General features: G+C 37.8%; 3 protein-coding genes and 1 long non-coding RNA gene across 5 annotated transcripts; 1 reads left to right on the plus strand and 3 right to left on the minus strand.

Annotated features, from left to right (window-relative positions):
* Positions 1-10758: 10758 nt before the first annotated feature.
* Positions 10759-20139, minus strand: LOC104216911 (lysine-specific demethylase JMJ27-like). The gene is made up of 8 exons (XM_009767045.2): positions 19186-20139; positions 17790-18212; positions 17313-17490; positions 16961-17220; positions 15862-15934; positions 15673-15758; positions 12298-12417; positions 10759-11024 (listed from the first exon to the last, which is right to left on the minus strand). The coding sequence occupies exons 1-8, from the start codon at positions 20137-20139 to the stop codon at positions 10959-10961; spliced, it is 2160 nt and encodes a 719-aa protein (XP_009765347.1). The 3' UTR covers positions 10759-10958.
* A 147-nt stretch (positions 20140-20286) lies between these two features.
* LOC104218944 (lysine-specific demethylase JMJ25-like) lies at positions 20287-43719 on the minus strand. The gene is made up of 9 exons (XM_070172332.1): positions 43584-43719; positions 37245-37344; positions 37008-37149; positions 36111-36850; positions 35860-36037; positions 21113-21210; positions 20875-21016; positions 20458-20521; positions 20287-20374 (listed from the first exon to the last, which is right to left on the minus strand). The coding sequence occupies exons 2-4, from the start codon at positions 37332-37334 to the stop codon at positions 36798-36800; spliced, it is 285 nt and encodes a 94-aa protein (XP_070028433.1). The 5' UTR covers positions 37335-37344; positions 43584-43719; the 3' UTR covers positions 20287-20374; positions 20458-20521; positions 20875-21016; positions 21113-21210; positions 35860-36037; positions 36111-36797.
* LOC138889181 (uncharacterized) lies at positions 33820-43390 on the plus strand. The gene is made up of 4 exons (XR_011406992.1): positions 33820-34031; positions 34388-34444; positions 35296-35396; positions 42846-43390. It is a non-coding gene; the product is annotated as an uncharacterized lncRNA (long non-coding RNA).
* Positions 43720-45426: 1707 nt separating the features above from the next.
* LOC104218945 (protein ESSENTIAL FOR POTEXVIRUS ACCUMULATION 1) lies at positions 45427-55434 on the minus strand. Of its 2 annotated transcripts, none has more exons than XM_070172331.1 (10): positions 55234-55434; positions 52508-52596; positions 51412-52314; positions 51190-51310; positions 51015-51074; positions 49825-50595; positions 46991-49667; positions 46708-46901; positions 46529-46588; positions 45427-46076 (listed from the first exon to the last, which is right to left on the minus strand). In XM_070172331.1, the coding sequence occupies exons 1-10, from the start codon at positions 55280-55282 to the stop codon at positions 45700-45702; spliced, it is 5301 nt and encodes a 1766-aa protein (XP_070028432.1). In that variant the 5' UTR covers positions 55283-55434; the 3' UTR covers positions 45427-45699. The 2 variants fall into 2 exon arrangements, with proteins under 2 accessions (XP_070028432.1, XP_070028430.1); XM_070172329.1 differs by having other exon boundaries at positions 49825-50598.
* Between the last annotated feature and the right edge of the window lie 16655 nt (positions 55435-72089).

Genomic DNA, 72089 nt, shown 5'->3' on the forward strand with positions numbered 1-72089 from the left:
GATTTTAAAGCTGCAAGGATCAACCGAAAAAAAATGATGACCGAAGATGGCCGTTTATGCATGTCAGCCTTCCGGCGTCCCGCTTGGGAACATTCGACTGTTTTTACAAAAAACGGCATCACCCGACTCATAAATTAAAATTCTGTCATTTTGGCTATTTCTGAAAATGGGGAGGTTGGACCCGATGAGGGTTGCCTACGTATCTCATAACCTGTGAGAATCAAACCGGTGTAGTTCGGTCGGATCAGAAATAGGGGAAACAAATAAAATCTTTTAAAGAAAAAGAGGAATAACTATTTTTCTGGAATTTTATATATTTTTATTTTATTTTATATATTTTTTCTTTTTTGAAAAGAGACTAAGGAAATATTTATACATTTTAAACTTCTTTTTCATTTTTTTTTTGAAATTTTGAAATCTTTTAAAGAGATACTACAAAAAAAAATTGAATTTTCCCTTTTTTTATTTATTTATATTTTGGATTTTGAAAGTGATTAAAAGGAATAAATCAAACTAAAAGACAAACTTTGTTTTCATTTTTCTTTTTCTTTTTTTTTTAGAAAATTCCGGCGAGGTTTTGACATTACTTGGACATTGGTTTTATTTTTTCAAAAATAAGTAATTATCTCCCTACCCTGCTATTCTTTTTTTTTTTTTTGAAATTTTTTTCGGAAACCGGTCAGCATGTAGATCCGCAGCAAATAGATGCGCAAAACAAACGGGATGCAGCAGGACGGTCTTTTCATTTCAGGTTGCCTGTCCTAGACGGACCCAACCCCTGTGTTGAGTCCCCTATGTCAAATGCAACATGATGCAGATAAGCGTTCCTACTAGGGATCCGGCATGAGGTTTCGTTATACTAGGTTTATAACCTGGGTATATGTTCTAGACTGTGTACCCGAGCGGACAACTCGAGTCGAGGAGGGGGCAACTTACCGGGAACCAAAAGGCCATCCGGCTTCGTAACTTATCCGTCCTCTTTCTTATTTCAGGTATTGACACTAACAGAATAGGGAGCCTCGACCAGCGAGCTTCTCCCCGGAGGTAAGAAGAGAAGGGTTTCGGCACAGTTTATATACAGTTCAGATAATATCAAAGCGGTAAAAGACAACATTTAGCACGTTATGCCAAAACATGTAATAAAGATCAGATAATAAAGCCAAATATAACAATTATTCTAAGCTCGAATTCTTGAACCCTGAACCAGAGGTTCTGGGTTAAAGATTTCCCCAGCAGAGTCGCCAGAGCTGTCACACCTCCTTTTTGCGCGTCCGCCCCGAAGGGTTAAATGCGCAAGGGGAGTTTTTCCAATTTAAGTGACAATATTCGAAATGAGATTATTTATTTAATTCAGAGTCGCCACTTGGGAAAGGTTTGGTTTTTGGTGTCCCAAGTCACCGGTTTATCTTGAATCCCAAATCGAGGAAATTTTCGACTTTTCCAAATGAAGTCTGCGAACCAGAAATTCTAAGTAAGGAATTCTGTTGACCCGAGGGAAGGTGTTAGGCACCCTCGAATCCCGTGGTTCTAGCACGGTCGCTTAAATTGTTATAATGGCTAAATATCTGATTTAAATACATGTTGTGACTTATGTGCTTTTATTGAATTTAAAACCGCTTTTATTATTATCATTTATTTTTATAGAATTGCAACGTCGTGAAAATGCATCTCGAACCACGTCACAATCAATGCACCCGTAGTTGTTAACACATTTCGACTCCGTTGAGATTTGAATTTGGGTCACATAAATGCGCACCCGAATTTAAGAATGTAATTTAATTAAGTCGCGCCTAAAGAGTCTAACGCGTTATTATCTTTGGGGAAGGCAGTGAAATTCACTAAACAGTCCGTCCCAATTTTAAGTATTCGATATATGCACATTTATGAGGGCCCCACAATTTTTGCATTTTTTACTTGGCGAGGCTCGTCTCATTTTATTTTTTTAAAAGGGCGAACCTGCAGCAACTACATTTTCTATTATATTTGTCTCTAGAATGAATGAGAGAAAATCATAACTCGTTACAAACCTAAAAGAGGCCTACCATATCAAATGCTAGATTGAGGCGCACATTTCCTGAAGGGAACATTACTAGAAATTATAAGCAAAATTAAGAATGATGAAATAATATATCCGAACATGATTAATTATCCTATAGCTATATTAACTCCTCACAATTATGTGAACAAACGAATAATCGTCCGCGACTATTAGTGCTGAGATTAACCTCAATTATTGATGTCCATTCGGAAGTTTATTTGATCTAAGCGCCAGACCATCTTACCCAACTCATGCCTATTAAATTAGTGTTTCTTAAAATTGTTGCGTTATTTCGTGCTTCAAAAATAGGTAAAGACATGTTGATCCTATTAATAGCTACTTTGTTTAAATAGTGGGCCGATGCCAATAACAGTTATTATCAAACCTATATCGAAACAGGGAATCCAACAAGAGAACTGGCGTACATGGTTAACTTAAGTACGTTTTCTTGAAATCAAATTGGACCGGATATAACAAGTTTGACAGTTCAAAAGTCCATACAGGAATACATACAGATGCTTGCCATGATTCTTATGTTATACTAAATCAAACTAAATTGTTGTGCACGTAGAGATACACCTGATCTAACAACATGTTATTTTGCAGTTCATCTCAGTTGGGATATGTATCCATTTATACAGAACCAATGCAGTTGGAATGAGCTTAACAAATACAGGCTAACTATCATTCAAACTATTGTTATGCCTTGAACATGAGTACTGTGAAGCAAATGACGTTCATTATTTCTACTTCAAAACTTCAGGCTTTTAACAACACATGGTTTTAGAAGTATGTACCTAGAAGTGCTTACAATTGAAGAAGAAGAGAGGTCAGTATAGTAACAGTAGCAAACGAACAGCAGCAGTAACAAACAAGTAACAGCAGAACAAATTCCAGTGCAAGATGCAACTATAGCCGATGGAAAAAGTAGCAAAATGACAGCAGCAAACAATGTAGTAGAAACAGAACTCCAGACAGACCAAATCCAGGAATAAACTAATGCAACACACAACCAGTAGCCTCAATTAGGACTTGGAAGAATCAGTATTGATTAAAGAGGTTGAAAACAAGTGAAATCCAAACAACAATAGGAAGAACAGTTTCTGATTTTGTCTGTATGTTTTCTATCCCTTGCTCTCTCTCTATCTGTGTGTTTTTCTAACTGTCTCTGTCCCCTCCCATGAGATTCCCCTGACAGCCCTTTATCATTTTATTAAACTAAAACAAAGGTATGGGCAGCCTAAAATGGCCTGACAGCACATGCTGTCCCATTTGCTCTAATTATTAAAGGAACATAGTGCACATGCTGCCCAAGAATACATATGCCATCAATTTAAACCAAAGTCTCAACTACAACCCCACCCTTAGATGTTTTCTGATTCAAATTGATATATAGCGACAATGCTATACTCAGTTCCTAATTGAATTCAAACAAAATTTCAGCAGACAACCCAATGACAGGGATCATATTATCACCATTCCAAACTGAACTAATTGACGACGTATATCGACTCGACTATACTAATTGTAACACATACAATTGAAGCCAATGATCAGAAATCCAACAGTATCAACAAGGGGTTCAGATTGCACTGTCAAAACAAAAATGACCCTGGGAACTAATTAATCGACCAATTTCAATTTTAGTCGATTGTACAGTTTACAAACACACACAAAATGAAGAAGGGCTTGACCAAATACAGAAATCTTGGGCAAAGCGGACGGGACAGTCAAAATTCAAAGCAAATCAACTAAAGACATTTAGCCATACGAACAGACCTTTAACTATAACAAACACATGAACTGATAAAGAAAAGGGAAAGCAAAAATACCTTAGAGTCTTGGAAAAATCAGCAAACCCTAACTCGGATTTGAATCGACCTTTCTTGGGGTTGAACGGACTTTAATCAAAGTGTTCTCAACTGAGAACACTTCGATTAAAGTCCATTAGACCCTAATCATCTGGTTCAAACGGACACAGACCGGACATCAGGACTTCTAGGGTTCCTAAGGGCATATTTGGGATTTATGTTTCCCTGGTTAGATTCGGACCAAACCAAGCCTGGTTTGGTCACGAGGGAGGTCAGGGGAGTGTCTGGTATGAACTTGGGGTAGATCGGTATAGATCAGAGTTCTGCTCGAATCTTCAAATGAAGATTCGAGAACTTAGGGACTGATTCGAACCCAGCGGTTGATGGATTTGGATTCAGGGTGGTGAGGTGCATCTAGGGTGTTAAGGCGGTGGTCACAGGCGTCCTTGCCGCCGGGTTTAATGGTGAGGGGAAAGGGGGCGGCGTTAGGGTTTCATGGGGTTCGGGGTCTGGTGAAGGAGACGACTAAAGGCGGTGCTTGGATAGGGGGACAGGGTATGATATGGAGGCTTTTATACGGGGTGGATGGTTGGGTCTTGGCCGTTAGATCACTCGAGATCAACGGCTTGGATTCAAGGGTTAATCCAAACGGCGTCGTTTGTTTTAGTATTGGGGTCGGGTTGGTTCGGGGTTGAACGGGTCGGGTTTGTATGTGGGTACGGGGGATATGATGAGGGTCGTTAGATCAGGGTGGCTTGAACGGCTGAGATGGGTTGCCCCCTGAAACGACGTAGTTTTGGTGTCAAATTACGTCGTTTGGAGGCCTGGAGATGGGTCTGCTGGACCGGTTGCTTGGGCTGCTTTTTTGGGCCTCAGATTTTTAAATAGGAAACCAGCCCAATCCTATTTTAAACCAATTTGCACCCTTTTCTTTTATTTTCTAATTATATTTTTTTAAAAAAATACAAAACCTAATTTAAAAAAATGAAATTAAACACTCACTAATCAGTACTTAACACAATTATCATACACATATTAACATATTTAAATAGGTGAAAAACACACCAAAGCAACGAATAGGACAAAAGATGCATATTTTGTGATTTTTCTTTTAATAACCGGATTATGGTTCAACTACACACGACACACATTTTTTTTGTATTTTGTTTGATAATAACAATGGACAAAATCACAAATAACTAACAAAATGCCACGTAAAATCCAAAAATTGTACAGCAAGACCATTTGCTATTATTTTTGATTTCTTTTTGGAGTGATTGTCGCGTAAACAAAAATCACATGCTCACACATATCATTAGTGCTCAATCCACTAACATCTTATCTTTTCAATTCTTTAATTACCCCCCATCACCCTAGTGCTTTTATTTTAATCATTAACGCCTATTTCAGTCCCTAAAATCAGCAAGTGCATTCCCCACTATTATATGTTCCTTACCATTATTTAATTCAATTGGTATGGGCATGCTATATTTTAATCAATTCCTTTTAAGCCTCCACATACCATTATGTTTTGTTTCCCACTAACACATTAGATTAATGGTTAATTAAGTACTTTACTGACAGCCCACTAGCAAGACCATTTGCCAAACTTTTAACTACCCCATATTACCCTCATGATATCCCTGAAATTACTGTCCTATCCCAATTCCCCCTTCAATCGGTACCAACCCCAACAACTATAGCCAATTCAAATCATCAAATTCAATCAGCAGTTCAAGCTAGAACTCAGATCAGATCAAATAGCATAAAAAATAAAGACCAATGAATCCGAACAAAAATCATATTGAACTACCAAGGTCAAATTTCAGACCATGATTGACACAGATACATGGGAATGACTAACTATATTCACAATTCTAAATTAAACTTAGGCAAAATGAATGATCACTGTAAACGCACTGAATCGACAAACAAACTGAACTCATATGCAAAAATGATGAACAACAAAGAAAAGGGAACCAAACATCACACAAAATGAAGCAATTCGAACCAATAATAACAGCAAACACTAATAGTTCTAAATTAACCTTAAACACAAAATGTAGGAACACTGAGGATATACTGAATGGAGCCCTGAGGTTGAGAACAAAACAATCGACACCAAACAACTTGACGAGAACTACTAAACTACAAACATGAACAGATTAATCGACGAAACTATTTATAACATATGTTAATCAACAGAAGAAAACTGGACCAAGAAAAAGGTCCGAAAGAGGAGGAAGAACTACTTGACAAAAATGACGAATTAATCAGTCAAAATAAAAGAACAACAAAAGAAAAAGGAAAACAAAAGAAATACCTCGAAATTTCAGACCAAACTCAATCCGTTTCAGTCGACACTTCGTCTTGAAATTTTGAAGCCAAAACGGACCTTAATCAAGTGTTCTCGATTGAGAACACTCGACTAAAGTCGGTTAAAACCTCAAATTTTTAACTTCGTACACAGTCTGAAGTTTGGTTCTTTTAGGGTTTGCCTTCGATTTGAAATTCGAAAGGCTCTAACAAGATTCGGACAGAACTGGGGTGGGATTTGGGACGAGGGTAGCTAGGTAGTTCAGTGGTGTAACTTTGGGGTCAAACGGACGAACTAGGGTTTTGGGACTGATCTTCGATTGAAGATTCGAAGTGTATGGTACTGATTCGAAGAAAACTGATTCGGGATTTGGAAAGAGGACGTCGTGGGGAGGCTGTGGTGTAATTTTGGGGCTGTTTGGACCACCGTAACCGACTTGAGGCGATTTCCGATGGGCAGAGCACGGTGGTAGGGGTGGTGTGTGTTTTGGTCTCTGAAGAGACGAGTGAGGGGGTGTTTGGTATATCAAAAATTAGTTGATTAATCTGGGCCGTTGGATGATGGGAACCAACGGTCCAGATTAATTCACTTAAGCCAAACAGGGTCGTTTAGTAGTAACGGGGTCGGGGCGGGTATAGGAATGGGTAAGGGAGAGATGATCTTGGCCGTTGATGGATTGAGATCAACGGTCCAGACTGAGCGTGACAGAAACGACGTCGTTTGGGCGATCGTTTGCCATATCAACTGGACCGGGTACAGGGGTGTCGAATTGGGCTGGTTTTTGGGCCTGGTCGATTTCTTTTCCCTTTTTTTTTTCATTTTTCCTCTTTTCCTTTATTTCCCTTTTTTAATTTATTTTTCAAAACTAAAATCCTAACTTTAACTACAAACCAAATTAAAAATACCAATTAATTCCTGATAACAATCATCACACACAATTAAATACCAATTAAAATAAAACCACACAATTTGACATTAAACGCCAAAAAAAATGCCAAGTACATATTTTTGTGATTTTCATTCTCGCAAATCCAAATATTGTTTAATTAATTCCTAATTGTAAAATTAAGTCCTAAATGCACATGCAACACATTTTTTTGTATTTTTCTTAATTAAAGTAGAAATAAACATGCACAGACAAAATACAAATAAATCACAAACAACACAAAACTATTTTATTTTGAATTTTTGGGAGTAGTTCTCGTAGGGCAAAAATCACGTGCTCACATAGACCATACAAAGATTTTAGCAATTTACATACTTTATTTTCTTGGCCAGACACTATACCACCCTCAGGTTGCTCCATGTAAATTTTCTTTTCCAAATCATCATTTAAAAATGCAGTTTTAACATCCATTTGGTGAATAAAAAATTTATAAATAGAAGACAAGGCAAGTAAAACACGAATCGAGGAAATTCTAGTTACAGGAGCATACGTGTCAAAATAATCAATATTTTGCTTTTGGGTAAAACCTTTTGCAACAAGTCTAGCTTTGTATTTATCAATGGAACCATCCAGATTGAGTTTCTTCTTAAAAATTCATTTACAACCAATGAGTTTAGCTCTCGGAGGTAAATCAACTAAAATTCAAGTTTTATTTTGTAAAATTAAATTTAATTCTACATCTATAGCTTCTTTCCAAAATGAGGTATCAGACAAGAAATAGCTTCAGAATATGTTAAAGGATCATTATCCACAAGATAAATATAAAAATCATTACCAAAAGATTTTTCTTTCCTTGGTCTTTTGCTTCTTCTTAAATCCTCACTTTCAAAATCATTGTGAATAATTGGAACATGTAAAATATTATCACTTGGAATAATAGGAGCATCATAAATTTTCTCAAATTTTAAAGGAAAAATATTTTCAAAAAATTTAGCATTTTTTGTTTCAACAATAGTATTGTTTTCAAGTACATCACTTTTGACTACTAAAAATCTATATGTTGCACTGCTTTCGCATACCCAATAAACATACAATCAGATGTTTTAGATCCTATTTTTCTTTTCTTAGGATCAGGCAACATAACTTTAGCAATGCACCCCCACACTTTTAAATATTTCAAATTAGGTGGATACCCTTTCCACAACTCATAAGGAGTTTTACTCGTTTTCTTATAAGGAATTCTATTTTGTAAATGACAAGCACATAAAAAGGTTTCACCCCAAAGATTATCCGGAGCACCAGAACTAACAAGCATGCTATTCATCATTTCCTTTAAGGTCCTATTTATTCTTTCCGCTACACCATTTGATTGTGGAGAATATGGCGGAGTTATCTCGTGAATTATGCCTTCTTTCTCACAATAATCATTCAACAAAATAAATTCACCACCTCTATCGGATCTAACTCTTTTGATTTTCTTATCCAATTGATTTTCTACTTCAGATTTATAAATTAAAAACTTATCAAAAGCTTCATCTTTATTTCTCAACAAATAAACTTTTGTATATCTAGAAAAATCGTCTATAAAAGTCACATAATATTTTTTCCCTCCTTTAGTCATAGTTTGTTTCAAATCTCCTAAATCAGTATGAATTAAACTTAATAATTCAGATTCTCTAAATACTGAAGCACATGATTTCTTAGTTTGTTTAGCTTTTGCACAAACTTCACACTTATCAATATTTGAAAATTTAATATTTGAAATAAGACCTTCAGAATGTATTTTCTTAATATAAGATAAACTAACATGTCCTAATCTAGCATGCCATAAATTAAAAGAACCAATCAAGTAAGCAGAAGTACTAACATTTTCATTGATAACATTGAGTACAAACAAGCCATGGTTATAATAACCCTTGCCAACAAAATTATTATTCTTGGTCAACACGACCTTATCAGATTCAAAAGAAACCTTCACCCACACTTTTTCTAATAATCCCACAGAGACCAAATTGGCTCGGATACTAGGAACATGCAACACGTCATTCAATGCCAAAATTTTGCTAGACGTGAGTTTGAGAAGAACTTTGCCTTTTCCAAGAACTGGAGTAGTCCTTGAGTCACCAAGATACAACTTCTTCTCCTTCCTCAACGTGGGTGTAAGACACAAAGTCTTTTTTGTTAGCACATATGTACCTAGTGGCACCAGAATCTAACACTCAGTCTTTCACATTGGCCACAAGGTTCACTTTGGAAACAACTGCAGCAATTATGTCATCCGTTTTGGTTTCAGTTAAATTTACTTTAGCCTTAGCGAGATTGTCATTCCCAACCCTCTTCCGGCATTGAGCAGCATGATGGCCAGGTTTGCCGCACACAAAGCAGTTACCTTTTTCTTGAAGGTTTGATTGTTGGTTTTGGGCTTATAACCATTTCCTTTATCATACCTATTATTTGATTTGTTCTGCCGCTTATTGTTCTCCACCAGGTTGGCTCTTGTAGCAATCTCCTTTCCTTTGTCAGCAACAACTTGCTTGCGATTTATATTTTCAATTATAATGTGCTTGACCAAGTCCTTCAGCGACAATTGCTTGTGTTTGTGTTTCAATTGTTGTTTGTAGTCACTCCAAGATTGGGGAAGTTTTTCTATAAGCATACCAGCAACAAACTGTTCGGGCAGAGAAATATCTTCAGATTTGAGATCTTCAATCAACTTGTGATAGTCGTTGATTTGTGCAGTTATGTCCTTGTCCTCCGTCATCTCCCACTTATAGTAGTTTTCAATAACAAACTTTTGTTTAGTAGCATCTTCAGCAGTGTACTTTGTTATCATTGACTCCCAGATTTATTTTGCCTCCTTCTAGGAAACATAGACATCGAACAATTCGTTAGAAAGAGTAGAAATTATAGTATGTCTACATATCTTATTAGCATGAACCCATTGATCCATCTGAATGGAAGTTGCTTCAATTGGCTTAGGATCAGTAAGTGCAAAAGCAACTCCATGCATATCCAAAATAGAATGCACCCGTTCCTGCCAACGCTTAAAATTATCTCCACCAAAAACCTCAATTTTCGAAACATCAGGAAAAGGTTTGGCATAGGTAATTGGTGATGGAACAGCAACAGAGACAGTTGGTGCAGCAGGAGTAGTAGCATCAATAGCAACATTAGCAGCGTTATTCTCCATAATAACAACGTAAAATATCCTTAAGATTGTTGGAAAAATTGGATGATTATGGAAATAAAAGATTTAGCTTGAGGCGTGTCAAGGACACTGTCCTTAAGGATATTTCGACCACACTAAGATGAATATTATTGAGCGTATCCCCCAGGGTTCAACAAGCTCTTCTAGTATAACTAGGAGCAGAAACCACAAAGATTAAGAACTAAACCCAGCACAAAACAAAATAAGAGAGAAATTTTTTACTTCACACACACACACTTTCGAAGTAAAACCAAAGACGTATATATATATATATATAGGGCAAAGGAAATGCATTGGTCAGATTATTTGTCCCAAATTAAATTCAATATTAAACTAATTTTTGTTAAAAATATATTTAAAATAATTACTATAATAAAGATCCATTAATATAATAGTAAGAAAATAAATCCAGACATAGTTTTAGAATATTTCTTTTTGAGATATTAAAAATATTTTTCTATTATAGATCACACAGAGATAACTTTACATTGCTCCAAGGCTCCCTTCAAGTAAGTGAAACATTAAAGAAACAATTTTTTTGAGTTAAGAGTTAAAAAGAAAATCTTATAAAGAAGATATTCACACGTGCAGCACATATCACCAGGACCTACTTTAATAAATAAACTGCCATCAATAACAAAATTTGTTTGTCTACAGATGGAAAAATGGATGGCAACAAGGAGAGGGGTGAGACTAGTTCACTGACTTAGCATTGCCAGGTCCTCAATAGCTTCCCATGTGGCATAAAGAATCATCTTTTTGACCTGTGGTGGGGGGAGCAGATTAGCACCTTTATCAATATTACATTCAAGCAATCTAAATAGAAGATTTCTGCAAAAGGTTCCACACTCCTAAATAATGTATTTGAATGATTTAGACGGCATCATTGAAGCAATTTCCACTTTAAAAAAAAAAAAACTGTACAATAATAAGACAACATCTAATATAAGGGGCTTCCAGTGACGACACTATATCAACTATTTGCACAAACACTTCATATGGATAAGTTGGCAAAATGAGCTATTGTATTGATGTGATCATAGAGTATTAAAGTTGTGTTATATTCACAAGCAATTTTGAGGAACATAGAAAACTGCCAGGATGAAGACATCCAAGAATTTATTTGTGATGAAGCCAACTCAGTTCGTGCTCATACCCATATGGTAGAGCATTAAACATTAGTTGACTATTAAAAGCCTCTTCATTTCTTTTGGTTTCAAGCAAGGGATTGTCTTATCATAAGGAAAAAGACCCACGACTCTTATTTGAACGAAGTGGATAAATGCGCCTTTTGTGGTATAATAGAACAAACACTAATACCTTAATTGAAGGAAAAGCAGCCTGCGTCTCCGACTCTGGAAGAACTTTAACTATACCTAACCTTAAGTTCTTAATTAAGGATAGAGGTCGGGCGGGCAGTGAAAGCTCATTTAGTAGACTTAAAAGACCGATGCTGCCACTGCCAGGCAAGGGAGGAACTTGTCTGATCCTGCGGTACACTCATTCCAGTTATGAGATTCGAAGATTTCCCCAAACAGTTCAAATTTATTAGTAGAAAGATGTTCCTCAATATTAAATAATTAAACTTCCCTTTGAGTTTCAAATATAGCCTTAGACATAGATGGATGCATGCATACTTAGCTACATATATCTCGAACAATTGAATGAGCATATAACTAATACTCCATCCTGAAAACAATGGGTGAGGTCCTGAGCAATAGAGCCAAACCTTTTAATTCTCGGTGCGAACTCGGACAATGTTTCCTCAAAACTTTCAGCATAAAATTTACATATTTAAAAACAATATAAAAAGTAGTAGTATAATTCAAAACCTTATTTTAGAAGCGTTTCATAAACTGTTTGACTGCCCAAAATAATAATGGTGTCATATGAGATACAGGAAGTAATCTATAAACTTAATAAGGAATGAGATGTCGTAGAGTCCAAGAGCAGTAAAGTGAAATTGTGAGAAGAAACATGGTCATAACAAACAGAAGCATGCAAACAGCTCTGAGAAACGTGAAACAAGAGAAGTACCTCTAATTTGTCTTCTGCAGCAACAAGATCTTGGGAAAGCAAGCGGACTTCCTGAGTCAAACGAATGCATTCACCAACATTTTCAGGTGAAACGAAGCCAAGAACAACATTTATGCATGACTGTGGGAGCAAGAAACAATTTAGAATAACTAAACTAACAAGACCAATAATATTACTTTTCTGATAAAAAAGGACCAATATGATTAGTCTCAAGCTTGTTGAACTATGAGTTTAAAATATATCTGACGGCCTCGTTCTAAAAACCACGCCACAATCTTATTCCTCCACCCGAATTACTATCTGACTTTGCTAGCATTGAAGAGGAAAATATAGTCCAGAAGAAACAGGCTCTGTTCTATACGCAAACAGATTACTTTTCAATATTCTGGAACCTTTTAGTACGAATGAAAAGCCATCTTACAATCAGTTTTCAAGAGACACCAGCTGACATGATAGAACAATTAATTTATAGCTAAAATTTCGTCAAATATGGTTATCTTAGATTTCCCACACTATGAGATATATCTGAAGAACTGCCATATTTTAAAAACGAAGAGGATATATCCGAAGAACTTTGTGCAAAGTCTAAGCAAATTGCAGAACATTTAGACACTTTCAATTTCTCAAGAATTATGTCCAGAGAAGGCAAAATTATAATTCAAATCAAATTACATTAACATGCTTCACAGTGCACAAGAATCGAGAAGACCTGGATAAAAAGAAACCAAGCAACAACTGAAGAGGCAATCTAGAATTTAAGTGCAATGATAGCCTTTTCAAACGCAAAGATAACCAAAAGCTACACACTTAAGAGCATGAGAAGTTAATTCATCTCTTCAGTGGCCAGGTTATGAACAAACATCTGCTCAAAAAGAAACAAGGACCAAAAGACATAAAGATGAGTGGACATAAAAGAGTGTAAAACCTGATTATGGATAATAGAGGAATGCATGACTCGACCAAATAACAGGATGTGAAAACCAAACCTCCTTAAAAACGCATGAACATGAAATATATTGCAGGGTGCAGACAGTCAAATCAACAACAATGACAACTATACCCCATTCCCTTTTTGATCCACAATTATAGAGTCAATTACTCAAATGGTCACTCAACTATCTCAAATTATCTCCTAAAGTCACTTTTCTTTCATTTGTAACAACAGTCACTGGACTATGCATATTGCACTCAGAAGGTCACTCAACTAGATTTTTCAAATTTTGGATTGTCAAATACTCCATCCGTTCCAGTTTATGTGAACCTATTTCCTTTTTGGTCCGTTCCAAAAAGAATGACCCCTTTTTAAATTTGGAAACAATTTAGTTTAAACTTCCAATTCTACCCTTAATGAGAAACGTTTATAATCACACAAACACTCTGTACCCCTTTTTGACTTGTTTAGGACCACAAATTCCAAAAGCCTTCATTTTTTCTTAAATTCCGTGCCCAGTCAAACAAGTTCACATAAATTGGAACGGAGGGAGTACATATTTTACCCTCTAAATTATAAACATTTATCTTCTTTTTATTTTTTAAAACTTGTTAATATTATGATTTTTTCCTTTTTAATTTATATTATGGACTTACTTATAGAATAAATAAATATTATTTATAATTAAAAAAAATAAAAAGTATTTAAGCATCTATAATGCTGGAATAACAAAATAATGGGCATAGTAAAAAATTAATTAGAATAATTTGTTCGTAATAATAATTTTAGTATTAACAACAAAAATTCAAAAAATTATTTACACAATTCAGAATGAAAGAAAATAAAAGTTGTAAAATATATATTCCATGCACGTAATATAAAAATAATTATTTAAATAAAGGTAATTTTATAATATACATTATATATTCTTGAAAATTATGCTCAATTATATTATATATTCCACGCACGACTTAACATAACATATTTTACCCTATACAGATAGTCCCCCTGCTTTCCGGTGACATAACTTTGTGTCGTCGGAAAGTTGGTAGAAACATAATAATGTAATTGAGCATAATTTTCAATAATATATAATGTATATTAAAAAGTTTTAAAAAAATAAAAAGAAGATAAATGTTTATAATTTAGAGGGTAAAATAGGCATTTGGCAATCCAAAATTTGAAAAATTTAGTTGAGGGACCTTCTGAATGCAATAGGCATAGTTCGGTGATTTTGTTGTAACAAACGAAATAAAAGTGACTTTAGTAGATAATTTGGGATAGTTGAGTGACCATTTGAGTAATGGACTCCACAATTATACTCAATCATAAACTAGTTGGAGCCAACGCTATGATTCATCAATGTCCATTCAAATACTCAATAATTTGGGTTTCTCCACACTAGCGGTCCTCTAATTTTCTACTTATATACAAATCTCCAAACAGATTCAGAGTTAACGCAAAGTATCATATGACTAAGCTTTAATCCCAACTAGTTAGTATCAACTATTTGGATTGTGCAAACTTTTTCCATAAGCCCGCATGAATCAGGAGCTCCATAAATTGTACAACCCAAATGGGAGAGACTGTAGGACTTCAGAGACGACATTTTCCAACGTGAATTTTGTTCTACCATGTCCCATTTTAACTTCACTCATTGTAATATCACTCTATGGACCGATATTTGAAGTTTTTGGTAGAACATGGCCAAACCATCTCCTATGGTCCTTTTTTTTTCCCGATGAAGTAAGGGAATTATCATTAAAAGGCATCAAGAAGATGCAGAACAAAAGTTACAAAAGTAGCAATACTGCTTGATGGTGTCTGCCCATATACAAAAACTAATCTATAGCTTTGGAGCAGACAATCCAAAAATATTTCACAGCTAGATACAGGGGCCTGATTGAGCCAACTAAATACATTCAGTAAGATTGTTGATGGTCTTCTTTTCTTTTATTATTAACATATTGCTACATCTGTCAAATATAATCATTTGTAATCTTGTCTGATCATGTAGGCATATCCATTGTAATGAGATGCCTATTTTTCTTCTGAACTCTCCTATTTTCTCGAGTAGTAGGAGGACAAGATGTTCGATAAATTACCTCTTAAGTTTGAAAACTTCTATAATTGAGAAAATAGTTTCAATAAGAAGCTCCAAGTACATCTTGGATGATTATCGATGGAGCACAGAAAATAAGGAAAACTGAAAGTTGAACTGACTCAACTAGGACCTGGAAGGGTATCCTACTCGACTATTAGGACAACAACGAAAAGTGATGCAAGTATGTTTTCCAAGTTGACATGACTCACGATCTAAGGTAGACAAGGGTAGAAAATTAAGCATGATATTTTGAAATTTGGATAAACTATATTTCATCTGTCTAAAAGATTAAACAACTAGAGAGATGACACTTTAATAATTTACTGATGTCTTCACACACCTTCAGATTTCTAACTTGATAAGGGCAGCCTGCAGGTATGAAAACTGCATCCCCTAGTTTTTGAACAAAGGTCCAAGGTTCAAATCCTGTGAAATAGAAAAATATAATAAAAATATTAGAAAAATAAAAGAAAGAGTTTCACATGGAAATAGGCATCCCAGCTATGAAATTCATACATGAAACACTCACCATATTTTTCCTTAAGCTTCCTTTTATGGTCCTCAGTCAAGTAAAATGTTTGATCATGAATAGGGTGAATAACCTACAATACAAGACAAATAGGAGTCGGTACATGCAGCAACTATGCGTTGTCAACGGTAAAACCTATCATTTTTGTATTGAATCATAAAGACCTGGAAAAGGCAAAGGAAATTTTTTTCAACATTAGAAGAAATAGAGTGATGTTTATTTTCGTAATAGCCCAAATCTACCAAAAACATCTTCATGCTAAATATCAAAATAGACTAAAAACAAACTTCCTCACTTTGATGGATTTCAAGATCACAAGCAACATCTTCTTAAATTTCCCTCCTCTCTATTTGAATAATGAGTTAAAAGGCAAATATGAGAAATTTAAAAGTATGTACTATGTCTAGGTTGGCAATACTGATGTCTTATACTGGAAAAACCTTGTCCAAGATTTACACAATGGCACAAAGAGTAACATTATAGCTCTGTTGCGCGGACTCTCCAAAATACTGCCGCACCCATGTCGGATTCTCCAAAAATACACTGCTTTTGGAGAATCCGACACGCACCCGGCGATATTTTCCGAGAGTCCGAGCAACATAGCATTATAGGCCCTGGAGTCTCCTACGTGAGTATGTTTACTACTAAGCTGCATAAACAAAAAGTGACAGCAATTGCAGTTAATTGTCTTCTACAAGTGTACAACATAATGAAAGTAGTTATGTCAAACTGGTGGGTCTTCTTTAGGCTGTAGCATTCCTCTCCCATCTTTGTCTCAGCCTGGAACTGAGAGAATATTTTTAGCACGTCAATTGCAGGAACTTAATTTGAAGCCTTCTTGCTGAAAGTGCAGATAATCTGGGTTTCTCTTTTCTGCTTGACTGCTTCTGCTACAAACTAGCTTTGGCTTGATTCTAGCCTATATGTTTCGTATTACAGACTCCACTATAGCTAACACCATCAAAACCTCATCAATGAAAGAAACAGGATATTCTAAAACCAAACAATTTTGAACCCCCCCCCCACCCCAAAAAAAAAATTAGGGGAGGACTACCCCACACATTCCGAAGTACAAGAGCTTGGAAAATTTGCTATATACCTGTGGCACAGGGCAGCAGTTAATGTGCCTGAATTCATTGAAGTGCTTCCTGAGATATTCCTCTAACTTCGGAACATCTTGCCTTCTAAAGATGCCCCACATCGCACCTCCTATATCCTCAGATATTTCACTTTTCCCAAACACTGGGTTACCTTTGCACGCATCAATGTTACAATCATTCTTAATCCCTCCACTTGCTTCAGAAGCGCCAGTAAAATGGATTGCACCATTTGTTATCCCCTCAGCAGCAGTATCTCTCTCTAATTCCACACAGGAAGCAGATGCATCAATTGATTGATTACCACAATTTAGTTCACGAAGTCTTGAACTGTAATTAGATCAGATATCTCACCTAGCAAAGACTGGCCCTCGTTGAACTCAGATGATGCTCCATTTTTACATTTTTGCTCCTCATCAGCCATTTGAAGTTCCCTTTTATCTTGGGCAGCATATGTTCTTTTCAATATTTCTATCCTTGAAAGCTGCACAGGTGTCAGCTTTATTCCTTGAGTATGTGTCAGCACATTCACCTGGAAATAATTTGATCAAAGACAGATTTATAAGAAGCAAATAAGAACGCATATTGTTCACCGTTTAACATCACTCTGTGTAGATTTGCATATTTAAAGGCACCCTTCAAACAGAGATCAAAGATCGTTCTCGGGGAGCGCAACAGAATATAATGACCGTGTATTCTGCAAGTCTCTAGCATAAATCCAACCGCACTACAGAACTTAAAGTCACTTCAGTTAATGGGATACATTTTCAGGATGTGCATTTTCTTGTTGAGTCGAAAGCAGTTTTTCCAACTTGACTTGCTTAAGCTTACATGAGTATGTCCACGTGCTCCAGAAAAATCTTCACTGGGCATAATCCAGAGTCCAGAGAGAAGAAAAATATGCCCAAAAGAAAAGGCAACCAAGTATACCGCATCAGACATATCACAGTGCAGCTTAGTCACAGAGTCTCCACGCCCCAGCTCCTGGGGAATTCCATAAGCGATATATGTCTTTGCTCCAATGTCAGGTCTCAAAGACCCTGGTGGCAGTTTGACAGCAAGATTTAGGAAGCCACTTTGAGGATCTGTGTACTCCTTAAAAGGCAAGCTTCTAATGAACTCAGCACAAAGGTGGGGTGACCGCTCTTCGAAAAAATTAGGCCAGCCTTGCAACTTCAAAAGCTGTGGCCAGCCAGCACTATCAAATTGACCTTCCATGTATCCCTTAAAAAAGTGGTGGATGTTAACTTCTGCCTGCAGTAATTGAAGAAATAACTTTACTTTGGAGTACTGGGAGTATCACTTAATAGCAGATAAACTATACTTGAGAAGGCTAAAATGGAAACACTGCTCTTCACAGGCTCAATTAAAGCTTAAGCACACACTGCTACTTGGTCTGAAATTGATGAGCTTGCTGCTAGCTGTGTACTTCATTAGCAAAGCATACAAAATGCAAATAGATGTTTCCCTCCATACTAACTCAATCCCATTTAAGTTGACCTAGTTAATATTCATAGAGTCGAACTTTATTATTTCACCGCAAACAATGTTAATTAACTTTTTAGCACATTTAAGTAAAGACCCAGTGGTTAGTGGGGCTTTGTTTTTGGATAACCGAGAAATCCCTGAGTGCCATTGGTCCACGGTTCAAAACTCAATAGATAATGGGCTTGCCCCTCTACCCTTCTCCAATTAATATGTGCTCCTAACCCATACATTATATACTGCGCTCTTATCACTTGACCAAAGCCCGTGTTAAGTGTGCTTCATTTTATGATAAATAGATCGTTTTGCTTTTTGTGCTTTTTCTAACTAATGTAGTACCATGGTTGAAAAGGATGCTTAAGAATCCCACACTGATTGACCTAAAGACTAAGTATCACACATTAAGTGCCTTGATTTTGATCTCAACTGTAAATTGATTGGTATTTATGTTTGCAATCCAATTATTTTGTCACCAAGAGAACCAGAGCTGACACAACAGGGATGGAGAGATTCTTCAATATTGTTACGCAACTAGAAGTAAAACAATTTTGACAAAGAGATTTTGTTGTCTAGATAAACTTAGAGCAAGGAAAACCATAAACTGATGACACAGGAAATAAACTGAAACGGTAGATAGATATAGGGATTAGCAAGATGCATAGAATTAATTCCCTTACCCCCCCCCCCCCCCAAAAAAAAAAAGAACTTTGGTTCATGTATCATTGGCAAGTATTAAACTGACCTCAGACCAATCCAAGCATTTGGTAGCACTGACATCCAAAAGAAGGGGATGGTTTAGGTTCTTTAACTGGCGACACGCTTGCCACATAACCATGGGCTCCCAGCTTAACCCTGACGCAGTCTCAAGCACATTACCGACGATGACAGGCTCACCTTTCAGCCAATGACACTGGAAATGCTTCAGATCCTCCTGCTGAAGATCTTTAGCTGCTGGACAGTATAAATAGTTGTCATCAGAATCATCACGAGATGATGCTTTACGCAATTTACTTTTCTGCATATCATTTTCAGCAACTAAATTTATACATAAGCATGACCCCTCAGGTATTGCAGGCATGTGTTCCAATTCACATCTTTTGACAATATCTTCAGCCTTTGTCAACAATTCAGAGACCGAATATTTTGACTTTGACCGCAGGCGCTTCAGCTCTAAAATGCCCTTACCAAATCCACCAAAATTCTCTGGCGGACAAGGGATGCTACCAGCTTCATTGGACTTCCATTCACCAGCAGGACCACCAGAATTCTTTGGCAGAAGCCCTCCATTATCCCTAGGTTTCATTTCAGATGCAAACTTGGCATCTCCAGCGGAATCATTTTCAACAATCTCCTTCTTCGAAAGTCTAGTCCTTCTTGAAGTTCTAGTATTGGTATCTGATACAGAATCACGTTCCATAGCACCATTTTCAACCGTTTCCTTCTTGGAAAGTCTAGTCCTTCTTGAAGTTCCAGTATTGGTATCTGGCACAGAATCATGTTTCGTGTCACCATTTTCAACCATCTGCTTCTTGGAAAGTCTAGTCCTTCTTGAAGTTCTAGTTTTGTTATCTGGTACAGAACCATGTTCCGTATCACCATTTTCAACCATCTCCTTCTCAGAAAGTCTAGTCCTTCTTGAAGTTTTAGTATTGGTATCTGGTACAGAATCATGTTCCATATCACCATTTTCAACCATCTTCTTGGAAAGTCTAGTCCTTTTTTATATTCTTGTTCCGGTATCTGGTACAGAATCATGTTCCATATCACCATGCAAATGAGCAACCCCTTTGTCAGTGAACTCCATTATGACTTCTTCATCACCTCCCTTAAGGCGACCATCTCTAAGCTCCCGACAGCAAGTAAGGCAAAGATCATAGGAACAGCTGGAACAAATTCTGTGGAAATCAGCAATGGATGTTTTGCAGTTGTTGCTGCACAAAAACATGGCTCAGTTCAATTTATGTGAACACCATCCAAAAGATTGACATGGAAAGAAGAGTTTCTTCATGCTTACCAGTACATTCGCGCATTCTTCTGTCACTTCGCCCTCTGCTGCTTTGACTCTGACACTGGTAATCCTGCCCAAATGAACAAGAAAGATTCTAGTTACAATAGGGAGCAGCTGAAGATGTGTTATGCACTCTCATTTTTCTTGCAGAAATTAGTATCTCTCTAGATAAGAAAGTATCCTTTCTTATCTAGAATACAGCAAGTGTGTTGAAACATTCCCTGTTTAACATCTCAACTCCTTTCAAACTCAAATCTGTCCAAATAATGGCTATCTTTATCTTTTCTAGCAGTGCCAATACATATCACCTAACAGAATCTAAAATGCACACTAGGGGTCATCTAAATGAAAAGAATATGGCATATCAAATGAAAAATATATAGCACTGTCACGGCATTTAATCTTTAAGCAGGATAATAGAACCTTGAATCTTAGCTTCAATCTCCATCTCCATCACTTGCTCTGCATTGAATCTTCTCAAGAAAGGCAAAAGTTTTTGCAAGATAAATTTAGAGTACTGAACCTTTTCTTCATTGCTAATCTCAAATTGTAAGTTCTTCAAAGCCTGCAAGAAATAGTTGGATAAGAGCATAACCTATACTGTTAACCTGCAAAATAGGACTGTAACTTAACAAAGGTGGAACAGCAAAAGAGACCAAACCTTATCGGCCCGTCCAACCGCAAGCAAGCTTTGCAATTACAGTTTTGTAGACAAACAGGACAAGACTCTACAAAAGCCTCCTCAGGCATTCCAGGTACCTTATTGTACATCATAAAGGGGAAAGGCACTCATGAGATAAATCAAAAAGAAAACTACAAGATTGATAATTGGTGTTGAAGCTTGTTGAATTTGGCAAAACATTTTGTCCCACATCGGTGGGAAAAGAAGGGTTGGGGGGATTTTCCCCCTATAAAAAAGGCTTAATGTTTAGGATTTAAACACACCTCTCATTTGCCTTCTCATCTGTTTAAGGCATTTGTATTTCTCTCTTTAGTATTATTTCACTTGTATTTTTGGAGTGAAATAAAATATTGGTTGTGTCCGAGGAGTAGGCAAAATTAGCCGAACCTCGTAAATTCTGGTGTTCCCTTTATTGTTGCTTTATTGTCTTATTTATTATTTGGTGGCTGTCATAATTTTTGGTATAGTAGTTGTGACTTATTCACACTATATACATTTGGCTTCCGCAACAATTGGTATCAGAGCCAAGGTACTGTCTAAGTATGCTCTGTGGTTGCAGCATAGTCTGATCTTCCACATCAGAAAAGATTTATCTTGGTAACTGAGTCAAGGTTCTGTCTGAGTATGCTCTGTGGTTGCAGCTTAGTCTGATCTTCCACACCAGAAAGGAAATAATCTTGATTTGTGTCGTCAGCTATTAAATAATATTTGTGTCAAAGATGGGAGACAATAAACAAGAAGAATCTACATCAAGTGTCAACAATACGTCATCATTGGCATCTTCGCTTATGACAAGAATTGTGTCAAATGCGAAATTTGCGGTAGAAATATTTGACGGGTCCGGACATTTTGGGATGTGGCAAGGCGAGGTTCTAGATGTCCTTTTTCAACAAGGGCTAGATCTGGCCATTGAAGAAAAGAAACCAGATGTTATTGGAGAAGAAGATTGGAGAATTATCAACCGTGTTGCTTGCGGTACCATTCGATCCTACCTTGCTAGAGAGCAGAAATATCCATACACAAAGGAAACTTCTGCAAGTAAATTATGGAAAGCACTGGAGGATAAATTTTTGAAGAAAAACAGTCAAAATAAATTGTACATGAAGAAGAGACTGTTTCACTTCACCTATGTTCCTGGTACCACGATGAATGAACATATCACCAGTTTCAATAAGTTGGTCACAGATTTGCAAAATATGGATACAACTTATGATGATGGTGACTTGGCCTTAATGTTGTTGGCGTCACTTCCTGATGAGTACGAGCACCTTGAAACTACTCTACTCCATGGAAATGACGAAGTTTCTCTCAGAGAAGTTTGTTCGGCTTTGTACAGCTATGAACAAAGAAAGCGAGAAAAACAGAAGGGCGGAGAAGGAGAAGCACTATTTGTGAGGGGTCGTCCTCAAAATCAAACGAGGACAAAGAAGGGAAGATCCAAGTCAAGATCCAGACCCAGCAAAGATGAATGTGCCTTTTGTCGAGAAAAAGGGCACTGGAAGAAAGACTGTCCGAAGTTGAAGAATAAGGCCAAACATAACAATGGAAAGGCCATTATGGATTCAAATGTAGCTGATTGTGATGATTCAGACTTCTCATTAGTTACAACAGAGTCATCAACATCATCAGACATATGGTTGATGGACTCGGCTTGTAGCTATCATATGTGTCCCAACAAGGACTGGTTCGTGGAATTTCAAGAAGGAGAATATGGAGTCGTTCACACAGCGGATAACAGCCCTCTTACCTCATATGAGGTTGGTTCAATACGATTAAGGAACCATGATGGAATGATCAGAACATTAACAGATGTTCGATATGTACCGGATTTGAAGAAGAATCTCATCTCTGTGGGAGCCCTAGAATCAAAAGGGTTCAAAATCATTGCAGAAAATGGAGTGATGAGAGTATGCTCCGGTGCACTAGTGGTAATGAAGGCTAATCGGAAGAATAATAATATGTACCGCTATCGTGGCAGTACAGTTATTGGGACAGTGACAGTGACATCCAGTGACGACAAAGAGGCAGAAGCAACCAAGCTATGGCACATGCGCTTGGGACATGCTGGAGGAAAATCCTTGAAAACTCTATCAGATCAAGGATTGTTAAAAGGAGTAAAGGCTTGCAACTTGGAGTTTTGTGAGCATTGTGTCAAAGGGAAACAGACAAGGGTTAAATTTGGTACAGCGATCCATAATACTAAAGGCATTTTGGATTATGTACACTCTGATGTTTGGGGTCCTTCCAAAACACCTTCATTGGGTGGGAAGCACTATTTTGTAACCTTTGTTGATGATTTTTCTCGAAGAGTGTGGGTGTATACAATGAAAAACAAAGATGAAGTGCTGGGAATTTTTCTCAAATGGAAGACGATGGTGGAGAATCAAACAGGCAAGAGGATCAAGTGTATTCGCACAGACAATGGAGGTGAATACAAAAATGATCATTTCAATAAGGTCTGTCAAAATGATGGCATCGTCCGACACTTCACTGTCAGACATACACCACAACAGAATGGAGTGGCTGAACGTATGAACCGGACCTTGCTGGAGAAGGTACGGTGTATGTTGTCCAATGCTGGCTTGGGCAAAGAATTTTGGGCTGAGGCAGTTACATATGCATGCCACCTCATTAATCGCTTACCATCTGCTGCTATTGATGGCAAGACACCATTTGAAAAATGGTATGGAAAGCCTGCTGTAGATTATGACTCTTTGCACGTGTTTGGCTCAACTGCATATTATCATGTGACGGAGTCAAAATTGGATCCAAGGGCAAAGAAGGCTATTTTTATGGGAATTACTTCTGGAGTCAAAGGATATCGCTTATGGTGTCCTATAACAAAGAAAGTAATATTCAGCAGGGATGTTACCTTTGATGAATCTGCTATGGTAAATAAGGTAACAGAAGATACCAAACAAAATAAAGGTGCTTCTAAGCAGGTGGAGTTTGAGGGAAAATTTATTTTTCCTACACAAGAAGCAGAGGAGGAAACAAATGAAGATTACCCTCTGGAAGGAGAGCCAGTAGAGGAGATTCCAACTCAGGAACCTCAACAACAACTTGAATCAATAGCAACCAGCAGGCCAAAAAGAACAATAACGAAACCTGTTCGTCTCATAGAGACAGTTGCTTGTGCAACCTCAATTGTAGCTGATGATGTTCCTACCACTTATAAAGACGCAGTCCAAAGTTCAGAAGAAGATAAGTGGAGGATTGCCATGAATGATGAAATACAGTCCCTTCATCAGAATCATACATGGAGATTGGCCAATCTCCCGAAGGGAAAGAAAGCAATTGGGTGCAAATGGGTATTTGCAAAGAAAGAAGGATTTCCTAACCAAGTAGATGTTCGCTACAAAGCAAGATTGGTGGCCAAAGGATATGCTCAAAAGGAGGGAATTGATTACAATGAAGTGTTTTCTCCAGTTGTAAAACATTCCTCCATTAGAATTATGTTGGCTTTGGTAGCACAATTGGATTTGGAACTAGTTCAGATGGATGTAAAAACTGCGTTTTTACATGGAAACTTGGAGGAGGAAATCTACATGACTCAGCCAGAAGGATTCAAAGTTGCTGGAAAAGAAAATATGGTGTGCAAACTTGAAAAATCGTTGTACGGTTTGAAACAATCTTCTAGACAATGGTACAAACGATTTGACAAGTTTATGTTGCAGCAAGGGTACAAGAGAAGCAAATACGATCATTGTGTGTATTTGCGCAGGCTTAAAGATGGTTCCTTTATATATCTTCTCCTATATGTTGATGATATGTTGATAGCTTCCAAGAATTCGGAAGAAATTGATAAGTTGAAGATTCAACTGAAGAAGGAGTTCGAGATGAAGGATTTGGGTGAGGCAAAGAAAATTCTTGGCATGGAGATAATTAGAGATAGACGTTCAAAGAAACTCTGTTTATCTCAAAAGGAATATTTGAAGAGAGTACTTCAACGTTTTGGCATAGATGACAAGACTAAGCCAGTTAGTACTCCACTTGCTTCCCATTTTAAGCTAAGTACTATTATGTCGCCAATGGATGAAGCTGAACGAGAGTATATGTCAAAGGTACCATACGCAAATGCTGTTGGTAGCTTGATGTATGCAATGGTTTGCACAAGGCCTGACATTTCACAAGCTGTTGGAATTATTAGCAGATATATGCACAATCCAGGGAAGGAGCATTGGCAAGCTGTGAAGTGGATTCTACGGTATATTCATAATACTGTAGATGTCGGGTTAGTTTTTGAGCAGGAAGACAATCAGTCTGTAGTTGGATATTGTGACTCAGATTTTGCGGGTGATCTGGACAAACGAAGATCAACTACTGGTTATGTGTTTACTTTTGCAAAGGCACCAGTTAGTTGGAAGTCTACTTTGCAGTCAACAGTTGCTTTGTCTACAACAGAGGCAGAGTACATGGCTATTACAGAGGCTGTGAAAGAGGCAATTTGGCTTCAAGGATTGCTAAAGGAGCTTGGTGTTGAACAAAAAGGTATCACAATTTTTTGTGATAGTCAAAGTGCTATTCAATTAGCGAAGAACCAAGTTTATCATGCAAGGACGAAGCACATTGATGTTCGGTATCATTTCGTACGAGAAATCATAGAAGAAGGTGGAGTCACAGTGAAGAAAATTCATACTACGGAGAATCCTGCTGATATGCTGACAAAGGTGGTGACTGCGGTCAAGTTTCAACATTGTTTGGATTTGATCAACATTGTTGAAAACTGAAGATTGAAGATGAAGACACAATCAAAATTTGTTATTGAGAGAAAATTGAAGATGTGGAATTTTGCCAAGGTGGAGATTTGTTGAATTTGGCAAAACATTTTGTCCCACATCGGTGGGAAAAGAAGGGTTGGAGGGATTTTCCCCCTATAAAAGAAGGCTTAATGTTTAGGATTTAAACACACCTCTCATTTGCCTTCTCATCTGTTTAAGGCATTTGTATTTCTCTCTTTAGTATTATTTCACTTGTATTTTTGGAGTGAAATAAAATATTGGTTGTGTCCGAGGAGTAGGCAAAATTAGCCGAACCTCGTAAATTCTGGTGTTCCCTTTATTGTTGCTTTATTGTCTTATTTATTATTTGGTGGTTGTCATAATTTTTGGTATAGTAGTTGTGACTTATTCACACTATATACATTTGGCTTCCGCAACAATTTTCCCAACCCCAAATTATTCCCCCAATGGCATGCTTTGTCCCACTTATTAATGTTTTCTTTATTTTAAACTTTGTCCCCCATGCCTACATTAAATAAATACATCCACCACAACCCATTACAATTTGTCCCCCATGCTTACATTAAATAAGTACAATATTCCCTCCCATTATAATTTGTCTTGTCCCCCATTATGTTAAACAAGTACATCAAAACTCCACCTCATTATATTTTGTCCCTCATGCTTAACATAAAGAATCAAGATAATGTTCAATTACCAAACTAACCCTCCGACCTTATTGCAATTACCATTCTACCCCCGAATGCAATGCAATTTACCAAATTACCCTCATCAGCTCTAAACACTCAATTAATCATAACTTAACCAAAATATAGCCAAGATGACCAATTTCTCAACAATCTTCAACAACAAATCATATGAACACGATGAACAACACAACTCAAAATTAATGGAATGAATTAACCATATCGGGAACCAATCCTGGTTAATTTAGACCAAAATGGATGAGCAAGGATACAACAATATTAACAAAAATATATGATTCAAATTAAATCAACAAATCAAAAACAAACATAAACTCACATTAAATCACTGGATTTAAACATGAACTTCAAACAAAGATGAACATGAACTAAATCTATTTTTTAAGCAACAAAACATGACGGATTCACATGACTCAAACAACATTAATAATTTCTGGAAAATACATAACAACATGAAACAAATTGAATTAAATTTCAATTTGAATCTAACAAACATTAAACTAACAAATATTTACCTAAACAATAATACAAACATGAAATAAACATGAAAAACAACTAATTAACTTCCATTTGAAATTTGAAAATTAATTTAACAAAGCACATGAACATGAACAAAACCAAAAATCAAGTATCTAACCATAGACATGAACAAAACAAACATTTGCGGATTTTAGATTTGAAAATATCAAAACAAAATACGGACAAAATAAAACTCAAAAACTACTAACCGGAGATGAACAACGACGAATTGTAATTCAAAAACTCAAAAACATTTGCGGATTTTAGACGAATTGTTGTTGTAATGTTGAAGCTAACATTACAACAACAACAACAACTACTACTACTACTACAATGCCGCAGTTCCAAACAAGTCGAATCAGCTACATGAATCCTCACCGACCACGTCACTCCATTTAAACTCATTGCATGCCAATATTATGCAAATCCAAATAAAAAGTATTAGAAGTTTGTATATTTTTTTGAACATATAAATCTCTGAAAAGCTAAACCACTCCTAAAAAGCATAGGAAACATAACAATACTAAGCAAAAATAGCTTGGATATATAAAGATTCAAGTTGTTAAATGTTCTTCACGCTTATCATCTTATCATCGTTATGTGTTTACTTTTGCAAAGGCACCAGTTAGTTGGAAGTCTACTTTGCAGTCAACAGTTGCTTTGTCTACAACAGAGGCAGAGTACATGGCTATTACAGATGCTGTGAAAGAGGCAATTTGGCTTCAAGGATTGCTAAAGGAGCTTGGTGTTGAACAAAAAGGTATCACAATTTTTTGTGATAGTCAAAGTGCTATTCAATTAGCGAAGAACCAAGTTTATCATGCAAGGACGAAGCACATTGATGTTCGGTATCATTTCGTACGAGAAATCATAGAAGAAGGTGGAGTCACGGTGAAGAAAATTCATACTACAGAGAATCCTGCTGATATGCTGACAAAGGTGGTGACTGCGGTCAAGTTTCAACATTGTTTGGATTTGATCAACATTGTTGAACACTGAAGATTGAAGATGAAGACACAACCAAAATTTGTTATTGAGAGAGAATTGAAAATGTGGAATTTTGCCAAGGTGGAGATTTGTTGAAGTTTGGCAAAATGCCAAAGTCCCACATTGGTTGGGAGTTAAGTTTGGGGGGGATTTTTCCCCTATAAAAGAAGGCCTAATGTTTAGGATTGAAACACACCTCTCATTTGCCTTCTCATCTGTTTAAGGCATTTGTATCTTCTCTCTTTAGTATTATTTCACTTGTATTTTTGGAGTGGAATAAAATATTTGGTTGTGTCCGAGGAGTAGGCAAAATTAGCCGAACCTCGTAAATTCTGGTGTTCCCTTTATTATTGCTTTATTGTCTTATTTATTATTTGGTGGTTGTCATAATTTTTGGTATAGTAGTTGTGACTTATTCACACTCTATACATTTGGCTTCCGCAACAATTGGTATCAGAGCCAAGGTACTGTCTAAGTATGCTCTGTGGTTGCAGCATAGTCTGATCTTCCACATCAGAAAAGATTTATCTTGGTAACTGAGTCAAGGTTCTGTCTGAGTATGCTCTGTGGTTGCAGCTTAGTCTGATCTTCCACACCAGAAAGGAAATAATCTTGATTTGTGTCGTCAGCTATTAAATAATATTTGTGTCAAAGATGGGAGACAATAAACAAGAAGAATCTACATCAAGTGTCAACAATACGTCATCATTGGCATCTTCGCTTATGACAAGAATTGTGTCAAATGCGAAATTTGCGGTCGAAATATTTGACGGGTCCGGACATTTTGGGATGTGGCAAGGCGAGGTTCTAGATGTCCTTTTTCAACAAGGGCTAGATCTGGCCATTGAAGAAAAGAAACCAGATGTTATTGGAGAAGAAGATTGGAGAATTATCAACCGTGTTGCTTGCGGTACCATTCGATCCTACCTTGCTAGAGAGCAGAAATATCCATACACAAAGGAAACTTCTGCAAGTAAATTATGGAAAGCACTGGAGGATAAATTTTTGAAGAAAAACAGTCAAAATAAATTGTACATGAAGAAGAGACTGTTTCACTTCACCTATGTTCCTGGTACCACGATGAATGAACATATCACCAGTTTCAATAAGTTGGTTACAGATTTGCAAAATATGGATACAACTTATGATGATGGTGACTTGGCCTTGATGTTGTTGGCGTCACTTCCTGATGAGTACGAGCACCTTGAAACTACTCTACTCCATGGAAATGACGAAGTTTCTCTCAGAGAAGTTTGTTCGGCTTTGTACAGCTATGAACAAAGAAAGCGAGAAAAACAGAAGGGCGGAGAAGGAGAAGCACTATTTGTGAGGGGTCGTCCTCAAAATCAAACGAGGACAAAGAAGGGAAGATCCAAGTCAAGATCCAGACCCAGCAAAGATGAATGTGCCTTTTGTCGAGAAAAAGGGCACTGGAAGAAAGACTGTCCGAAGTTGAAGAATAAGGCCAAACATAACAATGGAAAGGCCATTATGGATTCAAATGTAGCTGATTGTGATGATTCAGACTTCTCATTAGTTACAACAGAGTCATCAACATCATCAGACATATGGTTGATGGACTCGGCTTGTAGCTATCATATGTGTCCCAACAGGGACTGGTTCATGGAATTTCAAGAAGGAGAATATGGAGTCATCCACACAGCGGATAACAGCCCTCTTACCTCATATGGCATTGGTTCAATACGATTAAGGAACCATGATGGAATGATCAGAACATTGATAGATGTTCGATATGTACCGGATTTGAAGAAGAATCTCATCTCTGTGGGAGCCCTAGAATCAAAAGGGTTCAAAATCATTGCAGAAAATGGAGTGATGAGAGTATGCTCCGGTGCACTAGTGGTAATGAAGGCTAATCGGAAGAATAATAATATGTACCGCTATCGTGGCAGTACAGTTATTGGGACAGCGACAGTAACATCCAGTGACGACAAAGAGGCAGAAGCAACCAAGCTATGGCACATGCGCTTGGGACATGCTGGAGGAAAATCCTTGAAAACTCTATCAGATCAAGGATTGTTAAAAGGAGTAAAGGCTTGCAACTTGGAGTTTTGTGAGCATTGTGTCAAAGGGAAACAGACAAGGGTTAAATTTGGTACAGCGATCCATAATACTAAAGGCATTTTGGATTATGTACACTCTGATGTTTGGGGTCCTTCCAAAACACCTTCATTGGGTGGGAAGCACTATTTTGTAACCTTTGTTGATGATTTTTCTCGAAGAGTGTGGGTGTATACAATGAAAAACAAAGATGAAGTGCTGGGAATTTTTCTCAAATGGAAGACGATGGTGGAGAATCAAACAGGCAGGAGGATCAAGTGTATTCGCACAGACAATGGAGGTGAATACAAAAATGATCATTTCAATAAGGTCTGTGAAAATGATGGCATCGTCCGACACTTCACTGTTAGACATACACCACAACAGAATGGAGTGGCAGAACGTATGAACCGGACCTTGCTGGAGAAGGTACGGTGTATGTTGTCCAATGCTGGCTTGGGCAAAGAATTTTGGGCTGAGGCAATTACATATGCATGTCACCTCATTAATCGTCTACCATCTGCTGCTATTGATGGCAAAACACCATTTGAAAAATGGTATGGAAAACCTGCTGTAGATTATAACTCTTTGCACGTGTTTGGCTCAACTGCATATTATCATGTGACGGAGTCAAAATTGGATCCAAGGGCAAAGAAGGCTATTTTTATGGGAATTACTTCTGGAGTCAAAGGATATCGCTTATGGTGCCCTATGACAAAGAAAGTAATATTCAGCAGAGATGTTACCTTTGATGAATTTGCTATGGTAAATAAGGTAACAGAAGATACCAAACAAAATGAAGGTGCTTCTAAGCAGGTGGAGTTTGAGGGAAAATTTATTTTTCCTACACAAGAAGCAGAGGAGGAAACAAATGAAGATTACCCTCTGGAAGGAGAGCCAGTAGAGGAGATTCCAACTCAGGAATCTCAACAACAACTTGAATCAATAGCAACCAGCAGGCCAAAAAGAACAATAACGAAACCTGTTCGTCTCATAGAGACGGTTGCTTGTGCAACCTCAATTGTAGCTGATGATGTTCCTACTACTTATAAAGACGCTGTCCAAAGTTCAGAAGAAGATAAGTGGAGGATTGCCATGAATGATGAAATACAGTCCCTTCATCAGAATCATACATGGAGATTGGCCAATCTCCCGAAGGGAAAGAAAGCAATTGGGTGCAAATGGGTATTTGCAAAGAAGGAAGGATTTCCTAACCAAGTAGATGTTCGCTACAAAGCAAGATTGGTGGCCAAAGGATATGCTCAAAAGGAGGGAATTGATTACAATGAAGTGTTTTCTCCAGTTGTAAAACATTCCTCCATTAGAATTATGTTGGCTTTGGTAGCACAATTGGATTTGGAACTAGTTCAGATGGATGTAAAAACTGCGTTTTTACATGGAAACTTGGAGGAGGAAATCTACATGACTCAGCCAGAAGGATTCAAAGTTGCTGGAAAAGAAAATATGGTGTGCAAACTTGAAAAATCGTTGTACGGATTGAAACAATCTTCTAGACAATGGTACAAGCGATTTGACGAGTTTATGTTGCGGCAAGGGTACAAGAGAAGCAAATACGATCATTGTGTGTATTTGCACAAGCTTAAAGATGGTTCCTTTGTATATCTTCTCCTATATGTTGATGATATGTTGATAGCTTCCAAGAATTCGGAAGAAATTGATAAGTTGAAGATTCAACTGAAGAAGGAGTTCGAGATGAAGGATTTGGGTGAGGCAAAGAAAATTCTTGGCATGGAGATAATTAGAGATAGACGTTCAAAGAAACTCTGTTTATCTCAAAAGGAATATTTGAAGAGAGTACTTCAACGTTTTGGCATAGATGACAAGACTAAGCCAGTTAGTACTCCACTTGCTTCCCATTTTAAGCTAAGTACTACTATGTCGCCAATGGATGAAGCTGAACGAGAGTATATGTCAAAGGTACCATACGCAAATGTTGTTGGTAGCTTGATGTATGCAATGGTTTGCACAAGGCCTGACATTTCACAAGCTGTTGGAGTTATTAGCAGATATATGCACAATCCAGGGAAGGAGCATTGGCAAGCTGTGAAGTGGATTCTACGGTATATTCATAATACTGTAGATGTCGGGTTAGTTTTTGAGCAGGAAGACAATCAGTTTGTAGTTGGATATTGTGACTCAGATTTTGCGGGTGATATGGACAAACGAAGATCAACTACTGGTTATGTGTTTACTTTTGCAAAGGCACCAGTTAGTTGGAAGTCTACTTTGCAGTCAACAGTTGCTTTGTCTACAACAGAGGCAGAGTACATGGCTATTACAGATGCTGTGAAAGAGGCAATTTGGCTTCAAGGATTGCTAAAGGAGCTTGGTGTTGAACAAAAAGGTATCACAATTTTTTGTGATAGTCAAAGTGCTATTCAATTAGCGAAGAACCAAGTTTATCATGCAAGGACGAAACACATTGATGTTCGGTATCATTTCGTACGAGAAATCATAGAAGAAGGTGGAGTCACGGTGAAGAAAATTCATACTACAGAGAATCCTGCTGATATGCTGACAAAGGTGGTGACTGCGGTCAAGTTTCAACATTGTTTGGATTTGATCAACATTGTTGAACACTGAAGATTGAAGATGAAGACACAACCAAAATTTGTTATTGAGAGAGAATTGAAAATGTGGAATTTTGCCAAGGTGGAGATTTGTTGAAGTTTGGCAAAATGCCAAAGTCCCACATTGGTTGGGAGTTAAGTTTGGGGGGATTTTTCCCCTATAAAAGAAGGCCTAATGTTTAGGATTGAAACACACCTCTCATTTGCCTTCTCATCTGTTTAAGGCATTTGTATCTTCTCTCTTTAGTATTATTTCACTTGTATTTTTGGAGTGGAATAAAATATTTGGTTGTGTCCGAGGAGTAGGCAAAATTAGCCGAACCTCGTAAATTCTGGTGTTCCCTTTATTATTGCTTTATTGTCTTATTTATTATTTGGTGGTTGTCATAATTTTTGGTATAGTAGTTGTGACTTATTCACACTCTATACATTTGGCTTCCGCAACAATTGGTATCAGAGCCAAGGTACTGTCTAAGTATGCTCTGTGGTTGCAGCATAGTCTGATCTTCCACATCAGAAAAGATTTATCTTGGTAACTGAGTCAAGGTTCTGTCTGAGTATGCTCTGTAGTTGCAGCTTAGTCTGATCTTCTACATCAGAAAGGAAATAATCTTGATTTGTGTCGTCAGCTATTAAATAATATTTGTGTCAAATATGGGGGACAATAAACAAGAAGAATCTACATCAAGTGTCAACAATACGTCATCATTGGCATCTTCGCTTATGACAAGAATTGTGTCAAATGCGAAATTTGCGGTAGAAATTTTTGACGGGTCCGGACATTTTGGGATGTGGCAAGGCGAGGTTCTAGATGTCCTTTTTCAACAAGGGCTAGATCTGGCCATTGAAGAAAAGAAACCAGATGTTATTGGAGAAGAAGATTGGAGAATTATCAACCGTGTTGCTTGCGGTACCATTCGATCCTACCTTGCTAGAGAGCAGAAATATCCATACACAAAGGAAACTTCTGCAAGTAAATTATGGAAAGCACTGGAGGATAAATTTTTGAAGAAAAACAGTCAAAATAAATTGTACATGAAGAAGAGACTGTTTCACTTCACCTATGTTCCTGGTACCCCTGCATTTTATCCTCTCCAAAACAGAACCTAACACCTAGGGATTTCCTCTCAAACTCCTCCCATCCATCTAGCCAATGATAACAACAATTTAGTCATCGTCAAGATGGAGAACACCATGGTAACTTCGGAATCGTGAATTCTTCGGTGTTTCACTTTTCATAGCAAGACTCCGCCTTGAAGTAATTTCGAATTTTGAGTAATTCTGGTCACATAAGGTATGATTTAACTTCCTCTTTGATCTTTGTAAACTTCTACCATAAGAATTCCTAAGAAATAGTTGAAACCTCTATAGAAATGTTCTTGATTTTTTTAAGAAACCTCTCTTAATATGGCTTGATTGTTGGGGCTGTTCTATATGGTTTTATTGTGTTGTTTGGATCTGTGAAGACATGGATGGAATCTTGTCGATGAGGAGATGTAGTAAAGTAAAATTTGGTGGTGTGTTGGGGGGAAATTAATTTACAAAAGAGTCTACAAATTCATGGCCACAAGTTGTTCGCGTAAATGTCTAAATGAAGAATTATATAAGCTATGAGCTTGAATTTGATTTTGAATGGTTCGTATTATGTAGGAAATCATTCCTAAGGCTTTCGAGGTCTCGGAAACAGTATATAACTCCATCGACAAGGTATGTAGGGCTTTCGCTATACTTTTCGGCATGACTAGAATTCGAATAAACGTTTATCGAATTGTCTCGTCGGATTCGAGTTATTTCACCTTCAACTTATAAAGATGCTTAGACCTGATCCTTTCTCATAGATTGCTTACTCTAGAGGATATCTATGAATTCTCGGATTTCCTTGTTCCTTGCTTAAAAAGAACTTAGAGCCTTTTTACTCGTTCTCCTTTCGACGTTCATATAAATCATGAATAAGTAACACTTACTTCAAAGGTATTCATAATACATAACTCTCATGTTCTTAGTACTTGTTGGCTCGTAGTAAAAAAAATTAAATATTTTAGCAACAACCGTGATAGTCGAGGAATAATGATGGTAGGCCACTTTGACTCTTCTTAGAATACGTCTTTTAAGGTTGGTTTCGCATTACACCTATATGATTCATGATTTAGTATATGTATATATTTACTTTCATTACCGAGCCGCACTATAGACGGCCGGGTATGACACATATTGTGTAACCACTGATCAGTTGGGATTACCGAGCTTCACGTGGCCGGGTACGATTCTACTGAGCCTTTATTATGGCCGGGTATGTTATGGATATTATAGCCCCACAGAGGGATTTATTATTATATAATGGGATATATTATAAGTAGCAATAGTGAACGACGATTTCACGAGCATACATTTATATCTATGTTGAATTTTTGTTTCCTACCGAGGCTAGTTTCAGAATTCAAATTGTCTCTATATCTCTTCTCTTGTTAATTACATTTTTCATGTTACACTTGTCGCCCTACATATTCAGTACATATTTCGTACTGACGCATTTTTATGCGCTGTGTTCATGCCCACAGGTTCGGATAGACAGAGCGGCGTGCCTTCTCAGTAGGACCCCCAGGATCAGCGTTGGGTTTCGCACTCCACTTCTTCGGAGTTGCTGACTTTGAGTCCATAGGTACTATTACATATGTATATGTGTGGTTTTGGGCATGTCGGGGGCTTGTCCCGCCCTGTTGAGATTGTCTTACACTCTTAGAGGGTTGCAGACTAGCGGTCATTGTATATATATATTTTTCGTATGGCCCTATCGGCCTCCTGGATAGCTGTTATAATGTGGTTGCAGCCTTGTTGGTCTAGGTTATATATATATGTCGTGTTGGGCTCTTCTGCCTGTAGGTTATTATATTTCAGATCATAAGTTGGTTCGCTCGGGCCTTCGGGCATCGGGTGCCAGCCACACCTCCCAAGGTTGGGGTGTGACATGTTATCCCCTCAGCAGCAGCAGTATCTCTCTCTAATTTCACACAGGAAGCAGATGCAACAATTGATTGATTACCACAATTTAGTACATGTTTCTTTTTTCTTTCTTGATCAGTAGCTCACTAAGTCTTAAACTGTAATTATATCAGGTATCTCACCTAGCAAAGATTGGCCCTCGTTGAACTCAGATGATGCTTTATTTTTACATTTTTGCTCCTCCTCAGCCAATTTAAGTTCCCTTTTATCCTGGGAAGCATATGTTCTTTTCAATATTTCTATCGTTGAAAGCTGCTCAGGTGTCAGCTTTATTCCTTGAGTATGTGTTAGTACATTCACCTGGAAATAATTTGAATATAAGATAGATTTATAAGAAGCAGATAAAAACACACTGTTCACCATTTAACATCACTGTGTAGATTTTTGTCTTCGTCCTGCTCAACTTGAAATCTTTAGACTCTAGCATATGTCTGCAAACCTCCAACCTAGTGTTAACTCCGCCTCGTGTCTCATTAATAAGTACTATATCATCTGCAAATAACATGTACTATGACACCTCACCTTGAATGTGATGCGTTAATACATCCATCGCCAAGGCAAATAAAAACGGGCTAAGAGCTGGACCCTAGTTCCCGAGTCTCCTCCCACTATCCTAACTCGGGTCTTGGTTCCATCATACATGTCCTCAATCGCGGGACTTTGTCGTATGCTTTTTCTAGATCAATACACACCATATGCAAATCTTTTTTCCTCTCCTCTACCAATTTCCTTACAAGATGGATGGCTTCCGTTGTCGATCGCTCCGGCATGAATCCGAGCTGGTTCTCGGAAATAGACACTTTCCTCCTCACCCGCATCTCCACCACCCTCTCCCAAACTTTCATAGTGTAGCTTAACAGCTTGATACCCCTATAGATATTACAATTTTGAATATCACCCTTGTTCTTGTACAACGAAATCATCGTACTGCACCTCTATTCTTCGGGCATTATCGCTGTACTAAAAATGACGTTAAACAATAGCCACTCCAAACCAGCCCTACCCGCGCTTTTCCAAAATTCAACCGGAATCTCGTCTGGCCCGGTCGCTCTTTCCCTGCTCATCTTGCACATATCCGCCTCGACCTCCTTGACCTCCTTGACCTTAATACGCCTACAATACCCAAAATTTCGTCGATTCTCAGAGTGCTCCAAAACAGCTAGCATAATTATCTTGTCCCCCTCTTCATTCAAGAGTTTATGAACGGCATATCAAATAAAAAATATATAGCATTGTTACGGCATTTAATCTTTAAGCAAGATAATAGAACCTTGAATCTTAGCTTCAATCTCCATCTCCATCACTTGCTCTGAATTGAATCTTCTCAAGAAGGGCAAAAGTTTTTGCAAGATAAATTTAGAGTATTGAACCTTTTCTTCATTGCTAATCTCAAATTGTAAGTTCTTCAAAGCCTGCAAGAAATATATAAATAAGAGCTTAGCCTATACAGTTAACGTGTAAAATAGGACTGTAACTTAACAAAATTGGAACAGCAAAAGAAACCAACCCTAATCGGCCCGTCCAACCGCAAGCAAGCTTTACAATTACAATTTTGAAGACAAACAGGACAAGACTCTACAAAAGCCTCCTCAGGCATTCTAGGGTACCTGATTGTACATCACAAAGGGAAAAGGCACTCATGAGAAAAATCGAAAAGAAAACTACAAGATTGATAATTGGTGTTGAAGCTAACAATACAACAACTACTACTACAATGCCTTAGTCCCAAACAAGTCGAATCAGCTACATGAATCCTCACCAACCACGTCACTCTATTTAAACTCATCGCATGCCAATATTATGCAAATCCAAATAAAAAGTATTAGAAGTTTGTATATTTTCTAAATATATAAATCTCTGAAAGGCTAAACCACTCCTAAAAACCATAGGAAACATAACAATACTAAGCAAAAATAGATTGGATATATAACGCTTCAAGTTGTTAAAATGTTCTTCATGCTTAGCATCTTATCACTTGTGACAAAGAGGAGAGTGTTTGCCTCTTCATAAGTCTAACTTACCACTAAAAGCTCAAAAAAAGTTACTTCAAATAAACGAACACAGCCTATAACAATATATTAGGGTAAAAGTTTTTGGTACCATCTGGCGATGCAAGGAACACAGAATCGCTTAGTACTACAACGGGTACAGCGAACAACTCTTCCTTTATCATTCCTCTGATGACACATATTGGATTCTGATACCAAAATTGGTATCGATTAAGCAATAAAACAGTAAAGAAGGAGAGAATTGAGAAGGAGAAGGAAGAAGAAGAAGACTAGAAGGAGTTAGAGAGAAGATCAGAACTCTTTAGCATATCAAAAAGTGTGTAATAAGAGTTTACAACTTGCTACTTATACTCCTAAACAATCTACTGAAATGAAAAAATGCAAAATGAGCTGAGATTACATTCTAACTGAATTTCCTGCCAAAGCACTAAAATTCAAAAAGTAACAGCTATTCAAATTGTCCTACTCAGCAGCTGAGGTGACTTCCACGTCTGGTATCTCAGAATTATGGGTATCAATACCCCCCCCCCCCCGATGGAAAACACCCTTGTCCTCAAGGGTGAATGCAGGAAATCTGATCCTTATGAGTGAAGCAAACTCCCAAGTGGCATACACAACATCCAAACCTTGCCATTTAATCAAACATTGGGCGACTGCTTTTTTAATCAAACATTGGGCGACTGCTTTGTTGCCTTTCTTGACCAATCTGCGACCAATGACAGCCTCAGGAGCAGGGCATAAAGGATTGGAGATGTCCAATATAGGTGGATGAATTATTTCAGAAGGAATGGTATGACACAATTTGAAATGAGAAATATGAAAAGTAGGATGAATTTGGACTTCAGGAGGAAGCAGCAACTTATAAGCAACTGCACCAATCTTTTCGACAATGGGATAAGGACCAAAATAGCAGGAAGTAAGCTTATGATAGGGGGAGACAGAAAGGGTGGACTGCCTATATGGCTGTAGCTTCACAAAGACCCAATCACCCACTGCAAAATGCTTGTCAGGGCGATGAGCATTTGCTTGATCCTGCATACGCTGTTGAGCTCTAGCTAAATGATATTTAGCCAACTGCATTTTAAATTCTCGAAGCAGCATAATGTTCTCAACCGAATCAGAAGAAGAATCACTAGGAAGATATGGGAGATGAAGAGGAGGAGGGTAACCATAAAGCAATTCAAAAGGAGAAGTCTGAATTGCAGAATGAGGGGAGGAATTATACCACCATTCAGCTAAAGGCAGGAAGGCACACCAATCAGCTAGGGAATCAGAACAAAAACAGCGTAAGTAAGTCTCCAAACATCTATTGAGGACCTCTGTTTGACCATCAGTTTGAGGATGATAAGCTGTGGAAGTGTGTAAAGTGACACCCTGAGAAGACAGAAACTCCTTCCAAAAGGTACTGATAAAGATGGGATCACGATCACTGGTTATAGTAGCAGGGAAGCCATGTAACTTGAAGATGTGGTCAAGGAAGATAGGAACGAGAGATTGGGCCGTGTAAGGGTGAGCAAGAGCAATGAAGTGACCATATTTGGTCAACCTATCAACTACAACCCAAATCACTGTTCTTCCCTTAGATTTGGCAAGCCTTTAATAAAATCCATATTTATATCCGTCCATGGGACTGCAGGCAGAGGCAAAGGTTGCAACAACCCAGCTGTGGCAGAAGTATCATATTTATTCCTTTGGCACACAGAACAATTGCGTACATAGGCAAGTACATCAGTTCTGATACCTTTCCAATAGAAATAAGCCAATAATTTCCTAGTGGTGGCATCAATGCCAGAGTGACCACCAGAGGAAGAGGAATGCCACAGCTGCAATATCTTGGTTCTCAAGCCCATGTCATTTCCTATAACCAATTTACCCTTTCTCCTGAGCTGATTGTTTATCCATGTAAAGTGCTTCTGTGGCTTCTCCTGCAGGGATTTGATGAGACTATGTAGCTCAGGGTCGTTAGTTCAACTATTCTGGATATCAGTTCAAAGATTAGCTTGTACACAAGAGACCATTAAAGTCATGATTTCAGAACCTGAAATTCTGGATAAGGAATCAGCAGCCACATTCTCTTTTCCCTTCTTGTATTGAATTTCAAAATCAAAGGGTAACAACTTGGCCAGACACCTAATTTGTGAATCAGTATGCAACATCTGCTCTAAGAGATACTTAAGAGCTTTTTGATCTGTCTTCACAATGAAGTGTTGGCCCAAAAGATAGTGAAACCATTTGGTAACTGCAAAGACCAAGGCCAGCAATTCCTTCTCATATACAGATAAGGCCATATGTCTGGGAGCTAAACCTTTGCTAATGAAAGCTATGGGATGTCCAGACTGCATAAGAACAGCTCCTATGCATGTGCCACTCGCATCTGTTTCAACCACAAAGGGAATGGCATAGTTAGGTAATGCTAAGACAGGAGCAGAAGTTAGAGCTAACTTTAACTCTGCAAATTCCTCTGCAGCTTTATCAGACCACAGAAATCCATCTTTCTTGCAATTCAGTTAATGGTCTGCTTATAAAACCATAGCCTCGAATGAACTTTCTGTAATAGCCAGCTAGCCCCAAGAATCCCCTCAATTGTTTAAGTGTAGTGGGAGTTGGCCATTGTTGAACTGCTTGAATCTTCCTTGGGTCAGTAGAAACTCCTTCAGCAGAAATAAAATGCCCTAGATATTCCACTCTTGAAACACCAAAGGCATACTTGGACTGTTTGGCTAATAAGCTGTGGGTGACCATAGTATCAAACACCTGCTGCAGATGCCCCAAATGATCTTGCAGGCTAACACTGTAGATTAAAATATCATCAAAGAACACCAGAACAAACTTTCTTAAAAATTTCTGAAACGAGTGGTTCATGAGGCATTGAAAGGTAGATAGAGCATTGGTTAAGCCAAAAGGCATTGCCAAATACTCATAATGCCCTAGATGTGTTTTGAATGTTGTTTTTGGGACATCATCATTCACCATCCTTATTTGGTGATAGCCCGACCTGAGGTCAATTTTAGAAAAAATGGTGGCCCCAGCAAGCTCATCCAATAGATCATCTATAAAGGGTATTGGAAACTTGTCCTTGACTGTGCATTGATTCAGCTCCCTATAGTCTACGCATAGCCTCCATGATCCATCTTTTTTTCCCACAAGTACCACAGGGGAGGAAAAAGGACTGCTACTGTATTGAATTACTCCTTATTGCAACATTTCATTAACCAGTTTTTCGATAATGTCCTTCTTAATGGAAGAGTACCTGTAAGCCCTAACATTCACAGGTTTAGAACCAGGTTGGAGAGGTATTCTGTGGTTGAAAGCACCTCTCTGTGGAGGTAGAGTAGTAGGTTCAGCAAAGATCACTTGATATTGTTGTAAAAGTTGTTCAATAGGAGGAGCATTATCGGATTTGGCCATGTGCAGAGCTTGACATGGCATAGCACTTGCTGAGGTAGGAGTACTGTCCATCACCTGCAACATAAAGAATTGTACATCCTCTCCCTTTAGCATGTTCAAAGATTTTGGACTGTAAACTTTACATTCTTCACATACTCCTAGTAGCAAATGATACTTCCCCTGATAATTGAAAGCCATAGTCAGCTCAGAATAATCCTTGGTAATAGGTCCTAGTGTTTTCATCCACAAAGCCCCTAAGACCAAGTCATATTTACCCACTGGAAATACAATTAAGTCAGAAGAAAATGTAGTTCCCTGCAAGATCCACTCAAAGTTTCTAACCACTCGAGAAGTAGCTTCCAAAGTATTGTTACCAAGGCTCACATAGCTTACCCTGGTAGGGCAGATTTGGCAACCCAACCTCTTAGTAGCCTTCTCATCAATGAAGTTATGAGTACTACCTCCATCAAGGAGGATTTGTATTGGTCTCTTTTCACTATATCCAGTGACATGTATTGTTTGAGCCCCTTGCAATCCACTTAAGGCACATAGGGAGATCATAGGAGTATCCCCTTCCACAGCTGACCACTCTTCACTAGAAGGACTTCCTTCAGATTCCGGCCTAGCAACCTCCACACCTTCACCTTCTGAGACTTCTAGGTCCATCACAAATAGTTGTTTAGGTAGGTTACATTTGTGTCCAACAGTGTACTTCTCATCACAAAAATAGCATAAACCTTGGGCTCTTCTAGCCTGCATTTCTACAGGATAAATAGTTCTCCTATTTCTAGGGGCAATGGCATTGGCGAAGGAGGTAAGGCTAGTCTAGGAGCAGAGGTAGTGGTAATAGGAATAGCTTTGGTTGGATGTGGCTCATAGGAGGACTTTTTGAGGTGTGTGGATGACATAGGTGCAGGACTACACCTTAGTGCTCTAGCATTAGCAGCTAAGGTCGCTTCAGCTAATCGAGCTAAGCGATATGTTTTGGACATGGTTTGAGGCTCATGCATTTTAATGGGGTTCACTAACTCATCCTTCAATCCTCCTAAAAAACAAGAGATAGCCTGGCTAACAGTTAAGTCACATTGAGCTAGCAGTCTGGCAAAGGCAAATTGAAACTCCTTCACTGAACCAGTTTGTTTCAGTTGCTTCAGCTCTAGCATAGGATCTGTATATTCTTCACTAAATGTTTCAATCAAAGCTTCAATATACTCATCCCAGACAAGAGGGGTTGCTGATGGTAAACAACCTCCACTTCCAACCAAGAGGTTGTGAGTTCGAGTCTCCCCAAGAACAAGGTGGAAGTTCTTGGAGGGAAGGATGCTGAGGGTCTATTTGGAAACAGCCTCTCTATCCCAGGGTAGGGGTAAGGTCTGCGTACACACTACCTTCCCCAGACCCTACTAAGTGGGATTATATTGGGTTGTTGTTGTTGTTGTTGTTGTAATATACTCATCCCATGGTGGAAGGATGGGTGAATCTTTGCATTTCATGTAAGACTGATGCCAAGCTAGGGCATCATCATCCAGATTCATGGATACTATGTTTACTTTCTGATTTCCAGCGGTATTGTCAACAGCAAAACATCGATCGATCCTATACAGCCAGCTTTTCAAATTTTCCCCATTAAATCTAGGAAATAACATATTATGACCTCAATTGTTATGAGCATGATAAGGATTAGGGCCTAAAATTCCCTGACCTGATTGCAGCACATTATCTCGAACATTGGAAGTAGAACTGCTGTCTCGTGACTGTTGATGAAGCTGCATTCCATCGATCAAGTTTTTGAGGGCTCCGACCATCTGTAACAGTTCAGCATGTCTGTGATCCATGTCAGCTCGCAATTCCTGTGTTTTTTTTCGAGAATTGAACGCAGATCTAATTGCGGAGCAGCTAAATCCTCATATTGCTCCTGCCAATCTAGAGCTGCGAGATCAGTAGCTTTGCGTGGTCCCATGGTGTGGCTCTGATACCAATTGATACCAAAATTGGTATCGATTCAGCAATGAAACAGTAAAGAAGGAGAGAATTGAGAAGGAGAAGGAAGAAGAAGACTAGAAGGAGTTAGAGAGAAGATCAGAACTCTTTAGCATATCAAAAAGTGTGTAATAAGAGTTTACAACTTGCTACTTATGATCCTAAACAATCTACTGAAATGAAAAAATGCAAAATGAGCTGAGATTACATTCTAACTGAATTTCCCGCCAAAGCACTAAAATTCAAAAAGTAACAGCTATTCAAATTATCCTACTCTGAGGTGGCTTCCACGTCTGGTATCTCAGAATTATGTGTATCAGATTCAATCCCATTCCCCTCTCAATGTTTTTTTTAAATTAAATGATGCATATTTTCAAATAAAGCAAGCATTTTGACTAGGTTAAGAAGATTCTAGTACATTCTCATCCTTCCTCTTTCTGTTCAGGGAAATTGATGACCGCTTAGAATACCTTCCACATTCTTCTGATCCTTTCACTTTCTCTTCTGCCTCATCCTCCTTATGTTTTTTGCTCCCATTACTCTCTTCTTCCACAGCAGAATCTTTCGACCTCTTTCTGCCGCATTTTGGACGCCAAAAAAACTGTAAAGAAAGCTAATACTTAGAGAGCAGAAGACAATTGATGGGTATTTTGGAGGGTTTTGGTAGGATTTAAGGCAGAAAGGAGAGGAAAGTTGTACGGAGACAACCCCCCCGCCTATTTTGGGAAATAACGGTGTTAGGTACTAACATGATCTAACTTTACTTCCCAACAACAACAACAAATCAAGTATAATCCCACGAGTGAGCTATGGGCAATGTGTAAGTATACACCTTACCCTGCCTTTGAAGTCATAGAAATTATTTTTGATAGACCAAGAAACGAAAATAAAGTAATATGAACAAATGACACAATATGTAATAATAAAGAATCCGGAACAAGAAAAAATACACAAATAGTACTTGCAGTAAGACGAAGAGACACTAACGACTACCTGTCAACCTTCCACCCTAATTATCGATCTCCACCCTTTCCTATTGAGGGTCATGATCTCGATAAGTTGGAGCAATAACATGTCCTACCTAATCACATCACCCCAATAATTCTTTGGCCTACCCCTATCCTTCTCTAGACCCGCTATGGTCAACCTCTCACACCTCCTGACCCGTACATCTATGTCTCTCCTCTGCAAATCATCTCAGCCTCGATTCCCGCAATTTGTCCTCCACCGAGGCAACACCCATCTTGTCATTAACTTTACTTCCCAAGTTAAAGTAAATTAGTAGTAATGATCCTTTATGGTTCGTGAATTAATTAAAACACATGAAATGTTTATATTGCTTAGTTTTTTTTTTAATGACGATAATGTATGCGCACTTGACTAGTTAAGCTCATTTGTTGAAAAATAAAAGAATAGTAATTTCTATCGTTAAATATTCAATCTAACCACAAGTTTTCTGCCGCAATAAACCTCACTGTTATATGTTCCAATAAGCCCAACAAAAGCCCCTATGGTCACTAGCGTGCCACAAAACTCATACGTAGTAAAATGATTTAGCTAAAGGTATCAGGAATATGATTGATTGCTTATAAGTCGTTGCATACTTGCATTTTCATCATTGAATAGCCTTCTAAAAGTTAATTTCCAACCCTGTTGTTTCTCTGCATCTTCAATTGTAGCTTCTGGCTAGAGTCAAACCAAACAAATCAGAGAAGAGATCTTTAAGAAGCCCATGTTCCAACCGGCTATAATTCCAAATTTCTACCATCTCCCTCTTTATATCCAATATTTGTAGCAAAAATGAACTGGTGAGCTCCAATAGATCTCCACATGACCACCCCAAAAGCAGATCTTACTGGATTTGTGCACCATCACCACCCCTGCTGTCCATATTTGTGGTTGATCACTTCCCTCCAAAATGCTTGTTCTTTATTATTGTATCAACTTCATAAAGATTGCTGTCTCACAGAATCAAGTCTTTGAGTTTTGCAAGTAAAAGGAATAGATACATCACATATGTAGGCAGAGTCCAAAACACTATTCACCAATACCACCAAAGTAAAGGTATTGAGTCTTCCGCCTTTGCCAAATCTCTTTTCAGTTCTTTCAGTAACACAACTCCAGATTCAATAACCTTGTTTTTTGAACCAAGAGAATGGGGAAAAAAAAGATAAGTTTTCTTGCATAAACCTTCACTAGGTCTTGCAAAATAACTGGAGTTCAAAAGGCTCATACGTACAAGGATGTAAAAACTCGAGAGCAATACAATCAATAACTTTCGATGAGAACAGAAATATAAAAAGGAAATGATAATGCAGGGAGATTAATGAACCCACATCAGCTAAAGCATCACTCTCAGGATGCATTACAAAGTTCAATATTACAAAACACTTCTGGTGAAGGACAAACACGAAAAAAAGCTCTAGGTTTACTCCTGATTGAACCTGATTTAGAAGACCTAAAGTCAGAAATTGTATCACAAAAATTGCTTTTGAGCAGATTAAATAGTACTGCTTCTGTTGCTCGATAATCCTAAATCATTTACAAACATTCTCAACACAAAGTATGTACCATTCCTCATTCTACCTAATCTTCCACAGTCTGAATCTCTCCCATCATTATCCGGTTACTAACCACATTGAAGCCCAACTCTGAAAGGTTAACCTTCTTCCCCTTCTTACCCTTCTTCTTTCCTCCTTTTGTGGCCCCATCCTGCACACTTGAATTACCCTGGTCAAATCCAACGCTGTCAGAAGTCACATCTCTGGCATCTACACCAGTGACCTTCCGAACATTCCGACCCTGGAAGGCCATCTCAAAAACATCCGCAGGCAAAAAGTCTTTATAGTTGAGGAACTTGTCAATGAACTCATGATCAGGATCATAAGAGCCAAGATTCTCAATTAGAAGCATTTCAGCCTCTGATTTGGATTGCTTGAAACAGAACTCCAGAAAGCTGGTATCTGAAGGAACAAGAATTGGTACCACATCAGACAAACTGTCAGTATAGTTCTTTTTTGAGAAAGGACTGTCAGTACAGTTCTATGTACTGTTATAATCTTAGGTTGTTCTACGAGTAAGATTTAGGAGCCATATCAAGGAAAGAATAAACTGAAAGATTCAAGAAATTTCACTACTACGATGTCGAGTTAAAAATATGGGCAGCGCTGTGCACTAAGCTACCGCTATGTGCGGGGTCCAGAGAAGGGCCGGACCACAAGGGTCTATTGTACGCAGTCTTACCCTGCATTTCTGCAAGAGGTTGTTTCCACGCTCGAACCAGTGACCTCCTAGTCACATGGCAACAACTTTACCAGTTATGCCAAGTCTCCCCTTCAAATATAAGGGATGATAATTTATTCAAGGAACTAGAGATATCTAAATCAAGTGAGAGAGCTGCAGCTCCAAAAAATACCTCTTGTACCAATGAGTCTGTCACATTCATTCTCACACCATTCTCTAAAATCCATTGCTTCTGAAACAGTGAAGCAAAGTGTATTAAAACCTTTTCGTCTTCAATTTTTTTTCTAATGAGAAGCAATGCATTACTTCAGATTTTCATTAGGTCCACACCAAAAAACACCATATGGTTACCTGAATGCTTTGTTAGAGCATCCTTCTTCCCTTTCAGGGACGAGTGAGCTGATGCAGGAGACGATGATAGTAAACGCTCTGCGGGCTTACCGCTAACAGACTTTTGCCTGCTCAATGAACCACCAGGATTTCCTTTCACTGGTGTGGTCTTGCTTCCCCAACTGCCTTGATTTCCAAGCTGAGGAAATTCAGACCTGCAGGCATTACAATATATAAAGTCCTACCAACAAAGAGAAGGGAGAAAGAAAAGGGGCGGGAGAAGACAGAAAGAGGGGGGCCATACTGCTTTGTCTCTTGCTTAGGATGATCTACTGGGCCCCAGAACAGATCGTCGTCCACTTTATTCTTTGAATTAGCGCCAGCTTGTGAGTGAATCTGAATAGGAGATGCAGTCTTGGCAGGCGACGAACCAGTGGCAGACCATGATGGACCACCCACTCTGGCAGGTGGATTTGGCACAGATTTCTGAGTTGGCACTGGTATATGCTGCTGTCCAGAAGAGACCTTTTTTTCTTGTTCCTTTAGGATGTCCCTTAAAGATGTGGGTTTTGAGAGTTTCCCAGAGTCAGTAGACCATGCTGGAGCAGGAATAGGAGCAGGACTTGTAGCCTCACCTTTCCAAACAACAAAATCTCCTAGCGAAGGACCAGATGGTATAGCAGGTAGTACTTCCTTGTCTGGTTGTACCTGGCGCGAGCTCTTGACTTTGTCAATAGGACTTGATCCAACAGGGACTTCCGAAGCAGCAGTGGACACTGAGACCTTTGCACCTGCACCCTTAGATTTTGCAGATTTTTTGCGGCTCTTTTTAGTGTCTTTAGCTTCAATGAAGTTGTCATCGTCGTTGACAGGTACAGAAGGTGGAACAAATGTCATATCAGGAAAATCTCTCTCTCTTTCGCCTGACTTGGCCGAAGTGTTGTCAGCCAGTACTTCATGCAATTGACTTTTCTTACTCTTTTGGTTGACAGAAACATCTGAATTGTTCTTACTCTTTTGGTTGAGAGAAACATCTGAATTGTTCTTACTCAAACTATTGTCGGAAGCATCTTGCTGAGTATCTCTAACTAATTTATGATCTGAATTAGTAACAACCCCAGCCCACGGAGTAGATACACTCAAGGAACTGAGGGATGTGGCAACCTCCGTAATAGCTATTTCTGCTTGTGCTCTCCTCTGCTCTTCCTCTTGAATTTCCAACAATGACTTTGGCTTGAAACCAGGAGCAGGTTTCCAAGCTCGCTGTCCAGACTGTACTTGCGTGTTGAACTGTGAAACTGGTGGAATTTGCCCTGTTTCACCTTTTGTCTCCACAGTTGCGTGAGCAGACAATGGGTTTTGCCCTGGATATTCGCCCACAACATCAGCAAAAGCTACTTCAGTTTTGCTATCTCTTTTTTCTGGACCTACAGCTGTAGTTTTTTCGACTGAAACAGATTGTGCATCAGATTTGGCATCAGAAGCAATCACGGCATCAGATTGCAAGGGCTTTGATGGCTGCAACTTAGAAGCTCCCTTCGTTAAGTCAGAAGCTTGCCCCTTGGTGGACTTTTGCTTCTTCGACTTCTTTTCAGATGATTTTTTTACTTCCCGCGGTTCAACACTTTTCAGTTCCTTTGTGACAGAAAGCCCATTGTGTGGATCTCTTTCAACCTGTGGCTCCGAGGGAATTGCAGCTGGCGGTGATTCAAGTTTGTTTTTCTGATGGAGGTCATTATCAACAGCTGGTGGTGGTGGTGGTATAACAGACTTTTCTACTTGCTCAATAAGCGGAAAATGAGAGGCAATTTCAGGAGTGGTAACAGCCAGAGGTTCGTTGTTTTCCGCGCCCTCTAGGGGATGTTTGCTGGCAATTTCTGTATGTGATGATGGGTCAATCATGGCTGTTTCCATCCTTGGGACCTTTTGTTGAATATCATCAATTTGTTCCTCAAAACCCCAACTCCTCTGACTGGAAGCATCTTTAAACATTTGATGTGGCAAGTGCAATGATGAGGTCTCAAAACTACCTATTTGGGTGACATCCTGAGAAATGCTCGGGGGCAAGACAAAGTTTGATGCATGAGCTTCTTCCATGACTGGATGTTGTACTTGTGTATTCATTGAAAACAAATTAGGTGAAGGCTGGAAACGAGTAGGATCCACAGTAGCATTTCCCGCAGATATGCCAGGAGTTGTCAACTTGCCATAAGGTTGTTCACCAAATCGCTGATGAGGATGCGGATCAGACAGCACCTGCGAGAGCAACTGCTGCTGCTGGCGCAACATTAGCTGCTGTTCCTCCTGTTTCTGCTGCTGCTGCTGCTGCTGCTTGAGCATCAACAACTTGTCTAACAATGACAATTGCTGCGGTCCTCCTAGTGCTGCCTGAGACTGTAGCTGCATCAAGTACTGTTGTTGCAATAGATTTAACAACTGTGGATCTTGAACGCCAGATGAAAGTAGCTTCTCAGTAGCCAAAATGTTGGAAGTATTATCCATGGCTTGGCCTAGTAAGTTGGTCATAGGTGGACTCTGCGGGTGTAGCCTTTGTTGTTGCATTCCAAATGCAGATTGAGGGGGCATACTCTGACCTTGATGCATGTCCATCCTTTCCTGTAGCGATTCTAATCCCCCTTGGACGGGGAAATTAGACCATCCACTAACACCGCTACTAATGCCAGCTGATCTGTCTGGTACACCCTGAAGTAGAGACATTAAATCAACATTCTGATTATGGGGCTGCTGACGAACATGTTCAGCCATAAAAGGCAGTTTTGAATGAGGCAAAGGATCCTGAACATTATCCACATTTGGAACAACAGATGGTGCATCTCTCCCAGGCCAAAGAGGAAAGGGCTTTGGTAGAGATCTCTGCCTCTCAAGAGACATCTTTTTAGCCAAGAGATACAGATTATCTCCACTTTCAGATACAATAGGAGGAACGGCACCAGTACTATTTGCAGCATAAGCCGGAATGCCTGCCGAGCAAGAAAAGCAATAACAAAGCATCAGTTGAATATTAAGGAACATCTTTTCAATTTTTGAAGCTTCAATTATTGAAACAAAATATGAGCATAGAAAACAATCATGCAAAATTGTAGAGGAATACTACTGAAAAATAACATCCAAACTAACCTTCAGACTGAGCAAACTTGTCAAGCGGTGCATGGCTCACTTTGCCAGACATCAGCGATTCCAAGAATCTATTCTCAGCCTCTGTTGCTGAATGCTTGTAATTCAGTTCTGTCTTTACCTTATCAATCTCAGTTGAACCTGCATGAAGTTTTGTGAAGCTGCTCAGGTTCAACCCCCCTGGAGCATCTGCATTTGGCTTTGGTGCTCCAAATCCAGGTGGTGGCCGAGCCTTAGCACGCAAGTGGGGCATAACATCCCCCAGCAGAGAAAATGGTGAATCAGGCGGTGCAGCAGCTAATCGAACTTGCAAATCTATGCCAAAATATCCAGCCTCAAACCATCCAATAATATCACTACCTGAGAAAGGACCTTGAATAGCACCTTGTGGATCTTTGTATAATAGAACTAGGTCCTCCGGAGATGACTGTGAAAGTTTCCTCGTTTCCAACTCTTTGTCCATGACTGCAGACAATTGCCTTTTGAGAACAGTATCTCCAAACTGCCATTTGGATCCTTCATCTTTGGCATAAGATGGATCTGTGAAATCTCTTTCCCATTCTGTATTCTTATCCTTCTGGCTCTGTAGCCAGCCAATGTCAGATGTTTTTGGCCTGACATCGGATGGCCTTTCCCTAGCATCATTAGCCACCATATGTGAACGTGCACCAATTGAAGGAGACCGCCATATGCCACCGTGGAGACCAGGTGTGTGTCCTGGTGTGCTTGGATCTCTATTGACAGACTCGCTTTCTCTATGAGGAATATTGTCTTCTACTGAAAATGAACATAAATAATAAGTTCAAACAATCTACTGAAACCCAATTATAGATAAACAAGCATTATAGACAGATCTTTTTAACAAGTAACACCATAATTCAGAAGCAACTCTCTCAGAAGACAACTCTGTTTACTGAAAGATATATACAACTAACAGATTAGCTTATGTATTTGGATCTCGAGGTTTCAACAACAAGACATCCAAACCATAGTTGACATTTAAGATTTTTAATTGACTACATCCCGATGAACTGCATAGTACATCAAGGGACAAAAATCCACAAATATATCTTCAACACCTAATTTGGGATCAGAAAATCTCTTAAAATTCTGCTTATTCTCAGATTTAGAACTGAACCCATATGAATGAAGTTTTTCAAAGGAAAAGCCTTCAGGATGATTTGAATAACCACCTTTGGCATTGTCAATACTTTCTTCTCTGGAATCATCAAGTGATAAATCTTCTCTGCTACCTGAGCATTTGAGAAAACAATGATGACAATCAAAACCGTAGCACAAACCAACTAATTTGGGATCTTAATTAATCTAGATTCAGAAATCCCCAAAAGCTGATCTAACAATAAGTACCTAGTTTGTTACGCCTTGGCTGCGTATAATCAGTTGAGTTTCGACCTAATGTTCCATCTTTAGTAACCTGCGGAGCTCCACTACTCAGAACATCCCCCTTATCAATTCCCTTCAAGATACCCTATACATAAATTTGAGCAGTCAGACTTCATCCAAACAAACTAAATATCAGATTAAAATCGTTATACTAAGTAAATATATTCAAATCTCTCTGCATGTTACCAATTCCTCAGGACTGGGTGCACATAATGCGAGAGGTTCCAGAGGTTCGTCTTGTGTAAGTGAAGGAACTTGCACAATCCCATCTGAAAACTTGCTACAAGACCGCATGTCTATCACTCTATACACATCAAGCATTTTTATCCGGCTATATCGTAAAGGAGAGGACACACTTTCAGCTTTCTCTGAGAATGACCCAAATGACTGCAAATGAGGAGAGCCTTTATTCACGGGGCTCACTCCAGAGAGAGCACGACCTCTACCAAGAGAAAAAGTAGTGGTGGCCCCATCTTCACGTCCACGGCCATGAGAAAATGTAGGAACCTGTTTGTTTGGCGTCGAACCCTGATGAAGAGATTCTGCCCTTCCTCGGCCGTGAGACGTAGATCTCCATGGCCGATAGTGGTCATCCTCTCTCTCATCCTTTCCAGAAAAGGCAAGACCTTGAGACCCCTTTTCAAGATGCATCTCAGCATCTTTGCTAGGGTTGCTCCATTTCTCACGCACAGCATCACCTTCCTTCTCATCAGGCCCCCAGCGCGTGTTCCACTTGCTCTCTCGACGCTGATCGTGATTGCTTTCCCTATTTCCAGAATCAGTCCATCTTTCACCTGGAACACGTCGTCCTTCTCCATGATTTCTGCCAGAAGAGTCAGACCAGCGTTCCACCTTGCGGCCCTCACCAAGCTCCTTATCTCCCTCCCTCCAGCGGTCCCTTCGAACAGCAGAATTGGTGTCCCTTTCTTCATCACGCCAGCGGTCCCGTCGACCGGGTTCCATATCGAGCACAGATGGCCTAAAAACATCTTTCTTCTTTTGATTATCATTTGTATCGTCACCCATCCCTGGAAATTTTGCTAACTCAGAATGAATAGCATAACCGGGATGTGTACCGAGATGGTTGTCCTGCATTTAAACACCAAGAGATGACCAAAACATTTGTGATTTGACTCATTTATGAATTAATAATTCAACAAACCGATACCCAATTTAAGCAGAAACCCTCAACTGCTTATATCATAGCTCTAAAATACTTCTCAAAAAGGGGGAAACGGTACAGGATTTAAACAAGGAAAATCCAAAGAAATAATGAACACACCCCGGTAACTATCCCAGCCTTACTCTCCCCTGGCTTTGGCAGGAGCCACTGAGGTGAAAGTGGGATGGAATTGTTGGGTCCTTGCACATCTACATGTATCAAAACAAAGATAACTTAGCAATAAAGATATAATCTTGCATAACGACAAATACAAATTGGAATCAAAACACCCTTTTCATTATTTCTGTACTAATGTTAATAACGAAAATATAAGACGCTACACATAAACCCTTTAAGTAATTATATGAAACTTCTACCATTCATGGAAATTCCAAGGGGTCCACATTAAAAACTATTTACAGGAGCAGGGAATTTGCAAGTCTTGTAACTGATCAAAGGCGTGTAAAATAGAGAAACAGAATGATACCTTCAAGAGATAACATCCCACCTTCAACTTTGAAGTGCTCAATGAAAATTCAAAGCTTTACCAAAAAATGCAGTAGATTTATATAAATCAAATAGCAACATTAGGATACCTAACTTACACGCAGAAGTAGTCACTTCTTATCTCTCACAAATACAAAAAGATACTAGCAATTGTATGCTCTGGTTCTCCTTATTGGTAAGGCCACTTTAATCATGCCTAAATTCATTTCCCAACATTTGTTCTTCATTTCAATTAGAGCGTAATCCAACACTATTTCATATTATTACCATCAATATACCTGTACACTTGGAATCAAGATAACGGTGGTCATGATGGAAACAACATTTGAAACCAGATGAAATCCAAATGTCCAACTTAATTGAGAAACACGTAGTACCAGTATAAAGTGGCTCTCTTTATTAAGCCACATCATGTGCCATAAGAAAATTAACCCCCCCCCCCAATCCTTGTTAACCATACAAGTTATCTTTATATTTCCCCTCATTGCACTAATGATATTCCCCAGTTTTCATCTCCAATTCACACTATCATCACTTAGCTAGCAAAAGACACGAAGACATGAGCTATGTCTAACATGGTTGTAAGCATAGCCAATGCGTGTCATAATTAAGAGGTTAGTTTTTCACATACTGCATTAAGCTTCCTCAGAGAATAAAAATTTGAAATTTGACCCATGTAAATTAGTCAATAAACAGGTGCAGACAAATGGTCGTGACAGGCAAGCAGAGTAGTCAAAAGTGAAACGAGCCAATGTATATCGGGGCTTCAAGCACAAAGCCAAGTTAAAGCACGGGCTTCGCAAAGAAAAGTATAAATAAAGAGAAGCCAGAAAATGGAAATGTAATATAAGAAATATAACTATAGAGACAAACAATGATTATTTTGGTGAAGAAGTGCATGACTTAACACCTTGATGCCTACACTAAAGCGCCAACAGCGACGCAAATGCAAAGCACACATCTTAAGTTTCATTTAGTTTCAAGTTCTAAGCGTGCTTTAGCAAGCCTTCAACAACATTAGTTTGCAAACGGTTGCAGGAATGTTGGAAGTGACTATTGGGTGTCTAGGGCCCAATATATCCACAAGATATGTAACTGTAAAAATTTATATGTTAAGATGGATACATAGCAGCACAAGATTGGACAAGATTAGAGTCATCACGTCCAACAAAAGTTGAAAGTATCACACATAGAGAATAAGACTAGAGAAAGTAGTCTCACATGGTTTGACAAAGTTCTATGTAGATCTCCACGTGCATTGTTCTTATATGCAGCAATATGAGGATTAAAGTTGATAAAAGAGGAAGAGGCAGACCAAAAACCATAAAGAGGAAATTGACCAAGGACCTACAATTTCACGGAATCAATGTGGACATAACTAAAAACAAAACGAAATTGAAGCAACGAACCCATATACGTGATATCTAGCTGGTTGGGTTTAAGGCTTCCTTGTTCTTCTTGCTTTATATCAGGCGTTTGCCAAAGTCTTTTCATTCTAGTAGAGACTCATATATCCGTGTTATGTGTGAGATTTAGAGGACTTTTAGCTAAAAAGTATTTTTACTACAGAAATTAATTAGACCTGAATAGAGTTGAATTGAAACAACTAATTCATATTGACTACCCAACGAATTCGGTATTGAAGCGTAATTGATTGATTTAGTTTAACGAGTGTAAATAAACAAAAGGTCAACCTAAACAACCAACCGAAAAAGAAAAAAAAGAACCTCAACAACCAATCTCGCATTTCTTTCTTTCTCTGGAGCGGGTGAGACACGTAACAAGTCTAATGAGCATTTAAAAGAAGTATCAGGAGCATAAAGGTAATGCATCTGGACACTACAAAGCAACTAACCAAAACATACAACATCATCAAAGAATCATCATTAAAAACACTCAAACATGAGACCAGCCTGCCGATTGCTAAGCAGCATTACCAGCTACCAACATAAAGTCGATTTCTTTGAGGATAAAAGTAATGGTAGGAACAAATGTATAGGGAAAAAAGGAAATTTATCAAACTTGATAGTCATAAACTAATAAAACAAACACAGAGACAGAATCTACGTATTATCAAACAAATAAAAATCATCACTTTATAATCGAGTGATATTTTCTATAGCAAAAAAATCAAAAAACTGCATTCTCTGTTCCCGAAACTCAACCAATATAAGAAAAACCCTAAACCTACAGTTGGGAAACAGTAGAACACACATAAAGGTACAATCTTTCGACACATTCATAGCGTTACACAGGGAGAAATGAAAATGAATGCTATCTATGAAAGTTTAATTTGAAGCTGAGGAAGTGCAAATTAGTAAATTAGAATTTAATTTTACCTTTGGAGATCTGGTTATGGGGAGAATCGAATTCAGTTTTGTCACCCATGGCTGATTGATCGGAAGGAGAAAAAGAGAAGAAGCGCTCAAAGAAAACCCTAATTTTCTGCTGCTGTGATTGACTGACTGCTCGCAAGACAGGAAGAAGAAGCTTAGGCGGGTGAATATAGGGCAAGGGTAGTGAGAGGGTAATCGAAAACCTGGGTTACGTTTAATGACGTGTCACCCTTCGGCGCAGTTTAGCCATATCCCCCCTATTATTTTCAACTAGTGTATTAGCGCGGCTATGAAAAAAATTAAATTATGATATAATATTAATGTCATAATTTTTATAGAAGAAAATCAATCAATACTAAACAAACAAAATTTTCATGATTCTATCAATTTTGTAATTTTTGTAATATCTAATGCAAAATATATAAAACAAAAGACTCTGTAATAAACATATAGACTAAATATTAAACAATCCATTTAAATTAATATATGTGAACATTGAGTAATAAAAGAGAGAATAAAACAAAAGAAATAGTAGAAAAATAGAAAAAGAAATGTAACCAACCCACTATTGTTGGAATCATATTCCATAATTTTTTTCCTAGCGTTTTAATTCTAGCTTACCATAAATATTGTTCAAAGAAGTTATCGCTCCTAATTAAAAGATGATAGTGGTATTGTTTTTCCAACTATTAGAGGTTAAGGAATTAAAGTATATGAAATGTATACGGTTAATCATTTAGTTTCTAGCCATTTAAGGTAATTATGCCACATTAATATGTAATTAAATGTAAAATAATTATAAATCAAGTGTATTTACCTTCAATTTAAACAAACATATGCAAAATCAAATATAAAAGATGAGTAAAAATGCATGATCAATGATGGAAAATGACAAACAATTTAATTATAATAAAGAAGAAATTAGTTCTAGTAGAAAGATTATAAAGTGAGAATGCGCGATAGTGAATTACCAATGGTGTGTAATAATATTAGAGAAATCATCACACATCAATTGCCATCCACATTTACAAAAATAAAAGTATACAGATTTAGATATAAGAAGAAACAAAACTATAGCAAAATATCCCAACCTAATGTTTAATAAACTGAACTTTCAAACAACCACACCTCAATATATGTTAAATGGAATTTCATATATGAATTCTCTGTGCAAAAAAACAAATCAAGAAGAAAAGATAATAGGGAAAAAACTTAAAACAAAGAAAAGGTAATTTTTTTACCTTCCCAACGGTCAACTCTAGACAACGTGTAATATGTGTAATCAATTTTTCCTTATCTCACGTTTAGGTTGCTAAGATGAATGTGTATATTCTTCTCTGTTAAGTCTATTATCTCTTCACTCACCGAATGCAACACCAATCCAATAATATTAAGTATTTCTGCCAAACGGTCTAGAAAAATAAAAAGATATAAATAAAATAAATAAAAAATAACTTCTGCAAAGAGCGAAAAAATAAAAATAAAGCTAAAATGAGAAGAATGGAGGGGAAATTACAACCCCCCCCAAAACAAAAATTAAAAGAAAAAATCTTTAAAAAAAAAAGGTGTAATAGAATGCCTCTTCAAATGTGTAGAAGCATTTCTCTTAGAAAACGGTTACGGTAGAAAAATGGTGTGATTAACCAAATTTAAAAAGTGACTTCTGATTTTTTGTAGCATACCACATAAATGAAACTAAGATGAGAATGAAGAGAAAGGACTTTGTTGACTCTCTATCAGTGAGAAGAACAAATAGTTTCTCTGCAAATTTTGAATTAAAACAGAATAAAATAGTTACGTGGAATATTAAATGGTGGTAACAACCAACCGATGTTACATTGAATTGGAAAGTTATAATACGTAAATATAGGAAAAGTTGTAACTATTGGACTTTTTATTAAATAATACTCCTAACTAAATGGAATAATAAAGGAAATTGCAAAATTTTTAGAAAATAGATAAATTACCTTCCTGGTTATAGAATGTTGTGTCATGTCATCTTTTCAAGGTCCTCAATTATATATATATATAGAGAGAGAGAGATTTTTGATTTTTTTTTAATTACGATGATGTCTTGTTCAACTCACGCAACCTAAGGCCGTCTCCAACCTTATCCCATTTTCTCATAATGGGGGCAATTTTTAGGGTAATGAAGCTCCAACCTTTCCCTATTTTTACCCCCAAAATGGGGGATGAATAGTGTTTCCACAAATATGGGGTACACTATTCATCTTCCCCTGGCTATTCATGTATATATTATTATTATTATTTTATTATTAACTCTTTTCATTTATCTGTTTATATATACCTAATTATGTTTATGTAATATCTTTATAATATTAATTTTACATTTTAACTTTGGCGTAATCATGATAAAATAATTTTCGTGCATTTATTATTTTTATGTAAAATTGTAAATTAATTTTATTATAAGTTATAATTGTAAAAAAATATATAATCATCTCAAAAAAATAAATGGTTTAAATATAGAATATTAGATGTTGCTAAAATTGAAAGGTGCGAATATAAAATATTAGATGTTGTTAAAATTGAAATGTAAAAATTGAAAATACATTAAATGAAAATACGTTAAAATTAGAAATATATGAAAATCGAAAATACATTAAATTAAAATACAAAAAAAATTGTTGGCTGGTAAGGAAGGTATTTAATATTAGAGACTGGTACACAAACATTGAATTCCTTGCAAATATAAACAAGTTTTGCAGAAGAGGAAAATTCAGTATTCAGAAGATGTACACTCTATCAAGACCTCAGTATCCAAAGGTTGGGTGGAAAGCCTTACTATTGGGTACAAGTATCCCTAGACACAACTTTATACTATGGCTAGCTCTAAATCACAGACTTAATACTGTGGATAGATTAGCCGCATGGGGCATACAGGTCGACTTTGGATGTGTTATATGTAAGATGGGAAAAATGAAACTATGGCTCACTTGTACTTTGAATGCCAATACTCAAGGAGCATATGGGACATTTCTGCTTAATTGGATAGGAGAGAAACATCAGATTGGTTTGTGGGAAGAGGAAGTCAAATGGCTGAGTGCAAGAACAAAAAAACAATCGAGCCTATGGTAGTATTCTGGCATTTCTATTTGCAACACTAATATACCACACTTGGATAGAAAGAAACATGCGTAGATTCCAGGGAAAGGAGACTGATATGAAGAAGATGATACGAGACATTGTCCTTCAATTACACATCAAAGGACAACAGAAGGAAAAATGGAAGAAGTACTTAAAAAGAGTGAATAGCTTTCCTCTATGAAGTCTAGTCTAGTAGAGGAGCTATTAAGTCTGTAAATGTTCTTTTGATATAGTTATTTTGATGTTTTTTTTGAATCTAACTCTTTAGTCCAAAAGAGTTAGAGGTGTTGTAAATATCATTACTGGTTAAATAAAATTTGATATTTGACCAAAAAAAAAAATCATAAAAATTGAAACTACGGTAAATAGCATAATAACTTAGTAAGGAGATATGTCGTTTCTAGATACACCAAAATCATTATAGTATTGAGTGAATGGGGGCGAGGATTATTGTGGTTGTGACTGTGGATATTGTTGACTTCTTTTATACATTATTCGTTGTTGTTCTTGTCGCATAAATTCACGACGAGTCGGATTGACAATAGAATTCACATCCATCATTAAAACTTTATTGTGGTTGTGATCTTAATGCACCAATTCAAGATGATTTAGAAGGTCCACCTCCAACAGTAGAAATGACAGTAGATAAAATCAATGATTTCAAGAATTTTTAGCTCAACGTAGAAGAATTAAGGACAAAGAAGCTCATTTTGCACTTTGTAATGCATTAATAGATCATTTATGGGAGAATACTAGAGGTTGAAGTTGAATATTGATGTAGTATTTCGAATGGATTTTATCGTTATGTATTATGTATTTAATTAATCTTGTATCACAATGATTACACTTTTATTTAAATTATTAGTTAATCTATAATAATTGCTTACAAATTATATTATTTAAAATTTTATGGAATTGTTTTAATGAAAATAAAAGATGGAATTTATTTAATAGAAATTAAAAAATAAAATTGAAATGAAAGATAATAATATAATATAGAAGAAGGAGAAGAATATAAAAAAAATATTCTTTTTTGGGAAAAAAATGGGGAAATGGTTGGAGTAAATTGTCCCCAAAATGGGAAAATATCCATTATGGGGACCAAAAATGAGGTAAAGATTGGAGATGCCCTAAGACCTCATGACCCAATTGCTATGGAAACATTATTCTATACCTTTGGGTGCGAGATATCTCTAGTTTTTGCCCAAAATACTTTTTTTTTATAATGACAGTATATGTGACACCTTGACTAATTCATTAGTATTTGCTATTTCTCGACTCTCACTGTCATAAGTATTAGGTAATTTTGTTCATCAAAATTTGAATAGAAGTATACACTAAAATTTAAATCCGAGACCTCATAGTTCTCCGCCACGATATTATACTCTTGAGTGCAACAAACATTTTTTTACTTGTCTTATCTTTTTAGCTTGTTCAAAGGACGCAAGTATAAAATTAATTTTCTAACTTTAAAATTTGCATCTTACCTTCAATGATGCTCCAATATAAAAGCAAGACATCTTCGGAATAAATATTCTTAGAATAACATATACAATTAATTTAAGATCATAAGACTTTGAAATTCTTTTTTATATTCTTAAATTTCGTGTTAGTGAAACTAAGTAGTGGGTCTTTAAAAACCGACTGACTTGATCGAATCATATCGTACTGAACCATTTATTAGATTTTTATTTAACAAAGTTTAAATTTCTAGTCGCACCGAATTGTTAGAGTGAATTTTTAATTTTATAAAAATAAATAAAAAAGGTACCAAATCGTACTTTATTTCTGAGAAATATATTTTATATATTGAATTTAAAATAATAAAATATTAAATTTATTTCCTCGAGCCTTAAGGTGATGAAAATGGCTACAAGCCTTAATTAACACCAAAAGTATCAACTCTCAAAATCTACTTTGCTACTCTTATTGTATCTAAATTGGTTCTAAATTTTGAATAGTAAATTATAAAGTATTCGATGATTTTGAATAGTGAATTATAAGGTGTTTAATTTTCTTACTAAGTTGATTTTATAAAACAATGGTTCGAACCAAATTATTGATGCCTAAAACTAAAATATCGTATATAAAATGGTAGTGATGTACTAATAAATTTGTACGTGTTTCCTTAACAACTGCGGCCTTCTTTTAATACGTGTCATGCTCGAGTCACGTTAGTTAGAGGCCTATCAATTTTAATTTTTTTTATATTTCTCTTCCTTATTTTCCATTCTTAATTAAAATTTTACATTGGACGAATTTTTGTAAATCTTTTGGTTTAGTTTAACAACATGTCACCCATCGGCTCACGGTAGTCATAGCCTCATCATTTTCTTTTTCCTTTTTTTTCTTCAAAATAGCCTCTCATTATCGAGTTTTTGATAATCTTAGCATGAATTCTTAAGGAGGAGAGCAGCTAGCTTCCACGCGCTCCTTATAATCGTGGATTGAACGGCATGTATAGAACATGTGTCGTGTAAGTAACGCTATTGGCTATGCAACGAGAGACATTCATGTCTGATTTATCCGTGCGCCATGATAAGGTGCAAGTAAGAGAGATTGAGATTCGTGGCCTGACACTTTGTGTCCGAGGGTCGTGCTGTTGCTGTAACCCTAGCTTTTTCTTGTGGACTGTATTGTAATTTCATTGATAAACTAATTTCGCCAAAATAATCGATGAGAGGATAACAATTTTAATATAAAATGTGAATTTTTTTTATTCTGTATTTTATTAATTTTTCTTGTATAAGCAACCTTGAGATTATTTATACTACTAGTATTAGTATTGAGTTATAAAATAAAAGTGTAAGTTCCTAAAGATGATCATGAATATTGGTTGCGTATAACTTGTATGGGTCAAAATCCGCCTCAAGGAAATTTAGCATGAAGTGGTATTATGGAAAGTGATGCGGTCGAGATCGACTAGTAAACAGTGGGGCTTATAGTCGGGCAGTCAATAACGGTCAATGTCAAGTATCAAAGGCAGTATTAACGGCTAGTTTTTGTAATAGGATATATAGGAGAATATTCCATTGAATATTATGTGTATTTGTGCTTTTAGAGTTGACTAGGGTATGTCCCATATAAATAGAAAAAGAGATAAGGGGAAAATGTATGTAATATTGATTTGATAAGAATACTTTTTGAGAAGAAGACTCTCTCCTTAGAAAAGATGCAAACATTACCTTTCTAATAAGATTCTTCCTTCCATTATTCCATACTTTTCCATTAGATCGGAGAATAGTTCTAATATTCTAGGATTTGTGTGTCACTCATTATTGTCAGAAAGACAAATTATCCACCTCATTCAATATTGGGTGAATCATTCTCCTTATTTACGTTAATGTCATTTATTGAATGATATTCTCTTATCATTACTGAAACTTTTCGGAATAGTAAATGCACATTGCATTTAATCCCTTACCAATATTATCTTGCAATATTTGTGCTAACTAGTTATAAATCTAGAGATATTATTATTAACTTGGTTTAACCCCTTGTTACATAAATTTAACTAGCTTAACCAAAGAGTTACACTTTTAGGTCAAACAATTTGGTGCCGTCCGTGGGGATTTCCTAGTTAAATTTTTAGTTTCTTTTAGATCTTAAACTTTCACGAGTTGCTGAAAAAGAAAACACACAGAAAAGAACCCTTTCTTCCTTGTGCACACAGACCTGACATGACAGGTAACAGAGAAGAAAGAATAAGGGTAGTGGACGACCTCACCACCGATCATTAAATACCATCAATGGGGTTTCTGAGACAGAAGACGAAGACATAATGCCTAATGCCTTTCCCAGACGAGGTGGGCCGCTTTTCCCTCACGGCAGTATTGCAATATCCCACGGTAAAAGAGTTCCCACATCCACAACGGAAGAGACGCCACCAGCGGTGAAAAAGCTCCTTCAGACTTGGCTAGCTAACACGCTAACTAGCGTCCTCAACAAGCCCGCCCAGGAGACAGTAAGAGAAAATGCAAGGACTTGCATTACACTAACAGTGGTCGAGCAACACGACTATTTCCCTTCAGTAACATGTATAACTCACATTGTTAATAATGTAGGTGACAACACCTTCACAACCATTTTGAAAAAGATGGAGGAAATGGAAAATGAGAACAAAGAGTTTCAGGACCAAATGAGAGAGCACCAAGAAAGGGTCGACAAAATACCAGGCGCCCCAAAACTCTTGCCAAAAAGAGATGTTGTCAGTTTGTCGAACAACCATACAATGATCAAGCCGCCCCGCATGCCATACCAAAAACCTTCAAATGCCACCCTATCTAAAAATATATGATGGTACGACCGATCCGGAAGACAATGTGACTCATTATGCCATCGCTGTAAAAGGTAATGACCTCACCAAGGAACAAGTATCCTCCATCTTGTTGAAAAAGTTCGGTGAAACCCTCACCGGAGGAACATTGACTTGGTATTCACAGTTGCCGGCACGTTCCATCGAAACATTTGAATAGTTGGTTGACAAGTTCGTGATGGCCCATGCTGGGGCCAAAAAGGCGGAGTCAAGAGTGAATGATATATTCGCCATCAAGCAATCGCCCGAAGAGGGATTGAGGGACTTCCTCGCTCGATTCAACTGAGTAAGGATGACCCTACTAAATGTATCGGAAGGAATGGTCATAACAGCTTTCCAAAATGGGCTGAGCAGGAATGACTCGAGGGCGACTAGAAAGTTATTAATCAGCTTATGAAATACCCTCCAACCACTTGGGATAAAATCCATAAAGCCTACTGTGCCAAGGTCCTTCTAGACAAGGACGACTAAAATGGGTCAACCCATCGATTGACCTCGATATAGGCCGAATCAAGGAAGGATCAAAGAAATGATGTCAAGAGGGACCTTGCAGCTTCACGACCTAACCGAGAACGGCATCAGCCGTATATTAGAAGCGCTATCATGCCCCCCTCCCACTACAAAGAGGGCCCGCCTAGACTGAGGATAGGGACTCACCGGAACAAGAGAGGTATGCCCCCTTTGTCATCCGCTCACAATTTTTGTGTTTCACCCTCAGAAATAGTCTACACATTGGAGAAGCCAGATAAAAGGTAAAGTGTCCACAAAAGATGATGTCAGATCCAAGAACCAAAAAGTCAGACGCCCTCTGCGAATTCCACCAAGAGCGAGGTCACAAAGCTGAGGACTGCATCGCCCTAAGGCAGGAGATCATAAACATGCTTTGCCAAGGACACCTCAATGACTTGTTGAGCGACCTAGAGAGGACCAACTTTGCTTGAGTACGTGAATAACACTAGGGACCTCCAAAACTACCCTCACCAGCCCGCACCATTCAAATGATCATCGGGGGTGGCGACAACGCCTCAATCAACAACGTAAAGTTCACCACAACACACAAGCTCAAACGGTCGATTACTCACGAATGGTATGAAGAACTCGAAGAAAGTATTATCTTCGATAAGTCAGATACCCACAGTTTGGTTTTCTCTCATTATGACTTCTTTGTTATCACTTTACAAATATTAGATATAGATATGAGGTGCATTATGGTGAATGATAGGAGCGGCACATGCATTATCCACTCCCGAAAACTTGCACAAATGAAACTCGAGGATAAGATAGTGTTGTGTTGCATCACGTTAACAGGTTTTAACAATGCAGTTGAACGAACATCAGGAGAAATCACGCTACCCGTCCGAGCAGACGGCGTCACTATGGAAACCACATTCCACATTATGGATCAGGACACGGTGTACAATGCCATAATAGGTCGAGCCTAGATACATGCCATAAGAGCCATCCCCTCCAGCTTGTACTAAGCTATCAAATTTCCAACCCTATGGGGAATATTCAGCATACGAGGAGAACAACACATCTCACGAGAATGTTACCGCATCGCCCTTGATTTGTGATGCCCCGAAACTGGGTAGCGAGACCGGCATCCAGTGCCTCACCTATTCGTGCGTACCAACTTACAACTAAAGGACTCTGAACATATGATGTCATACTTTAGCCATGGGTCACATTGCAAGACAACTGCGAATGCTGACTAAATGTCAATATAAAACTGGGCCGACAAGGCCGTCATATTATTGTCACACCTCCTTTTTCTACCCCCGAAAGGGTATAAGGAATTTTTTTCCAATTTAAGTGACAATCGAAATGGGATCATTTATTTAAGTTCAAAGTCGCCACTTGGGATAATTTATGGTGTCCCAAGTCACCGATTTAAATCCCGAATCGAGGAAGTTTGACTCTTATTTATGGTCCACGAAATACAGAAATCCGAGTAAGGAGTTCTGTTAACCCAGAAGAAGGTGTTAGGCATTCCCGGGTTCCGTAGTTTTAGCACGGTCACTCAACTGTTAATATTGGCCTAATTATCCGATTAATTATTTTTTTTAAAAACCTATGTGCAATTCATTCTTTTAAACTGCTTTTAATATTTTAGGAAATACAACGTTATTTAAAACACATCGTAAGCCACGCTATATGAGATTCACATGCAGTTCATGACACGCTTTACCTAACCTTGTTGGAAATTAGAGCCCGGTCACATGAAATGTACACCCGAATTTAGCAATTACAAATCACAACTACATCACGCGAACCATACCCGTAGTCATGATAAATGTTTAATTAACGCGCCTAAAGCAAACTACGAGATTCATTTTTAGCAACCAAGTTATAATATTTGTGAGGGACATGAATGTTCTAAATATGGACGACACACTTCAATCCATTTTTTGAGAAATATATTTAACTAAAGTATCCTAAAAGAGGTTTAGATTTTAACCCATGTTGAAGTTGGGGCTGGCCTTAGGCCCATAACTATTTTAATAAAGCTGGGCTCCAAACAGAACCCAAAATGAAACCAAGGCAGTCGGCTGTTTAGCCCCAAATGGGCCAATAAAGGCCTGACCTAACTCCACACTATAGAGAATTAAACCTGCAGGAGGCCCAAAGAGCTGTTTGATCATGGTCATTGTAAAATTTAAAGAAATATAAATGTTGACCCGGTTTGGGCCCTGAAACTGAGCCCAGCGTGCAAGATAGAGGTCCAAGACTACACCAAAGGTGATCCTGACTAGACCACCCATATAGGCCCACTTTTGGCCCAATTTGTCTCTAAAGCCTGTTATCTTTATGACTACAACTATCAGCCATTACACAAATTCTAAGAATCAAGGATGTTGGCTACATATGGCAAATGTTAACTAAGAAGCAGTATTACAACATTAACTGAAATGACTAACTAATTTGACAGCGTCGGCACTCAAAATGACTCAACATGATATTACACACACACGCATTATGCAATTATCAACTTCCCATCACATGCCTAATAAATTACAACTGAACATCTATATTAATTTGAACTTTGAATACTTAAATTTTGTAAAGAAACATACTAGAGAATAACACATTAATGTTAACATCTAACCAGAACTGAAACCAATAGTTACAAACCCAAACAAAATAATAAATGCTAACTGAAAATAAAAGATTTGGAAGTTCATTCCCACTCAAACATATTAAAGCTTCAACTTGTCATTTCAGGGCTCAATGAAGATACATGGATACAACAAGATAGAATAAAATGAGCCCGTAAGTCAGCAAGAATGAAAGCACAAATAGAAATCCAACAACAACAACACAACTTCTACCACTAAACCATGTTTCATCCTTGATAGAACTCAGAAATTTCAAGGAGGTTCTTCTAATCCTTTTTTTTTTAATGAAAATCATAAGAAAAAACCTAAAATAGTGCAGAAACTTTTTTTTTCTTTTGGGGATTTTTTAGGGTCGAGATCTCTGATGTGTTTTCAGAACTTTGGTGTAGATAATAATGCTCTCCAATCTCTGTGTGTGTGAAAGAAAAGGCACTACTTATAGGCCTAAAAGGCCATGTGCTCAAAACCCAAATCAGGAAAATATTCCCCAGCATGAAAAAGACATCTTTTAACCACCTGGGACAACTGGATGTCCCTTATTGGCTCAGCATATTTGTGCTAACCAAATAGGGACAACTGCCCCCTATTCTAGAAGCTTTTTGTACTAGCCTTATCCAAAAACTTGTTTCATATTCTTCCCAAATCCCTTAAGTTTTCAATTGTTCAATTAACCCCCCAAAGTTATAATGACTACAGAATAATGCAAAAACAAACAAACAAGATCAAACGGAGCAAAACTCTAATTCACTTAAGCTTTCGACTAAACCTAACCTTTTGCTCAAATATTGGGATCAAAATGAAACAAGGATATAAACACTAATCACAAACCAAATATAGTTAACCTAACTAATTAATGCCAGCTAATCACAGAAAACAAACTACTACCCTAAAGAAACCTAGCTAAATTACTGCATTTAATAAAGAAAACTGATTTGATTACCTTAAACACCTAAGATTAACTAATAAAATAAGCAATTAACAATTAAACTAACTACACTACCAATTAACCACAAATTATTGTCAAGATTTAAGGAAAAATGAAAGAAAACAAACAAATAAAAAATAAAACAACAACGATTGATGTGGAAAATACTAAAAGGGAGAAAATTAAACCTAAAACGACTTCCCACGAGGCTGGCCGAAGTCTGATGAGTCGGGCAAAATCTGATGACTTCGAAATGACCTAAAGCTAATGTCACTTGATTGCTCTCATTGAAAGCAATCAATTAACGTAAGCTCTAGGTCAAAACGAATTGAAATCTCGCGAAAATCAGAAAAGAAAAGAAATTAGGTTTTCTGGAATTTCTAGATTTAAAATTGGAGGAAATCTGTTGGGATTTTTTGAGATTAATAGTAGGACGATGATTAGGCTGATGTGGGGAGTATGGGTTGTGAATTTGGGGTTATTTGGGTGAGTTAGGGTTTTGGGGATTCCGAGTTTAGATGCAAGATTCGAGCCGTTTGGTGATGATTCGAGGGAATTGGTTTGGAGATTTGTAAAGATAAGACGACGGGGGTTCTAGGGTGTTGATTTGGGGAGGTTTGGAGGTGGCCCGTTGTCGTGAGGCGATTTCCGACGATGGAAGGTGGCGGAGGCGATGGGGAAAATTGGGGCGACTAGGGTTCTTAGGGTTTTGGTGTTAGAGACGAGGTGAGAGGGATTGGAATGGGGGGGGCGGTGAGAGTTTCAGACAGTCTTATACTTGGAGGGTCCTTAGTTCCCGGCCGATGGATTATCAAGATCCAACGACTGTGATGACAACAGAATGTAATGGGTCGTTTGGGTGTAGTGGGGGCCTGGACCGGGTAATTGGTTCTTGGGCTCGGATTTTGGGGCGGGTTTGGGGCGAAAATGTTTGGGCTCCAGCCCCTTTGGCCCAATAAAATTAAAACAAAACCCTTTTTGATTAACCCTTTATTTCCTTTTCTTTTTGTTTTTCTTTTTCCTTTTCCGTTTTTTTTTTCTTTAATTAAAAATCTAAATTAAATTCCTAAATTAATCTACCTTGTAAAAATAACCAATTTCCTAAAAATTATAAAAATTCCTTGATCCTAAATCAAAAGGAAAAATCAATAATCTAGCAATTAAAAGGTAAAAACGTAAAATGGGCCATTTTTGTACTTTTTATTTTTAATGAAACAAATAATTAACTAATTAATCTTAGAAAAATTTAAAAAATAAACCCTAAATGCAATGCATGGTGTTTTTTTTCTATATTTTTTTTAAAAATAAACATGCACAATAATGCCACCAATTAACACAAATTCCCACAAAATTGTATAAAATTGGGAAAAATTTATTTTCTTAGATTTTATTGGAGTAATTCCTATATGGCAAAAATCACGTGCTCACAGCTGCCCCTCTTTGCTCGTAAATACAAAGAGTTTTCGTGCAAAGATAAAGTGAGCGGATACGAGCGATTTTGCATGTTTGAATAATCCGTGGGAAGCATTTTTTGAAAGATTTGATCGAACCTTGCTTCCGAGGTTGCCTACATATCCTTGGCTATAAAGGAATCAGGTCAATGTAGTTCGAAAAGTTTTGGTAGCTGGGACTATCGGGAAGCCATGATTTCACTGCTGCTACTGCTACTGCCTGTTAAACTCCTTATTACACCGAGACAAAATAAAAAGAAGCTAGACTAAACTATGATCTATGAGTTACAAGAATCCTGTCTACGTTTCTTCAAACTTGATCTTGTTACTTTTACAGTTCTATTATGCATCTTGAACTGTTGATTTGCACTCTCGAGGCAAATTTCTGTTGTTGCAAACGCGAATTGAATTCTGAAATAAGTTTCCTTATTTTCCAAGTGGGTGCCTGATTGCCGAAATATGAACTGTATTCCCTTGTTCTCCAAGTGGGCGCCTGATTGCCAAAACTTGAACCGTATTCCCTTGTTCTCCAGGTGGGCGCCTGATTGCCAATAAACTCGAAATGTATTCCCTTGTTCTCCAGGTGGGCGCCTGATTGCCAAACACTTGAAATGTATTCCCTTGTTCTCCAGGTGGGCGCCTGATTGCCAAAAACTTGAATGTATCTCCTTGTTCTCCAGGTGGGCGCCTGATTGCCAAAAACTCGAAATGTATTCCCTTGTTCTCCAGATGGGTGCCTGATTGCCAAAACATTTCCAAAACTTGAACTATTTTCCCTTGTTCTCCAGGTGAGCGCCTGATTGCCAAAAACTTGAACTGTGTTCCCTTGTTCTCCAGGTGGGCGCCTGATTGCCAAAACTTGAACTGTATTCCCTTGTTCTCTAGGTGGGCACCCTATTGCCAAAAACTTGAACTGTATTCCCTTGTTTTCCAGGTGGGCGCCTAATTGCCAAAACTTGAACTATATTTCCTTATTCTTCAGGTGGGCGCCTGATTGCCAAAAACTTGAAATGTATTCCCTTGTTCTCCAGGTGGGCGCCTGATTACCAAAAACTTGAAATATATTCTCTTGTTCTCCAGGTGGGCGCCTGATTGCCAAACTTTGACTATATTCCCTTATTCTCCCAGTGGGCACCTGATTGCCAAAAACTTGAATTGTATTCCCTTGTTCTCCATGTGGGCGCCTGATTACAACAAAACTGACAAACAAAGAAACTTTTCTGCCCCAGTTTGGTATCTGGGCACATCTGTGAGTGTTAACCGAATCATGTTATCAAAAGAGCTATAAGAATTTAAAAGCTAAATCCTATTATTCAGGAGGGCCCTGAAAATTAAATCCTGTTCTAAGAGAGAGAATTTCAATGCTACTTTATATTTCCTAGAGGTAGAGCTTATGCTAAATCTTGTTACCTATGAAGGTCTTGGAATTCGACTAAGTCATATTATCCAGGAGGGTCCTGAGAATCTTTTAAAATAAAATTCCATTATCCAGGAGGGTCTTGAAAATTTACGGTTGAACCTGTCCGGTATATGCTTTCCTCATAGAGGGTTCCTCCAGAACAAATGAAATTTTATGCCCCTGTTTCAATCAAAGAAAACTTTATTAGTTTGAAAATATGGTGGTTAGTTTGCGGCATTCTTGTTGAAGGTGGCCTTTCCACTGCCGTGCTTTGTTCTAACTGGCTACTTTGAACTGGCCAAGAATTGTTTGACTTTCTGACTGAATCTCACCCACAGGACCCTGAATGACCCGTGTGACATGCACTCAACCTGCTGTTTTACATTTCTATCCTTCCTCTGTATCTTCCACAAAATTCACAAACCACTCGACCACCTGAACTTTCACTAACACCTTATTTTGCATTTTTGCATCGTGCTATTTCTGGTATGTTTTGGCCACACTTTGCTTTGTACAACTTGGAAGTTGGTAGTAAGCTTTGAAATCCTTTCTTACTTGCTTAAACAAGACTGTCATTGGAAAAGCCTTAGAGAAATAAACCCGAAAGAAATGAAATGCAATGACTTCGAGAGTTAGGAATAAAGAAGAAAATCCAAAACAGGATGACTGTTTGAGGGAGAAAAGGAAAAGAGACTTATTTGGGTGAAGCAGCTGGCACCAATGATCATGACATGCATTTTGGATTAATCAGCCCAGCCTGTTCAACTAATCACCTTTCAGTTGTCATACTTTATGCCCCAGGATTTCCATCTTCCAATCTATTTGCAAAGTCACCAACCTTGTTCGACTTGAGGCGCCTTGAAGGGTTTTCACCGACAAACCTCTCTCATTTGTTCATCTCTCAACTCATTGTCGCCTTACGGTGCCTGTGAAGGTTTTCACCTATAAGACTCTCTCATCTTTCCATCGCCCTACGGTGCCCGCAAGGGTTTTCACCAATATGACTCTCTCATTTGCTCATTTTCCTTGTGCAGAACGAAGTGTTACCCCTTATGCGAATCGTACCTCTATCTCGCTTGACTTGGCATTCTCAAATAGTGGTCAGAAGGTTTTTCTTTGGACTGCAATGTGGGCTTCTGGATGTGGTTAGAAAGAAAGGATATCATAAAGGCTCAAAACTTGAATGAGTTCAAAATTACAATTTTTGGAATCAGATCTTTTACAAAACCACAACTTCTGCCCCAGTTTCTTTGCCTGGGGACTTTTGAATTTTTTATTTGATGGGACCGAACCGTGAGGCTGCCTACATATCCTTAAAATGAATCAGGTCGAACGTAGTTCATGTGATAGGAATTGCTTTGTTGTTGTTACTTTTCTCTTTTCTTTCTCTTTCTCTCTTTTCCTTTTCTTTTTTTTTCTTTTTCTTTTTGCTTTTTTTTCATTCTTTTCTTTCTCTTTTTCTCTTCTATTTTCCTCTTTTCTTCTTTATTTACCTTTTGTGTTCGTGTTTCTGAACTTTGCTACTGATTCCAAAAGAGGGGTATGAAAAAAAATAAATAAGGCTCAAAGGGGTAACAAAGGATAAAGTTTTTAGATAGCAGAATAAAATGCCTTCATTATTCCAATCTTCAAAACATGTCAAGTACAAACAACAATTAGACAAACCAAAAAAATCATACATAATATCTTTTGACTGCATCAAAATTGATAGCCATATCTACACATTTGCCTTCTATATCTGTTAAATATAAAGCACCATTGGACAACACTCTCATTACAATGAACGGCCCCTGCCAATTGGGGTGAACGTGCCTTTCCCTTCAGCCTGATGTGGAAGGATGCGTTTCAATACTTGCTGACCCACTTCAAATTTCCGGGGATGCACCTTCTTGTTGTATGCTCTTGCCATTCTCTTTTGATACAACTGTCCATGACACACTGCTGCCAATCTTTTCTCGTCAATCAGACTCAATTGCTCCAAACGGGTTTTGACCCACTCATCATCATCAATTTCGGTTTCAGCAACAATCCGAAGGGATCGAATTTCAACTTCTACGAGTATCACTGCTTCAATGCCATACACCAACAAATAAGGAGTTGCACCTACTGAAGTGCGAATAGTAGTACGATAGCCCAGCAAAGCAAAGGGCAACTTTTCATGCCATTGCTTGGAACCTTGCACCATTTTCTGAAGTATCTTCTTTATGTTCTTGTTGGCCGCCTCAATAGCTCTATTTGCCTTGGGGGATACGGAGTGGAATTCCGATGCGTAATCTTGAACTGTTGGCATACTTCTTTCATCAAATGACTTTTAAGATTAGCACCATTATCCGTGATGATTACCTTTGGGATTCCGAACCGACAAATGATATTTGAATGAACAAAATCGACCACTGCCTTCTTAGTCACAGATTTGAAAGTCTTAGCTTCAACCCACTTAGTGAAATAATCGATGGCCACCAGAATGGATCTGTGCCCATTTGATGCCGTGGGTTCAATTGGTCCAATGACATCCATGCCCCAAGAAACAAAGGGCCACGATGCG

This window comes from Nicotiana sylvestris, chromosome 4, assembly GCF_000393655.2.
Source record: "Nicotiana sylvestris chromosome 4, ASM39365v2, whole genome shotgun sequence".
Lineage (NCBI taxonomy): Eukaryota > Viridiplantae > Streptophyta > Magnoliopsida > Solanales > Solanaceae > Nicotiana > Nicotiana sylvestris.

Excerpts from the sequence above, each read along its gene's own strand:
- LOC104218944 (XM_070172332.1), bottom strand. The coding sequence starts at position 37,334 with ATGCCTGAGGAGGCTTTTGTAGAGTCTTGTCCTGTTTGTCTTCAAAAT. Across the intron at positions 37,150-37,244 it reads GGTTGGACGGGCCGATTAGG|GCTTTGAAGAACTTACAATT; the intron begins GTTGGTTTCTTT and ends TATTTCTTGCAG. Across the intron at positions 36,851-37,007 it reads GATTGAAGCTAAGATTCAAG|GCGTATTAAGGTCAAGGAGG; the intron begins GTTCTATTATCT and ends TGGGTATTGTAG.
- LOC104216911 (XM_009767045.2), bottom strand. The coding sequence starts at position 20,139 with ATGGTTGAAAATGGTGATATGGAACATGATTCTGTACCAGATACCAAT. Across the intron at positions 17,491-17,789 it reads GAGCACGTGGACATACTCAT|GTGAATGTGCTGACACATAC; the intron begins GTAAGCTTAAGC and ends AATTATTTCCAG. Across the intron at positions 15,935-16,960 it reads ACTGCTGCCCTGTGCCACAG|GTTATTCACCCTATTCATGA; the intron begins GTATATAGCAAA and ends CTTGTATTGTAG.
- LOC104218945 (XM_070172329.1), bottom strand. The coding sequence starts at position 55,282 with ATGGGTGACAAAACTGAATTCGATTCTCCCCATAACCAGATCTCCAAA. Across the intron at positions 49,668-49,824 it reads CAAGTTTGCTCAGTCTGAAG|GCATTCCGGCTTATGCTGCA; the intron begins GTTAGTTTGGAT and ends CTTGCTCGGCAG. Across the intron at positions 46,902-46,990 it reads CCTAAGCAAGAGACAAAGCA|GTCTGAATTTCCTCAGCTTG; the intron begins GTATGGCCCCCC and ends TAATGCCTGCAG.